General features: G+C 47.1%; 3 protein-coding genes and 1 long non-coding RNA gene across 5 annotated transcripts; 2 read left to right on the top strand and 2 right to left on the bottom strand.

Annotated features, from left to right (window-relative positions):
* Positions 1 to 2185: 2185 nt before the first annotated feature.
* Tdgf1 (teratocarcinoma-derived growth factor 1) lies at positions 2186 to 6100 on the bottom strand. The gene is made up of 6 exons (XM_041676764.1): positions 6081 to 6100; positions 5149 to 5207; positions 4279 to 4374; positions 3821 to 3935; positions 3627 to 3736; positions 2186 to 2301 (listed from the first exon to the last, which is right to left on the bottom strand). Exons 1-6 carry the CDS (start codon positions 6098 to 6100, stop codon positions 2186 to 2188), a joined length of 516 nt encoding a protein of 171 aa, XP_041532698.1.
* Positions 6101 to 13525: 7425 nt separating this feature from the next.
* On the top strand, positions 13526 to 42868 carry Lrrc2 (leucine rich repeat containing 2). Of its 2 annotated transcripts, none has more exons than XM_041677292.1 (9): positions 13526 to 13628; positions 17233 to 17379; positions 21237 to 21444; positions 26372 to 26528; positions 29803 to 29939; positions 33388 to 33533; positions 36954 to 37109; positions 38535 to 38671; positions 40538 to 42868. In XM_041677292.1, the coding sequence occupies exons 2-9, from the start codon at positions 17255 to 17257 to the stop codon at positions 40585 to 40587; spliced, it is 1116 nt and encodes a 371-aa protein (XP_041533226.1). In that variant the 5' UTR covers positions 13526 to 13628; positions 17233 to 17254; the 3' UTR covers positions 40588 to 42868. The 2 variants fall into 2 exon arrangements, with proteins under 2 accessions (XP_041533226.1, XP_041533227.1); XM_041677293.1 differs by lacking the exon at positions 13526 to 13628 and adding an exon at positions 13809 to 13921.
* Positions 42869 to 44079: 1211 nt separating this feature from the next.
* Rtp3 (receptor transporter protein 3) lies at positions 44080 to 49506 on the bottom strand. Its single transcript, XM_041677400.1, has 3 exons — positions 49087 to 49506; positions 48150 to 48813; positions 44080 to 45763 (listed from the first exon to the last, which is right to left on the bottom strand). The coding sequence occupies exons 2-3, from the start codon at positions 48305 to 48307 to the stop codon at positions 44344 to 44346; spliced, it is 1578 nt and encodes a 525-aa protein (XP_041533334.1). The 5' UTR covers positions 48308 to 48813; positions 49087 to 49506; the 3' UTR covers positions 44080 to 44343.
* An 870-nt stretch (positions 49507 to 50376) lies between these two features.
* On the top strand, positions 50377 to 61306 carry LOC121464344. The gene is made up of 3 exons (XR_005976508.1): positions 50377 to 50488; positions 60462 to 60641; positions 61186 to 61306. It is a non-coding gene; the product is annotated as an uncharacterized LOC121464344 (long non-coding RNA).
* Positions 61307 to 70099: the final 8793 nt, after the last annotated feature.

Raw genomic sequence — 70099 nt, 5'->3', positions numbered from 1 at the left:
CTGGAGCTCAGTTGGCAGAAAGCTTGCATAGAACACTGAAGCCCTACGTCTGATCTTCGGCATTGCATAAAACTGGGACTGATGGAACATGCGTATAATCCCTCCGGTTCAGGAAGAAGATCCGAAATTCAAGGTCATTCTTGGCTATTTCATGAGTTCAAGATTCAGAAACTAAGAAAACGCAAAAAGAAAAACCAAACAACACTCCCCCCCGCGAATCTGAGCATCAACCAGATGTTTGGTGCTCATCTGGCCTGTGTCATACCTTGTCATACTAAACATGTTCTCATCATGGAGAATTTGAAAACTTGGAAGTACAGAGAGGAAAGAAAGCAAGCTACCACCACAAAGTGTTGTTCCACCTTGCCACCTAGAAATAACCACTCCTTACATTTTGATCCAGAGTTCCCATTTTTACTGTGTGCATTCTTAAGCAATATCATAAAAACAGACTTTACAATAAGTAGTTTTATAATTTGGCTAATTATATTAGCCAAAATAACAGTATCAACATTTCCTTCCCTCTGCCACAGTGGGCACAACTGTGTAACTTGGAGGAAGCCTTCAGAAATTAGCGTTTGCTGACCTGGTGCTCACTGCATAGCCCAGGCTGGCCATGAACTCTTGGGAGTCCTCCTGCCTCTGCCTCCTGAGTGTGCACCATGCTTGACTGAATGTTTTAACTTTTTAAGTCGCATGTCTGTACCCACCTAAGCATCAAGATGATTGCCCCCAACCTGTCTGTCTTAGTTGTTTCCTTACCTCGTTGGTCCCTCTGCAGAAGCTAGTTACCTCTACAATTTCCCTGTAAGATTTTTCATATTCAAGTACTTCTGAGTGCTGGGATTAAAGCCGTGTGCCACAATGCCCGGCCCATTACTTTTCTTTTTTGATTTTTCAACATAGGGTTTTTCTGCATACTCCTAGCTATCCTGAAACTCTGTAGACCAGGCTGGCCTTGCACTTGGAGATCGCCTGCCTTTGCCTCCCGAGTGCTGGATCTAAAGACATGTGCCACCACACTTACTTATATCTTAAAACGCATTTTCCAATTTCTTAACCCATTTTTTACCGACTGTGAATTCACTTAGTTGCACATCAGGATTTACTAATCTTTTGTTATGTTTTCCTTGTCTTTCGAGACAGGGTTTCTCTGTGTAGCTTTGGAGCCTGTCCTGGCACTAGCTCTGTAGACCAGGCTGGCCTCGAACTCAGAGATCCACCTACCTCTGTCTCCAGAGTGCTGGGATGAAAGGCGTGTGCCACCACTGCCTGGCAGCATTTAATAATCTTAAGAATTGCTTAAAAGTATTAACAAGAAAATTAAGAGTTACTTTTATTAAGAAACACAAGATATGGGGGCTGGAGAGATGGCTTAGCAGTTAAGAGCACTGACTGCTCTTCCAGAAGACCCAGGTTCAAGTCCCAACACTCATATGGCAGTTCACAGATGTCTGTAACTTCAGTTTCAGGGGACCCAACACCCTCACCCAGATATACATGCAGGCAAAACACCAATCCACATAAAATAAAAAAATACATGTTTTTTTTCTTTTCTTTCTTTTTTTTTTTTTTTTTGATTTTTGAGACAGGGTTTCTCCGTAGCTTTTGGTTTCTGTCTTGGAACTAGCTCTTGTAGACCAGGCTGGCCTCGAACTCACAGAGATCCACCTGCCTCTGCCTCCTGAGTGCTGGGATTAAAGGCGTGCGCCACCACCGCCCGGCAAAAATACATATGTTTAAATAAAGGAGGATGTAGTCATGTGGTACACAGAGTTTTTAAGTAGATAGCTTTTAGGGTGGGGATGAAGCTCAGTGTTAGAGTGCTGTGCTTGGCTCCACAGGCTATGACTCTGACCACCAGTTCAGCCAGAAAGAGGTGAAGCTGTGTCAAGGTAAGGCCCAGATAGTGTTTAGCAGGGAGTGTCAGGGATGAGCATTATTTTCAAACGAATGACAAATGATCGTCTTTGTTAGGACACTGGCATTGAAGGCATAGGACATCTACACTTTTCTTTTTAAGATTTATTTATTTATGCAGTATCCTGCCTGTAGGCCAGAAGAGGGCACCAGATCTCATTATAGGTGGTTGTGAGCCACCACATGGCTGCTGGGAATTGAACTCAGGACCTCTGGAAGAACAATCAGTGCTCTTAACCGCTGAGCCATCTCTCCAGCCCGACACCTACACTTTCATTTCCCGAAGAAGACAAATGCCAGCTAGCATGAAAGTGGTTGGCACAGAGGGTGCTCGTCCTGGAGTCCTGGATGCTGGGGGATCCTGGTCCATCACATGACCATCTGAAAGGTAGAAATACTAGGTCATTAAAGGAAATCCCTCCAGCTTCCCTGCTGCCTCCACTGCCTGAAGACAGATCTGCCTACAAGAGCCAGAACTCCACTGGGGCCTAACCGGACGAGGACAGAGTGCCCACAGGATAAGCAGTACTAACTATATGACTCTCGACTCCCCCAGGAGCAAAAGTCTCCACAAACCCACTGTTAGCGCTTCCCCGGATACTTTCTAGTCTAATGTTGGTGCAGAACTTTGTAAGGCTCTGGTAATGGAACAACCATCTTGGGCCCCAAATTCCAGGAAGAAAATAGGGTTCCCATTCATCCAATCACTCTACCCTCATTTGCTAATAATATCTATGCACCACACCCCAAATACAGCGGCACAGACACAGACTCTATGCTGGGAGGCAGACAAAGGGACACTTTTATTTACTTTACGAAGTTGCACACATTCAATTATAAGAAACCGAATGTGAGTTACTCAGAAAACCCCAGCCACGTGATGGGAGTTTGCCGCCAACTTAGACTATACAGTTGAGTTCCATGACAGCCTGGGCTACATTATAGGCCGAAACCAAAAATCAAAACAAAACAAAACAACAATAACAACAAAACTCTAAACAACAAAGCCAAACCCAGCAGTGTACAGGAAGGATTCATTGTTAATGTGGGTTCTCACTGAATGACCGCCCTGGAGTCTCTTAGGTTCTTCTGCCCAAAGGCAGACACCAGCAGGCACTGCTTCATGTTTAAGAGGCAAGTTTTTTTTCTCTTCACTGTGTCTAGCAGAAGCCTGCTGGATATGGGTGTCCAGTAGACTCGAAGGAACCCCACAGGCAGTGTGACACCATGGGTTGAGGGAGTATCCCGCACCAAGGACCCTACACCTAAGAGCTCTCCTAAAGATCCACCGTTATCACCCACAGCTCTGTAACTGAGGGAGCACTCCCCCTCAACGCATCTGAGGGAATGCCCAACAACACCCAGATGACCTGTGCCTGAGGGAGCACTCTCAAGGATCCCACATCGAAGAGAACACTGCCTGAGGACCTCATATGCCTAAGGTAGCATCCACCAATGACCCTGTGTCAGTCACTACGACACCACGTCTAAAGAAACATTTCCCAGGGACATCACACCTAAGGGAGCACTCCCTGAGGACCTAGTATCCAAGGGGCACCCAGCAAGGATTCCTAGGCTCTACGCCCCCTGGAATCCTTATGCTATTTATAAACAGAAGCCTTGCTGGTAGGTCCTGTTAGACCAGGAGGCAGAAAGGGAGTCCCTTGGGCATCTACAGGACTGGGCAGGACTAGAGAGTTGCTTACCACAGCCAGGTAAAAAGGTCTGAGGAAAACAGTGGAGCTGGCCGAGCCAGCACCTGCACAGGGAGCACTTCCTGGGCAGCCAGGTGCCATGGAGGACAGACCCACAGTGCCTGATAAAGAAGAGACAACACTGTCAGTAAATTCCTCTCACCCCCTTCCCCCTACCGCTCAGCCCTGCCCACCCAGCAGCTTACTCTTTTCGGACATCACGCTCACAGTTGCGTCCATAGAAGAAAGGTGGGCAGGCGCAGAAGGACCCCAGGATGCAGGTCCCTCCATTCAGGCAGCAGGTTTTATTAAGCAACTTAGCTGAAAGGTGGAAGAAGTCATGGGGCAGGTGGAGGACTGATAAACCGTAAGCAAAGGTTCATCCGGCACGCTGGCCTTCATCTCCCCAGAGTATTCTGAAGAGCCCATAGCCTAAGACTCCATCTTTTAGGGGAATCATTTTCATGTTCAGACCAGTCAGGAGAAAATTGCACTTCAGGGATGTGACCCAGCACCCTGTCTCACTTCCGTCTATGCCCCCATGCTGGTACAATACACCCAGTCGATAACTCACACACCCGCTCTCTCAGGGTAAGTGTGAAAACATTACTGCAGAGATGTGTCAAGGGCAGGACAGAGATGAATCAAGGCAAGCAAGTCTTACTGCTCTGTATCCCCATGGAAGGCACCATCTGCAAAGAGCGAGCACGGACTGCAGGTCCTTCCTGGCTGCGAAGGCTGTCATCTCTGATGGCCACCTCTCTCGGAGACAGAACAGCCGGCTCACGGTGGCCCAAGCCTGTATTATGCATTTCAGGCCACACAAAATGTTGTTGGTGTTCATAAGAGGCACCCCCATCAAAAGGTACGGCGGCACATGCCTCTGAGCTCAGCCCTCAGGAGGTAGAGGAAGGATCCTGGGTTAGAGGTCAGCCAGAGGCCCTGTCCCAAACACTAAAGACTGAGGTTGTAGCTCAGTGGCTGTGTACTTAGCCTACAGAAGGCTTAGATCTCAGCACAGGGGAGGGGATGGAGTGGAGGGTGATCTGGGAGCATATTCAGTAGGTGCAAAGCCCAGGGCTCTATCCCAGCACCATGTGAGCAACAACAAAAAAGTTGGGGCTCAAAAGGGAAAAGTAATTCAGCCAGATTCAGTAATGAACTTGGGAGGTAGAGGTAGGAGAATGAGGAGTTCAAGGTCAGCCTTGGCTGTATTGTGAGTTCCTAGGCAACCTGGGCTGCGGTGCTTTTACCCAAAAGCAAAACACAAAAACAAATGTGGATAAAAACTCACTGGGTGTGGTGGTAGCACTGACATTGATGGAGGCAGGAATCCCAGGATACAGTGACACCCATAACCTGAACCCCAGCTGTGCAGCGGTGGGAGGCGGAGGCAGGTGGATCTCTCTCCGTTCAAAGTCCATCTGGTCTATAGAGCCAAGTTCCAGGACAGCCAGGGCAACACAGGAGAACACCTGTCTTGAAGCTCCCCAACCCCCATAAAACCCCTGAACCCCAAACCAAAGGAGAAAACTCTCACCAGCAACGTGTCCAAATTCAAATGCATTGGAAATGGCCACAAGTAAAACCAGACTAGGAAAAGGAAATTGGACATCAGTTAGCAAAAAGCATGTAAAATTGGAGTCTTCTCGGCAGAAGACCACGGGTTTCTAAGGAGACCCAAGAGCGCCCCCTTTCTCCGTCCAGTGGTTCCTACAGTAAGGAACTGGAACAGAAATTCCCTCTTAAAAAAAATCTATTCTGCATAAGTTGCATAGTTTTCCACGGTACAGTTTACATATGTGAATTTTAAAATGGTTGTACAGGTTGCGACTGGGGTAGAGAACTTGCCTAGAACGTTCAGATCCTGGTTCGATTCCCAGCATCACTGGGAAAACAACAACAACAAAAAAAACCTGTCCTGTCATTTAAAATGTTTCCAAGTTTGTTTGTTGCTCTTGATAGCTTTTTAAAGTACCGAATTCGTCTATACCATTAACTTTTAGAAGCAATCTTAATTTGGCTGCAGTGCTAATATTGTTTATGCAAGAGAAGGGATGTGCATTATTTCCCTGGCAGCATCACCAACATGATTGGCATGACCAGGAAGCTGAGAAAGGTAGTCGCCACTAAACTTCCCAACCTGAGCTGGATGCCCGGGACCCACACAAGGAACTGACTCCAGCAAGTCATCCTCTCACCTCCACTCACACGCACCACTGCCTGTGCACGCGGGCACACGCGCGTGCACACACACAGATAATGAATATTTAAAAAACTGAGTACTTTAAAAAGTCAACAGCAAAGTAGTATGCAGCCAAGTACAAAGTTCCAGGATCTTCAGGAAAAGCACCAATGCTACTAGCAGTATTTTAAGGTTTACGTTGCATAAAATCAGAGAAGGGTAGAACATGATTTTCTGAAGTTGCAGTCTCCAGCCATCAAAAATTCAAAGTTAGTTCATACCTGGACGAGAAGTGCGCCATCTTCCGCGGCTCGTGAAAACGTTGGAGAAAAACGCTCGGAAAACAGGATTAGCAAATGGCTTTAAATCGTAAAACCATTCCCCAAACACACAAAGGTTAAGTTCTCTAAGTGAAAAACAATAAATTAAATAGAAAGATATTCCAGATGAGAACTGCGCCTGGCCCGGAGGGTCTTGGGGCAGTGGCGGCCAAAGTCTCCAAGCAGACTGGGGGGGGGGGGGGGGGGCGGCTCTCCCTCCAATAGAACCGTTTTAACCTTGAGAAAGGACTTCCAGGGGCCTTTCTTCCTCCACTAGAAACCCAAGGGGTGGCGGGGAGGACCCTCAGGTGGGCGGAGAGCCGGAAGCCCCACGCCCATTGCTAGGCCCTGGCTTTGCAAGGCCAGGCGGTGAACTTGACTAGCTAACTAGCAGTGTCTGGTTAGGTGCAGGTTTCTTTTCTCTCTCTCTCCTTTTCAAAAAGACTTATTTATTATATATACCATGTCCTGCCTGCATGCATCCCTTCAGGCCAGAAGTTGGCACCAGATCTTATTACAGGTGGTTGTGAAGCACCATGTGGTTGCTGGGAATTGAACTCAGGACCTCTTAACCGCTGAGCCATCTCTCCGCTTCCAGGTTACTTTTCTCTTGAAAAGGGGGTCGAAGAGAGAGTCAAGTTATTCTACCAAGGCGGTTCAAACACGAAAGTCATTAACTAGAAGCGTCTAAATAACATGTGTACATATGCAGGCATTTGATACTCCGTTATCAAATTTTAACTCTGAATTTGCTTTCATCTTTTTGCTAAAAAAAAAAAAAAAACCACGTGGAGGTGGGTGCCGGTTGCTGGGGAAGCTAGGGTGGCTAGGGGAGATGCGCTGCCCACCTGGGAGGACTGGTTTGGGTGCGGAGCAGGTCAAGGTCCGGAAGGATTTGAGTCTGGGAGTGAGCTGGAGTCTTTGCCAGCAGCGCCTGAATTGCAAGCGCTCCCCGGGAGTTCGGGGGTTAGCGCGAGGACGAACAGGGACCAGCGGGGACCTAAAGCTTTACAGCCGGGCCTTCACAAGCTGTTTTGCGGGTCGCTTGGTTCTTCCGTGTCCATACACACCCAACACGCTAAGTGGATGAGTTTCTCTCTCTCTCTCTCTCTCTCTCTCTCTCTCTCTCTCTCTCTCTCTCTCTCTCGATGTGGGGATGGATGGGGAGGGCCTCGATTCGTATCTGGGGTTGTGTCTCTATTGCTAGAAGCCGGTCAGATCTGGCAGAGAAACGTACAACCTCGCCCGATACTCCCTTCGCTGAAGCGGCTGCAGCGGAGCTTAGACGATGGTGGGCATCCCCCTACTTCCCTGTTTCAGAGAAAGGGAACTGAGGCTGCTATTCTGTTGAGATGTTTCAGAGCCCAGGGAGGCCAGGCAGCCTTCCTGCCTCTTATCCATCCAGTGGACTGGGGCAGAGGAGGCACGCGTGTGCGCCCAGGGTGGATAGCCACAAGGAAAGGGCTTCAAGGACCTGAAGTCAGACGCTTATCGTTAGTCTTGGGATACAAGGTCCACCATTCTATCCTAATATTTTAGATTTATTTTCATACTCGACATGAGCAGTCTGGTATCAGAAACTGGGACAAGTAGACTATCATCCATCCATCTCTATGTCTGTCTGTCTGTCTGTCTGTCTTGTCTATCACAAAAGCAGGACTTGATGCCTGTTTCTGCTTTCGGAGTGCTGGAGTGCCGCCACCACCACAGCCCGGCATAAAAATAAATCTTAAAAAAAAAAGAAAAACGGAATACAAAGGCAACAGCTCTCCTCCACTTTTGCCAGGGACTCCACGGTGATTTATTTCCCTGCCCTCCCTACATTCACACCCGCCAGACGGCCACGACAGTGGGCGGGCCTGAGGATTCGGCCTGCGCCTAGTCTCTCTATTTCCCCACCTCCACCCCCAGCCACACTTAACCTCAGTTCCTGAAACACGGTCGGCGGGATCTGTTATTTCCCTGCAGGCTCCGGCTCCTTCATTAACAAGCTAATGGCTGTTTTCACTGAGAACTTGACAGAGATTCCTGCATACAGACTGGAAGAGTAAAAGTGTGAAGCCGAATGGCCAAGGGATTAGGAAGGGGACGCCATTTGTTTCTGTGTGGTTTAGGTTCCGTTTCTACACATACCAGGAATTATTTTATTACCGATCCCGGCAGCACATGCTTCTCTAGTGTCTTCCCTTGCAACATACAACTTGGAAACACTTGAAGGTGTATTCTGGTAAATACTGAGCCCTGAAATTGTTTGCTTAATTCATGCATGCTTCCAAAATGTTTTCCCAGAATCCCACCCCTGACGCTCTTACCGTAAAACTATGTAAAGAGCTCCTCCCCCAGGACTTGTGCCAGCTGCGTTAACACCTGAAGATTTTGCTGATTCCTGATATGAAAAGCAGTATTTTGTTGTTTGGATTTGTATATTCCACTGTGTTACTGGGTGTTTGTATTTTCTTTTCTATGGCCTGGCTGATGGTTCTTACAATGCCCTTGAACTAGCTTCTTTGGGCTCGGCGGGAATGTCGTTTGCTCTGGGAAGGGCCTCCTGGCATCTTTTCTCCCTATCCTGACTTCCCACTGGGGCCCTGAGCTGAATGGCGGGAGTGTGGTAGCCATTGCCCTTCCCCAGAGTTTATTTGCTAACTCCGGATTGTAAACTGCTTGTTTTTTCTTGTCTTTCACCCTTTTTCCCTCTGGCTCCCATCTAGGAGGTCTAACTGCCCAGTCTTCAGAACTCCCAGCTTCTCCAACCCTGAGAGCAGCGTCTCCCTGAGCCAATTAGGAAATCTTCATCCATGGGACACCCTGTGGCCTACAGAAGTGTTAAGTCTCGGCCCTATTTTCTAAAATAGGAGTTAGAGCAAGACTTAAAAAGCAAGCCAAGAAGACAATATTTTCCCCCAAACCCGGGCCTGGGAAAACGACTAAGAACATTACTTACAGTCATTACTGATATGCTGGGTGCCTTATTCTAAAATGTTTGCCATGCATAAGACGATTTGGTGCAGTTCCTAAGAGCTGTGTCAGAGGAGGGGTAGTTTGATTTACACTTTAGGTGTGTGTAGGGGGGCACTGTGATTTTTATAATTCTATTTATCTGTTTAGTTGTCTATTCACTCTATGTGCATCTCTGTATGTATGCACATGCCTGGCATGTGTGTGGACGTCAGAGGACACTTTGCAGGACTTGGTTCTCTCCTTTTAAAATGTAGGCCCCCCAGATAGAACTCAGGTCCATAGGCTTGTTACCTTAGCAAGCTCCTTGGCCCACTGAGTCACCTGACTTGCTCCAACGTTCTCCAACTCTTTTGCACAAATCCTTCTTCTGCCAATCAAATCGATTAGCTATTTACTGAGCAGCCATTCTGGGTTGTGCATTGCCCAGTGGAGCAGTCTATGGCTTCCTTTCCCCATTCGAGATAAAACAAGCCATTTTAGCTGCATTCCCAGACTCCTGGGGGAGGGAAGAGGCGGTTCTAACTTGACTGTTCCCAGACATTGTCAAGCTAATTGGCCTCAGCAGACAAGTGGGCAGACAGACCCCTGGGAGACAGACAATCGGGAAGGCAAGCTGGGCTGCAATTGATTTTCACAAGATCTAGAGGACGACATCAATTAACAGTGGGTCTACAGTGGATTTGTGTGTGGCTGCTTCCAGGTATACTTCCTAGCTCTCAGGGATTTTGAAATGTATGAAATGCCAACGAAAGGCAGGAAGCTGGGTACGGACCCACTCTGACATCAGAAACAGACCGAGAAGTCTGTCCTGAGCATTGAGCAACGTTTTCTGTGCAAATGACCCAGGCACACTGACACGTCTTCTCCTGCTAAAAGTCAGTTGAGCCAGGCTTCTGATTTATGAAAATGAAGTGAGGATTGTTTTAAGTCATTGAGTTTGTAAGAGTTTATTACTTAGCAATATAGAACTAATATAACACCATCATTTTTAAAAATTATTATTATTGCAGTACTGGGGATTGAACCCAGGACTCTTCACATGCTAGGTAAGGCTTCTGTCACTGAGGTATACTTCTAGCCTTTGCTAACATTTTAGATTACATTTTTTTAGTTAACATATTTTTATTTTATGCATATGGGTGTTGTGCCTGTATATCTGCACCATATGCATGCATGGTACCCAAGGAGGCCAGAAGAAGGCACTGGGTCCCCTGAAACTGGAGTTACAGATGGTTGCGAGCTACCATGTAGGTGCTGGGAATAGAACCCAAGTCCTCTGCAAATGCAACAAGTGCTCCTAACTGTTGAGCCAACTCTCCAGCCTTTCACCTTGTTTTTTGATATGGGCCCTCCCACTGAACCTGGAGCACACAGATTTGCATAGACTAGAGGACCAAAAAGCTTCAGGGATCTCTGCCTCTGCCCCTCCTTCCGCCCTGGAACCGAGTGTCCAGAAACTCTGCCACTCCTGACTTTAATGTCATTTTTGAGGATCAAACTCAAATCTTCTCGCTTTCATGGCAACCCTTTACTCTGAGCTCTCTTTCTTGCCCCCTAAACTTTAAGAAAAAATAAAAATACTTGAAATACATATTCTATTCATTTACGAATAGGGTGGGTTCAGTGGTGCACGTCTTAATTCCAATACTCACGAAGAAGGAGGCAGGCATATCTCTGTGAGTTTGAGGCCAGCCTGGTCTACAAAGTTAGTTCCAGGACAGACAAAGATGTTACACAGAGCGAAACCCTGTCCTGAAAAAAAACACACACACACATTTCTCTACTCAGTTACACATCTTCATAGACACCCCCCCACCCCCAGAAGAGTGTTTCCTAAATTCAGTCAAGTTGACTGTGAAGATTAATCATTCAGTGCCCAATAGGGCTGTGCAGGTCTGTGGCTGATGACCTATGAGGGCCACCATCAGCCCAGTGTTCTCCCTGCATCTTTAGTCTGCAGACATAAAGCAGCAAGCCAGGGGCCCTTGGCATTCGCGATCACGCCAGTGGGAACCACTTAATAATGGTCACTGAAATGGCTGTCAGTGTTGACAACATTCTTCATTCTTCCGTATATACATCATAAAGGGCGGGGAATAAGGTGAGTGGCAGCAGGGGTTTTCCTGGAAGAAAGCTTTGCGAGGCCTGTGACTCACGGTCCAGTAAGGGCTGCAGTCTCAGATGACCTGGGCTAAGGGTTTAGTTACCTGGGTGTGCCTGTGGTATAACCCCATTGGGAAAGAGGGAAGTGTGCTCACAGAGAGGCATCTGTGGATGATGTCCCAGCAGAGTCTGTGAGCCTGTGAACCCAGCTGGGGCTGGCTGACTAAAAGCAGTGGTTCTCAACTTTTTTTAACACCATGACCCTTTAAAACAGTTCCTCATGCTCTGGTGACCCCCCACATACCATAAAATTTAATTCGTTGCTACTTCGTAGTTGTAATTTTGCTACTGTTATGAATTGTGGTGTAAATATCTGTGTTTTCTAACGTTTTAGGTGACCCTGTGAAAGGGTTGTCTGACCCACAGGTTGAGAACCACTGCCTTAAAAGGTGCTGTTCTCCTGGATTCCAGCTAGGGCTGTTCGTGAGGAAGCTGTGTATCCGTATATATGCTGGACTGTTTGTGGTCTCCAGAGCATTTGGGAAATGAGTATTATTACAAGGCACTCTGGGAGTTCTGAAGCTGCAAGGTGTGTGACAGGGTCTTATAAAGCCCAGACTGGGCTCAAACTTCCAAAATAGCTAGGAGGACCCTGAACCTCTGACTCTTTCACCTCTACCTCCTGAGAGGAGGGATTTCAGGTGTACACTGCCACACTCAACTTGGAAGGTCTTTTTGGGTGTGCCCAGCCCAGAGACGCAGCCTGTACACCTTGTACATTGAGTTTAGTGCATCACCAATTCCTTACGCAAGTGTAGCCACATTCTGGGCTTCTGATTTGTTTGTTTTGGCTTTTCAAGACAGAGTTTCTCAGTGTAGCCTTGGCTGTCCTGGAACTCACTCTATTGACCGGGCTGGCCTTGAACTCACAGCGGGACTTCTGACTCTGCCTCGGAGTGCTGGGATTAAAGGTGAGCACCACCGTCGTGGGCCACATTCTGTGTTTTCAAGTACCTCCTGGTAACCTCAAATCAGGTGAAAACAGGGATCCTAGGACCCCACCCAGGAGTTAAGACCTCCTGGGGCAGAGGTGTGGTCAGTTGTAGCAGTGAGGAGCTGTCCTGCCTTTCAGTGCACCAGACTGTGCTAATTCCTGCTTCTCACCATGTGGTCTCTGGCCAGCGACGTTGGCGTTGGCATCAGGTAGAGCTTATTAAAGATATGGCTCCCTGGCTCAGTAGCTGAGCAAGATGCTGGCAGCTCAGGTGTAAAGGTTGGCAGATAAAACAGGACACTCAGACGTAAATTTCAGATCAATGACAAATAATTATTTTTAGTATAAGTGTATTCTCAAATAGCATTATTATTGTAATGTCAGGGCTTGAATCCAGAGCCTCATGTATGCCAGGCAAGAACTGAGATTAAAGGGCATGAGGCTCCACCCTCAGTTGCAGGGTTTTTTGAATTTTGAGACTGTATCTCAAGTAGACCAGGTTGGCCTTGAACTCCATCTGTAGTGGAGGATGACCCTGCTGATCTTCCTGCACCCACCTCCAGAAAGCTGGGATTTCACCTTGCCTATTATCTGAGGGGTGTTAGTTGGACTGGGTTGACCTTTAACCAAGTGGAGACGAGGGCAACCTTGACCTCCTGACTCTCTGCTTCCCCAGTGCAGGGTTGTGGGTCTGCTCCAGGACTCCAGATTCAAACCAAGGTGTGTGAGTAGTTATTATGGGTTGGATTCCTGGGAGAACACTAGAGTTCCTTTACTTATTGGGTGTCATTCCAGGGTCTGCCATCAGTAAGAGTATTTTCTCAGTAGCAAATGTTTAAGCATACAATGAACAAGCAAGCAAACAGACAAAACAAACAAACAAAAAACCAACAAAACCCCCAAAACAAACAACAACAAAAACAAACAAAAAACCACACGTACACAACAAATAAAAATGAAGACTTTTAGAGTATTGTTTCAAACATTGCAAAAAACGTTTACATAACCCTGATTCCTTCCTATGGGCTTTCTAATCACGTCTCTTGTGTGTCTCGTAGTATATAGAGTACTGAGACCACAGAATTCTTTCCCCTCGGCCCTGTTTAACTGTGTTCACCCAAGGTTTTCCTATTTGGAAAGTGCTGGCCCTCTGTGGAGGCGTCTGGGTTCATTCAGTAAGCCTGCTCTGCCCGGGTGCCAAGCCCTCCCCGACCAGATCTGTTTTGTCTCTTGCTAGGCTGAGTCACATAGAATAGATAGATAGTTTATCAGCACATGTCCTTCAGATCATATTATCCGCTTACAAATATAGCCTGTTAGCGCACAGGCACGGCAGTCCTTCTGCTGGGGGAGTTGCTCTGTCGGTGTAAACAGCATCGAAAGCGGATTACAGAGTGGTAGCCGTAGCCGGGGACTGTCAGCAGCCACCCACCCACCCACACACAGGAAAGGTGAGTGGCGGTGGTCTCGGTCCCAGAGAGGGAGGGGTGCGAGCTAGCAGGTGTGAGCGCCTGTTCTGCGACTGCGCAGAAGCCGAATGGGGCGTCACGGCTGCTTGCGAGGGGGACCCGCCACCACGCCTGCGTTGTGGCTTTGGCTGTTTACGACTTCACCTGGTGCCGGAGAGCTCTAGCCAGTCACCATCCAAGCACACAGAGAGGACCAGGCTTTGACCAGTGCTCAGTTCAAGAACCACAATTGAGCGGGGCGACAGAAAGCACGTGGGGTGCACGGGTGCCCTCAGGTGGGTGGCTGTCTGGACAAGGTCCTCAGGAATCCTGGTACTTTCGATAGGACCATCCAGGTGCCCAACATTGAGTTCCAAAGTACTGTCCGGGAGTGATAAATCATCTTTGTTTGTGCCCTCTTCTGGTCCTCGGAAAATAAGCATCTAAAAAGGAGGGAGGGTTGGGGGAGTGGTCTTTCCTTTCACAATGCTTCGCGCGCCCCCTGGCGTGGGTGGGGCAGGGGTTGGGGCAAGAGCGGCCAAGAGTTTGGAGACTTAAAAGAGAATTGTCCAGCTCTGTAAATAGCCCAAGTGTGGCGCCTCTTGGCTTCTTCACCAGGGCCTGGGGCGTTCTCCAGTCACCGGTCCCATAGAACCGGCTAACCCAGTGGGGAAAAGCCCCTTAATGCCCACGGACCTCTCTTGTGTCAGTTTGGGTGCTGTTTTCAAACAGGATCTCATGCAGCCCAGGGTTCCCTGCATGGCAAGAACTCTAACTGAGCCATACCTCTTGTTTACATCTTACAATTAATTGATGACCAATGATCTGTCCCAATTTCTTTTCTTTAGTTAATTGGCATCCCCTCCCTACGCCTTACTGGGTGACAGGTCCCATCCTAAGCTGCCCTTGATCCAAGGATCACCGAGTGCTCTCTCACCAAGCCTGGGAGCTGAGAGCTGCGGTTGTATTTTATCCACATGAAAACCCAGCAGCTCTGTCCTCAGGGCTATGTGGCCAGCAAGCCAGGAGGCAGGGTTCCAGCCTGGGCCGTCTGACTCAGTCCCTGTCCTCTTAATCCTTCCTGTGCCCTCTGTCTCCCCTGGCTTGATCTTCCAGTTTAACAAATTACCCTAACAATCATCAACTGTCCCAAGGGAAACTGATCGGGCAGCACAAACTGTAATTCAGTTTAGAATTCCACTGAGAAGCAGTGGTGGCTGTTCTGACCTTACTTTAATTTTAACCTCCCACTCCCAAACAAACACTGTTCTAGAAAATCCACTCTGCCTTCCAGCTATGGAGTATAGCCCCACCCCCGCACCTTGGGGTCCTGAGCAGTTCCTATTGGCTGCAGCCATTCTCTTGGAGCGAGCTGGGCTGATGACAGAGCATCTTCCCATACAGCAGCCGCCTAGAAGGAGCCCGTGGAAGGCTGGGAGCTTGGCTCCTCAGGTGTAAGGGCAGGAAGAGCAGGGGCCTCCGGGCAGAACCTGAGCCCTAGCTCCGGAAAAAGCCAGGGTCAGCTGCTGTCCTTGATGGGCTAGTTAGACAGCAGTTCAGAGCAGAAAATGGAATGTATTCAGTGTGGCCATACTGGAAACCAGAAAGAGGCTCCGAGAGACTCCCCTCCCAGCTCCATCTTCACAGTCCTGGCGTGAGGTTGGTGTGTACGCAGACGGTAAGAGGTGCTGCACAGCTAAACCGTCCTGCGCATGTGATCCTGCCCGTCATCTAGGCTCTCATCTCTGCTGCAATGTGATCTGACCAGATGTCAGAACCGTGTGAAATTTTCTGAGATACAAGTTCCTCCTCTTCGAGATACAAAAGAAGGCTGGACCAGATTTCAGCCTTTTCTTTCTCTCAGCACGAGATTATTGGAGGAAGTTCCAATTGTAGGGATAGCGTCAACTGTCTCAGGGGTATGGTAGCCAAAGGGAAGAGCCCCAGTATCTCTTTAGCATATCTTCATTCAGCCAGAAGGTCACCGGGAACCAGGTCCATCTCTCCATAGCATTCACGTGTTCCCTGGCCCCTGCTTTCCCTCTCCTGCTTCGCCCTCGCCTCTCTCTCTCTACCCACAAAGGGGGTATCAAGTTTTGTGTCCTCAGTAGGGAGCCTGTGTTGGGTCTCCTCCAAGCTCCCTCCAGATATTTCGCATGATGCTCTGAGCTGTTAACTTGGTACCCACTCCACACCTCCAGCCCCCTAAGCTCTAGACAGCCCAGTTCATCAGTTGACAAGGAAGAAGCTAGATGACCTGAATGTTCCCCTCCTCTCCCCTGGCGTATGACTGCTGAGTGGCGACCAGAGCTCTGGTGCCAGGGGACACATTTTTCCAGTCATGCCCTCTGGCTCCTGGGAGCCAGTGCTTCTGACAAGAGATTCTGACATAACTTGGGGGTGGGGCATGGAAAGTTTGTCAACTAAATCTGCATTGATGGTTGTGTCCCCTGCCACTTCCAACACCGCTCTCACCCCAGCTTGCCAGTTCGCCTCTCTGTGGGGCTTCCCTCTTCTCGTGGCTCCATGGCAGTTGGTTCAGCCCCTCACATCTGATTCTCTGACTCAAATGCTGAGCCAAAATATATCCCAGCTTGCAGATGTTTTGATATTCTCCCTGATAGGCTGGGGACAGATGTGGGAAGTGTAGAAGGTTTTTTCTGGCTTCCGTGGGCACTACAGGCACATGATGCATAGATGTAGATACAGGCAAAACACTCATACCACATAATAATAAAGTTTAAAAATCTGGCCTGCTGGTATAGCCCTGTGTCGTTCCTCACCCACCCTGCATCTCCACCCTGGTAAGCTCCTCCCAGCTTCTCACTCTGTAGATGCAGTCAGCTTTACTTGGGCATTTTGGTTGACTTTAAAAGAATTTTTATTTTAATTTAAGATGTTGTTTATTATTATTTTTGTATTTCTCTCTCTCTCTCTCTCTCTCTCTGTGTGTGTGTGTGTGTGTGTGTGTGTACAGGTTACACATGTGCCATGCCATGAGTTTGAAGTCAGAGGACAAGTTTTGGGGAGTTGCTGTTGAATCATGGACCCGAACATAATAAGGGTTTTATGTTGATCTTGCTTTTAATGTTTTTTTTTGCCCCCAGAAGTAAGTTTCTGTTTCTTGAAATGTAGATCCTTCCTCCTTTGTCTTTGTAACATCTCCCTGCACCTGTCACACAATAAAAAACAGAGATGACTAAGGTACCCAGTCTTACCACAGCCAATCAATAATTCAATTATTTCTATAGAGGAATTATATTTCTATAGAGGATCTGAGTTTGGTTTCCAGTGTTCATATCAGGTGACTCACAACCAGCTGTAACTTTGGCTCCAGGGCAATCCAAAGCCTCCTTGAGTACCTGCACATACCCACGCCCCCCCCCCTTTTTTTTTGTTTGTTTCAGACAGGGTTACTCTTGTGTAGCCCTGGCTGTCCTGGAATTCACCCTGTAGACCAGGCTGGCCTCGAACACAGAGAGCCGCCTGCCTCTGCCTCCCAAGTGCTGGGATTAAAGGTGTGTGCCACCAGGCCTGGCTTGTGTGCGTGTGTTCCACAAACCCGGTCTATGTGCATATGAAACTGACATATGTATTTTTTTTATAGATAACTTTATGCTGCTCCCCAAATGGGACACAAAGTGGTCGTGTTTGACATTTCTGTCATCAGATCCTTGTGGGAAACTCGTGTCAAGAAACACAAAGCATGGCAGAAGAAGGAAGCCGAAAGGCTGGAGAAGAGCGCCCTGGAGAAGTACATTTTGGTGCCTGTTATTCCAGCTGGGTGGGAGTGGGGATTCATGCAGGCTGCTGGCTGGGGGGAGGGGAGCTCTTCATGGGACTTCTCACTGTCATGGCCACATTCCTCCATAGACTCCATAGCCAGGTGCTGCTGCGTTCACTCCTTTAACAGTGACACGCGAAGTCATGAGGAATTACGTAATGTCCAGACGCTATACTAGACACAAAAACCCCTGTGTGCTCACCGTGTGGAGGCCGCTTGCTGCCCTTCACTGAACTCACTAGACCACCCCACGCTCCCACTAAGCTACTTTCTTCATGCGGTTCAGCTTTCACCTGCTGAGCTGAATTCTAGGTGAGATCCATTTTTTCATCTACTTGAGCTGAAATGATGCCGTCCGCCTCCCAGAAACTTATGAAATGTGAGTTAAAGAGTTCTGGACAGAAAACTAAGTTTTAGGTCTGGAGAGATGGCTCCGCAGTTAACAACACTTGCTGCTCTTGCAGAGAACCAGGGTTCGACTCACAACCACCTATAGTTCCAGCTCGAGGGTGTGTAATGATGTCCTGAGGCTCCTGCGAGCACTGCATACACCTGGTGCACACACACACACACACACACACACACACACACACACACCACTAAGTTGCAAAGCTGGAGAGATGACTCAGCAATTAGAAGTGCTTGCTATTCTCCTAGAGGACCCAAGTTCAGATCCCAGCACCCAAGTGGGCTTCCTCATAACCTTCTGTAACCTAGCTATAGGGAATCCAAAGCCTTCATCCCTGGATATTCATTTACGGACATGGCATACATACACACAAATAAATAAATGCTAACACACACACAAAGCCACAAAACATATTAAGTTGAGGTAGTGCTTCAAAAAACCCTCGATGGTAAATGCGAGCATGCAATCGTATCAACACTGTCCAGTGTAACAGAAGGAGGATAAACTCACACACATCTGTAATTTTATTCTCTGTGAAGAAACTTAAGCTAGAATTCTGATGGAGGAAGGTCATTGGCTAATAAAGGAACTGCCTTGGCCCATTTCATTGGTTAGAGGATAGGTGGGAGGAGTAAACAGAACAGGACCCTGGGAGGAAGAGGAAGTGAGCTCAGAGTCTCGACCGCTCTGCTCTCAGGAGCAGACTCCTGAGAGAGACACCATGCCCCGCTCCCGGGATGAAGCTCTGACCCAGGATGGACTAGGCTAGAATCTCCCCGGTAAGCGCACCTTGGGGTGCTACACACAGATGATTAGAAATGGGCTAAATTAATATGTGAGAATTAGCCTAGAAGAGAATGGGCCAAGCAGTGATTAAATGAATACAGTTTGTGTGTTGTTATTTCGGCCATAAGCTAGCCGAGCAGGCGGCTGGGGTTTCAGGGATGCAGCCCCGCCACCCCTATTTCTTCAGAATTCTTTTTTTTTTAATATTTATTTATTTAATTTATTATGTATACAATATTCTGTCTGTGTGTATGCCTGCAGGCCAGAAGAGGGCACCAGACCTCATTACAGATGGTTGGGAGCCACCATGTGGTTGCTGGGAATTGAACTCGTGACCTTTGGAAGAGCAGGCAATGCTCTTAACCACTGAGCCATCTCTCCAGCCCTTAAGCTAGAATTCTTGAGTGATACATTGCGGTTAAAGGAAACGGGGTTCTGATTGGCTAACTCAACCCTACATCCAACCAGCAAATGATGAAGCATTTGTATTGGCTTTGTTTGTTTTGTTTTTGTTCTTCAAGACAGGGTTTCTCTGTATAGCCTTGGCTGTCCTGAACTCATAGACCAGGCTGGCCTTGAACTCATAGAAAGCCAACTGCTTCTGCCTCTTGAGTGCTGGGGATTAAAGGCTTTCACCACCACTGCCTTGCTATTTGTGAAATTTAAGTTAGCAACCAAAGGTGTAAAGTGTGAATCATTCAATCAATTTATCTGTAATCTATTTTTAAAAAATGATTTATTATTTTATTTTGGTTTTTCGAGACAGGGTTTCTCTATGTAGCTTTGGAGCCTGTCCTGAAACTAGCTCTGTAGACCAAGCTGGCCTCAAACTCACAGAGATCCACCTGCCTCTGCCTCCCCGGTGCTGAGATTAAAAGCATGTGCCACTACGGCCCGGCTTATTTTTGCATATTATGTACTTTGTATTTTGCCTTCATGTGTATCTGTGTGAGGGGGTCAGATCTTGGAGTTACAGAGAAGTGTGAGCTGCCATCCAGGTGCTGGGAATTGAACCCAGGTCCTCTGGAAGAGCAGGCAGTACTGCTGAGCCATCTCTCCAGCACCCTACAATCTATTTTCTTTCTTTTTTTTGTTTTGTTTTGTTTTGTTTTTTGAGACAGGGTTTCCCTGTGGCTTTGGAGCCTGTCCTGGAACTAGCTCTGTAGACCAGGCTGACCTCGAACTCACAGAGATCCGCCTGCCTCTGCCTCCCGAGTGCTGGGATTAAAGGCGTGCGCCACCATCGCCCGGCTACAATCTATTTTCTTAAAAAGCTATTTAGTGCATGCGCTCCTGTGCAGTCCTGCCACTGCTCACGCGTGGAGGTCAGAAGACGACTCACAAGAGTCAATTGTCTCGCACACGGGGGTTCCGGAGGGTCAGACTCGTGCCGTTAGCCTTGGCAGCGAGTGTCTTCACTGCTGAGCCGTCTTAGCAGTTCCACTTGTTTTCAAATCAAAACAGGGTCTGAATAACCCAGGGTGGTCTTGAACTTCTTGTGCAACAAGAATGAGCTTGAATTTCTCTTTTTGTTTTATTTTGTTTTCCTTTCTAGGCAGGATTTCTCTGTGTAACAGCTCTGGCTGTCCTGAAACTTGCTCTGTAGCCCAGGTTGGCCTCAAACTCAGAGAGATCTGCCTGCCTCTGTCTCCTGAGTGCTGGGATTAAAGGCGTGCGCCACCACTGCCTGCATGAGCTGGAACTTCTAATTGTCCTACCGACACCTCCCCTTGCTAGTATTATGTGCTGTATTTGTATCAGTTTGTAAATTGTGATATAGGAAAGATACAGGTCTTAAGTGCTGTCTTCGCACTATGTTGCCTGGATCTGCCTTCTGATTTGATTTCAGAAGCAAGAAAAGCTGAGGCAGGGGGATGTCTCAGTAAGAAGAGGCCTTTATTGCTATCTCTGTGGATCTGAGTTTGATCCCTGGGACCTGCATGATGGAGGAGAGAAATGATGTCCTCTGGTCCTCTGTGTTTCAGAGGCTGGCCTTGAACCCTGGTCCTGCTTCCATCTCTCAAGGGCTGGGACTATTGGCCTGTGCCAGCACATGGAGCCTTTCCCCAGAACACTTCTTCCTGTGACTGAAACCTTTGTTTCAGCTGTGTTAATTATTTAAAGTGTTCCTGATCCCTCAGTTTAATGCCATGCGCAAACACAATATCTAATGTGGCTTCTTGCCAGCAGAAAGTTGTACCGGAAGGCGATGTTTACAGAGCCTGGCAGCACAGCAAAGGTGTCTGAGTTCAAGGCCAGGCAGGGCTACAGGAGACTCTGCCTTAACAAACAAGGAGAAGACACTTGCAGATAGACCTGGGGAGCCAGTTACAGAAGTGTGGGGTGCAGAGTCAAAAGCTGACGACAGTGTAATATAGTCTTAAACCGAATGTTTAGGTAATTTTGGTAGGAGGTTTAGCCAAGGATTCCATCTAACTCGGCTCATCTTTTTAGTTGTGGTCATTAGTGATTCACTGAAGGGTCTCAGTTTTCCCAGCATCCCTGGTGGCAGGAAAGAAAGGTCAGGATAGGCCCTAGGTAGCCAAGAGTGGGAAACCAGGTTCCAGGGAAGTGGAGGAGCGAACCTGGTTATTTACCCTAGGAAATAACTGGTCTTCTGCTCCCATCTTAGGATAAAGGAGGAATGGAACTTCGTGGCCGAGTGCAGAAGGAAGGGCGTGCCCCAGGCCCAGTACTGCAAGAACGGCTTCATAGACACCAACACAAGGCTCCTGGAAAAGATAGAGAGGAACTCAGTTGCTAGGCAGAGTGCGTGGGTCAAGGACAGAGACAAACGGAGCGATCCGTTTGTGTTTGAACTTTCAGGGACACAGTGGACGGTGAGTCAAGTGTCTGTCTGTCTGTCTGTCTACAGAAAGCGGACACTCAGGGTTGTTTTATGGCTAAGGTTGAGCCTTAGCTTTGGCCAGATGACTGCCCTGGTCTATAGAGGGATTTCCGGTGGGCATGAAGGAACTCTGCCTCTATTCTGAGCTGGGTCCAGATGACTGCCCTGGTCTGTAGAGGGATTTCCGGTGGGCATGAAGGAACTCTGCCTCTACTCTGAGCCGGGTCCAGATGACTGCCCTGGTCTGTAGAGGGATTTCCGGTGGGCATGAAGGAACTCTGCCTCTATTCTGAGCTGGGTCCAGATGACTGCCCTGGTCTGTAGAGGGATTTCCGGTGGGCATGAAGGAACTCTGCCTCTATTCTGAGCTGGGTCCAGATGACTGCTGTGTAGAGGGATTTCCGGTGGGCATGAAGGAACTCTGCCTCTATTCTGAGCTGGGTCCAGATGACTGCCCTGTAGAGGGATTTCCGGTGGGCATGAAGGAACTCTGCCTCTATTCTGAGCCGGGTCCTCCTGTCCTTTTGTTGTTGTTTGAGACGGGGTTCAACACAGCCCGCCCAGACTGACCTTGAACTATTACTGAGGCTGGCTTCAGTCTGACCTTCTGGATCTGCCTGGTCTCCCGAGTGCAGGGATTTCAGGGTGCCCTGCACATCCAGTCTCAGAGGTCAGCTTTTAGAAAGCCATTTGACCTGAAGCATTATTAGCTTATTTTGTTTGTATGCATTAAAAAAAAATGTACTTTTTTTTTTAAGTGCTGGGGATTGAGTTCTTGGCTTCATGTGTTAGGGTCTGAGAAAAGCCCCCCAAAAGACCAATGACAACATGTATGCAATAAGAAGAGAGCTTTATTGATTCCAACATTAGGGTGGCAAAAGGGGGACCCCTAAAGAAGCTTACAAGCCCCTTTTAAGTGGAGTTAGGGGAATTCCACAGAGGAGGGATTAATCTGGGCTTGATTGGTGGATGAAAGATTAGTCTGGGAGCTGATTGGTGAGAGCTGACTGGTGGGAGGCCTTAGTGGCTAGGTACTTTCTGGTAGCAGGGTAGGGGAAGCTATCTTTAGCTTGCAGAAGTCTGGGGGTGTCTGCTGAGGTAGCAGAGGGGCTTTGGGGACCTGCTGAGCCAGCAGAAGGACCTGTGGTGGGGTTTGCTGGTGGTCATCCGTAAGTTGTGGTTTTCCTGAGACCAGCTTACTCACTCAGCTCAGCCCAGTCTGGTGAACTGAAACTGAGGTCTCTGTCAGGGCTCTGGTTTGCTGCCCCCCACGCCACCCTTTTCACATGAGTATGAAGAGAGCCCTGGGCTGTGCGGATTTAGCTAAGTGAATATTCTGTGAGCTACAGTTTTCTCAGAATGAGAAGATTCCAGGCAGCCTCCTAGCTAGTTTTCTTTTGCATTTACGTCATTGTTTCGATTGGTAGGTGCAGAGATGGTGTCTGCTTACGGAGCTCAGGTCAGCAGGCTTGATTGCAAGCACTTGTACCCAGTGAGCCATCTTGCTGGATCAGAATGTGTGTATGAGTGTGTGTGTGTGTGTGTGTGTGTGTGTGTGTGCGCGCGCGTGCGTACATGTGGAGGTCAGAGGACAACTTTGGGGGAGTTCTCTCTTCCCCCAGGGCTCTAGGGATTGGACTCTAGTTGTCAGGCTTGGTGGCAAGTACCTTTACTTGATAAGCCATTCTACTGGCCTTCTACATTATTGTTGCTATTATTATTATTATTATTGTTTTGTTTTGTTTTGAGACAGCGTCTCACTATGTAACCTTGTCCAGCCTGGAACTTGTTATGTAGGCCAGGCTGGCCTCACACTCAGAGATCTGCCTGCTTCTGCCCCCTGAGTATTGGGATTATAGGTGTCACCGCCACTCCCAGCGCACTTTAATTTTTGAGACATAGTTTCTTACTGAATTAGAAAGTCGCCTCTTAAACAAAACAAACCTGTTTTGAAAATTTACTTTTTATTTTATGTGTATGAGTGTTCTGCTTGCATGTATGTCTATGTACCATATGTGTGTCTACTGTCCATAGAGACCAGAAAAAGATGTCAGATCCTCTGGAACGAGACCCACTGTGTGGGTGCTGGGAACTGAACCTAGGTCTTCTGCGAAGGCAGTTAGTGCTTATTATAACAGCCAAACCATCTGCCCATCTCTACAAAGTCATCTTTTACTGCAGTGGCAGCCAAGCAAGCCTGCAGGAACTGCCTGATCCCACTGGAATTACAGGCATGTGTGGGGATTTGAACTCACTCTTACTTTCAGATCAAGTGCTATTGCCCACTGAGACATCACCCTGACCCTTATCTAGTCTTCTGGTGAAAGCATTGGTATATCATTCTCATGTGCTGTCAACACGGCCCTGGCCACATATCTACATCATGGCGGTCTCTGGAATGTGTGTGTGGGTACAGTGTGTGTGTGTGTGTGTGTGCACGCGTGTGACAAAGGTCAACCTTGGGGCTGGAGAGATGGCTCAGAGGTTAAGAGCACTGGCTGCTCTTCCAGAGGTCCTGAGTTCAATTCCCAGCAACCACATGGTGGCTCACAACCATCTGTACTGAGATCTGGAGCCCTGTTCTGGCGTGCGGGCATACATCGAGGCAGAATGTTGTATACATAATAAATAAATAAATCTTTAAAAAAAAAAAAAAGGTCAACCTTGGGTGTCTTCCTCAGTTGCTCTCCGCTTTGTTTTTTAATCGCATTTCTAACTTTTATTTAGAACTTGTCCTGGGCCAGGTTGGCAAAGCAGCGAGGCCCCTGGGATCCACCACCATCATCTCTAGATTTCCAAGACAGGGACTGAAGATGTGAGCCATCGCTCCTGACATTAAAGAGGGTTCTGGGGAGCAAACTCAGGTCCCCAAGCTTATGAGGCAAGCCTTTTCCCAACGGAGCCATCTTCCCAGCCTCTGGCTTTCTTTCAAACAGACCTTGGTGATAATGCCCACTCTACCCATCTTACGGTCTCTTATGAAGAATACCTGAGTGCAGGGCATTCTTGGGTTGGAAGCTTGTCCACACACAGCAGCAGTGGCCATGAGGCCAGTTACAAGCATAGAGTGACTGTTATGCCCCAACCCGCGAAGTCCCCCAAAAGCCAACAAGGAGACCAAGTCCCGTATGTAAAAGCAAAGAGCCTTTATTTTATGCAAGTTTGCAAACTCGGTCTTTCCTTATGTCCAATGTATTGGAATAAATGGAGAGCCCCAAGCTCAGTTACAATTGGGTTTTTATAGTAGTAAAGGCAGGAGTGAGGGGTTTCTGAGGTTCAAGACCCCTGATTGTCTGACATTTGTCTAAGGGTGTCCTGGTGAGTGTGTGCTGGCAGGTGATCCTATCTACAAGGGTTGGAACATTAGGCATTTCCTTTGGATGGTCTGTTCCTGGGTGGTGCTCGGGTAATCTCTGTGGTTCTTGCTGCAATCAGGTATTGCTTCAGGGAAAACTACTGAGACTCAAGCCTCTATTAAACTTATGGATGGCTGAGTCCTACTCTGGCAGGTGATAATGGTTGGAAGTAAAGAACTTCCTTTGGGTGGTCTATTTCTATTTAGCTTATCATGGCTGGCTCCTACAGCTGCCACTCTCCCTACAGCGCGACACCACACATTGCGGATGGGAACATTATCTTCACCTTCATGGTGTCAGGGACCCTTGTCTCTCCCTTTAGTGCCAGGTACCTCAGTATAGCACGGGCGTGGTGGTTTGGATTTCTGCAGTGGGACAAATTGTTGCTCAGAAGTCCTAAGCATCTTTCCACACCATCAGTTCTTATCCCAGCGCCGCTGAACTAGGGAGGCTGTGGTTGTCATTGTCATTATTCCTGCAGAAGCCTAAGCCAGGGAGACAGCACAGCTGAAAGAAGGGGGAGGCTGGGTTGGGATGAGCACACAGCTTGTCCCTGAGGCTCCACCCTCTATTATAGACTCATAATCATAAAAACACTGGAGGGTTTGCTATGGAAAACACTAGTTATTTATCAAATATTTCTAAAAGCAACTACAGAGTAAGAGAAATAGAACATAAATGTCTAAAACAATCAGGTGTGCCCAGCTTGCACCCCGCAGGCCAAATGCACCCCGGGATAGCTATAAATGCAGACCAACAATACATAATCATGAGCTTATTTAAGATAGGAGAAATTGTTTTCAGGTTTTTAAACTCCATCTATGCAGTTCTCAAGCATGAACTTTGTAGATGTCAACATCTGTCATGATGTCAATGAATGGAATATATAGGGCAGATCTTATGTTAGAAGACGCGTGCTGTTGATAAGTATTATGAAACTGGTCATCTGTGTTCACTAGGATTTACATATATATAAACGTATATATATGTTAACTATACGTATTATATATGAGATGTGTGTGTGTGCACCTGTGCTTGTATGAGCTCAGAGGCCAGAGAGTATGTTGTGTGTTCTGCTCAATCATTCTTCCCCTTATTCTGATAACCATATACATTACATAGCTAGTTTACTTAGTCATATTTGGAGACAGGCTCTCAATAAGTTGTTCTGGCTGACCTTGAACTTGTGGTACTTCTGCCTCACCCTCCCAAACAGTTGGACTTCCAGCAGACCTGCACCACTAGGCCTGCCTAGAATTTGGTTTTATTATCCCCCCCCCCACCTCTTTTTTTTTTTTATTTTTGAAACAGGGTCTCTCTGTAGCTTTGGAGCCTGTGCCTCCTAAGTGCTGGGATTAAAGGTGTGTGCCACCACCGCCCTTGATTTTATTATCACAAATCGGAAATGAGGTTGATCAACTACTGTGAGTCACCACTGGCTTCTGCAGAAATGGCACCAATGTCTCACATGTCTTTTCTGCTTTGGCTAAATCCTTGGTCTGGTGAGGCTTTGTGAACACGAGGAACTGAGACTGCTGACCAACACCGCTCCTTCTGTTTCAGGAGCTCCCGGATTCGCTGAAGGAGCAGACGCACCTCAAAGAATGGCATATCCACAGCACCCTGATTCAGATCATTCCCACTTACATCGAGCTGTTTCAAGCCATGAGAATTCTGGACTTGCCAAAAAACCAAATCACGTGTCTTCCAGTTGAAATTGGTAGGTTACTTGGCAGAAATTTCTGGTCCTTGTCGGTGGTGAGCAGCCGGCTGTAGGGCAGGTGGCACAGTACCAACATCCCATTTCTTCCTCCTGCTCTCCTGGATGTCCCTCAGCTGTTTCCCTGTTCCCAGAGCCACTGGCTCAGTGTCCCCTTTGGGACATGAAATACCGTGATCTGCCTGCCTGACTTGGCATTGATAGAAATTTCACAGTAGCTTAGAAACCTGAAGTCATGGGAATGGGCAACACTGTAAGAATTTTCTGAGCCAGGCAGTGGTGGCATATAGCTTTAATGCCAGCACTTGGGAGGCAGAGGCAGGCAGATCTCTGCTAGTTCGAGGCTAGCTTGGTCTACAAAGCAGTTTCTAGGACCACCAGGACTACACAGAGAAACTCTGTCTCAGAAAACCAAAAGACAAAACCAAAAACAAGCAGAAAAAACAAACAAACAAACAAACAAACAAACAATTCCCTGTGAGATTTCCATGTGCAGCCAGCATTGATGGGTTCCGACCAAGGGGTGAAGGGAGGAGAGCAGCAATCTTGGGAGGCCACTGTGTGAGCTGGGGCAATCACTCAGACAACCCGCCTTCCTATTTCCTACCTGTAGCACAGCGATCATTGTGCGCTCGATTCACGTGGTTGTCTTGAGGCTGGTAGAATTATTTACTGTCTCGTTCACGAAGTGGCAGGAGAGGTGAAGGTTGAGCAACTATCCTGCAAAAGCAAACGGTCATTTTTGGTTTATTAATTTAAATTATGATAAAGTGTTCGGTTTCTTAGGATGCCTGTGATGTGATTTTTTGAGTATTATTATATATTTGTTATTGTACTAGTTTTTAGTTTGGAGCTGGTTGAATCAGAACTAAGGGACTGGAGAGATGACTCAGCAGCTAAGGGTGCTTACTGCTCTAGTAGGGGACTCAGATTTGATTCTCAGCACCCACATGGCAGTTCACAACTGCCTGCCACTCCAGTACCAGGGAGGATCTGATGTCTTCTGACCACAGAGGTCTCCTGCACACGTGTGGTAAATATACATTCACATAAAATAAATATTAAGATAGAATCAGAACTAAAATACAGTGTTTTCAATCATTCTGATAATTCCTGTTCCTCTGGATGTGTTCACATCCCACTGGAGAAAGTTGCTTATAACTATCTGTTGGGCAGCATGACATGGAGTTGAAAGAATGCAGACATAAGAGAGGATGGTGTCTGAGATGCAGTCTGCATGCAGCCGTCCCCTTTAGTCATTGACCGTGCATCTAGAACTCTGTGCATCTGTCTGTATCTAGCTCATGCCCTGTGAAGCCCACCAGCAAGCAGTGCAGTTTCTGCTCGCCTAGGAGCTGCTCTGATCTTCACAGTCAGGGCCCGTGAGTCAACTCATCATGGGGTTTGCACACTGGATATCTATGTTGTTGTTTCTTTTCACTCTTTGGGGGGCCCGCCTCCCAGCTCCCAAATAAACACACACAGAGACTTGATATTACTTATAAATGCCCGACCTTAGCTTGGCTTGTTTCTAGTCGGCTTTTCTTAACTTAAATTATCCCATCTACCTTATGTCTCTGAGGTTTTTTTTTCTTTTTCTATGTTTCTTTCTTTTTTTTTAAAGATTTATTTATTTTTAAATATTTACTTATTTATTATGTATACAATGTTCTGTCTGTGTGTATGTCTGCAGCCCAGAAGAGGGCACCAGACCCCATTACAGATGGTTGTGAGCCACCATGTGGTTGATGGGACTTGAACTCAGGACCTTTGAAAGAGCAGGCAATGCTCTTAACCGCTGAGCCATCTCTCCAGCCCTTTTTCTGTGTTTCTTTTTTATTTCTTACACCGTGGCTGGCTGTGTAGCTGGGAGGCTTCCCCTGATGTCCTCTTCTCTTATTCTTCCTTGATATTTTCCTCTTTCTATTTATTCTCTGCTTCCCAGCCCTACCTATCCTTTCTCCTACCTTGCTGTTCAGCTCTTTGTTAGACCGGCCAGGTGTTTTAGACAGGCCAAGTAACACAGCTTCACGGAGTGAAGCAGCATAGAAGAGTGTAACACATCTTTGCATCGTTAAACAAGTGTTCCACAGCATAAACAAATGTAACACATCTTACAATAATATTCCAGAGCATGCCTGGATACAGAGGACAGATCCCCTGCACAGACCCTGCAGTGTCTGAGTCAGAAATGTTCCCACAGCCTCTTGTATGTGAACACTTGGCCTCCTGTTGGTGGCACTATTTGGGAGCTGTGGAACCTTTAGGAGGTGGAGCCTGGCTGGGGGAAGTGTTTCAGTGGGGATGGGCTTTGAGGGTTTTACAGCCTTGTTCTACTTTCTCTGCCTCCTGCAGTGGACGGATGTGCGGTCAGTCAGCTTCCTGCTTCTGCTTCCGTGCCATGCCTTTTATGCCTTTGTGGATGCTCTCTTTGGAACCGTAAACCAAGATCATTTTTTTCTCTTTCAATTTTTAAACATTCTATTTATGTATATTGGTGTTTTGCCTGTGTGTGTAACTATGCACCATGCGCATGCAGTGCCCAAAGAAGCCCAAAGAGGGTGTCAGAGCCCACAGTTTGTGATTAGCTGTCCTGTGCATGCTGGGAGTTGAATCTGGGTCCTCTGGAAGAGCTCTTAATCACTGAGCAGTCTCTGCAGCCCCAAACTGTCTTCTTTAAACTGTTTCTGGTCATGATATTTTATTGAAGCAACAGAAAAGGAACTAATGGCGGGTTAACTGCAGTGTCACAGAGATTAAACAGAGAAGCTGAACCAACCAACAAAACCCACAAACAGCCGCAGCGCCAACAGTGAGATGCTCTGACGGAAGACATTTAGCAGGGAATGCTCCATGGGCAAACACGAAGTTAGATCTTATGTCTGCATATCCTTTTTTCCTTTTCCTTTTCTCCCTTTGAATTGCTTTTTGAGACAGTACACCTTGTTTAGAACTGTGCGAACTTTACGCTTCTGTGTTTCAAGTGCTGGATTGTGGATACTCAATGCCATCTCTGGGGTCCCTGTCATTAGGGGAAAGTTTAACCCCCGAAATCCGTTTCTGTTCTGCTTGTTTGTTTGTTTTTGAGAAAGAGTCTCACTATGTACATTTGGCTGGCCTGGAACTCACTGTGTAGCCCTGGCTGGCCTGGAACTCACAGAAATCCGCCTTCTGAGCACTGAGATTAAAGGCCTGTGCGCCTGACCAGCCTGTTTCTGTTCTTAAAAGGCTTTGAAGGACCTGCTCCATGGAGGTTAACTTTTTGTGTTGCTAGGTCGCTTGAAGAACCTGAGAGAACTCAATGTGAGTTTCAATCACCTGAAGAACGTTCCCCCGGAGCTGGGAGACTGTGAGAATCTAGAGAAATTGGACTGCTCTGGGAATCTGGACCTGGAAGAGCTCCCCTTTGAAGTGAGACGCAAACACCTGTGCCCTATGACTCCCTGTCGTTTAACTTATTACATGGCATGTTCTATACTGTGAGGAACCTTTACTAACACCTCTAGTCTGCTTTTTCTTTCTTTCTTTTTTTTTTTAATTACTAGATTGTTCTCAGGCTTTACCTGAAAATATAAGAATTGCCAAAGAACTTTGAAATAGGACAAAACTAGAGAACTTACATTATGCAATTTCAAAGCTTACTATAATGTCACAGCATTACGTTAACATAAAGACAGAGATTTGGGACAGAATTAAGATTTCAGAGAGAAATCTCTATAATATGTACATATATTTAAATATATATGATTTTATTTTGAGATAAATTTGTAGTCTTGACTGTCCTGAAACTTGCTCTGTATATGGGGTTGGCCCTGAACTCACAAAGATCTGCCAGTCTCTGCCTCCTGAGTGCTGGGGTTAAAAGTGTGAAACACAATGCCCTATAACTATATTATATTTACAATCAATTGATTTTTGAACAGAATCACCAAGAAAATTCAATGGAAAAAAGACAATCAATTTAATAGAAGGTTTTGGGGAAATTAAAATCCTTACCTAACTCCACACATATTATGACATAAATAAAGAACTTGAAAAACACCCTAGATGAAGGAAAGCAGATTTAAAAGAATGTTACATGAAATTTCCAGGAAGAAAAATGTGTAGAGAAGGAAAGTAGATCCATGATTTTCTAGTGAAAAGATTGAGAGCACAGAATGACAGCCAGTAGGAAGAAGAAAATCTGAGCAGAGGTGATAGAAATACCCTGCAATTGAGTTATGGTACATTGTATATCCATGATGGGTATGGTTCGTGCCATGCAAACTCTACTTCACTGGAGTTTGGGGAATAAAAGAAAGGAGCACTTCTGGTTTCTTCATTGTCATCCCATGTGCTACCAGGGGATCTCAGACTCACCCCTTTTCTGCTCCAGCCTCTGTTTGTCATGAACCCCCTGGTGTAGAAGGGCCCAGCCAGGGACTACCTCTCCAGCATGCCTGCTCTGTCATGTGTCTCTTCATTTGTTCTCTTACAAAGCCAAGTGATACGACCCTGCTGTAGACTTCCGAGAGAGCAGACGTAAAGGGGTAAGCCCGAGAATAAACAAGACTTCTGAGACAAAGGGGAAGATATCCCCTGGCGCACAGCTGTCCCTCTTCAGATACGTGCTCTGCATATGTTCACTGTGGGTCAGATTTGGAGCAATATGACTGTCTCAGTCAGGGTTCCTACTGCTGTGGTAAACACCATGGCTACAGCAACTCGAGGAGGAAAGGGTTGATTCACCTCACACTTCCACATCCCATTCATCATCAATGGAAGCCAGGATAGGAACTAAAGCAAGGCAGGAACCTTGAGACAGGAGCTGATGCAGTACCGTGGAGGGGTGCTGCTTACTGACTTGCTCCCCATGGCTTGCACTATCTGCTCTCTTATAGAACCCTGGACCACCAGCCAGGGATGTTACCACCCACAATAGGCTGAGCACTCCACTATCAATCACTAAGAACATCGTTTACAGATGGGTCTTACGGAGGCATTTTCTCAGTTAAGGGTCCCTTCTTTCAGATAACTCTAACTTGTGCTGAGCTGACATAAAACCAGCAAGTGCAATGATACTTTGTCAGTGGACTTTTAAGGACTTTTTAGGTAAATAGAAGTATTTTCAGTGTATTTTGTGGATGTCATATTGCTTTGCCACTGATAAATGTAACTAATGGGGGATGCCGGATGTGTTCAAGCTCCATGACTGCACACAGACAGACATGGTGCTGGAGAAGGAGCTGAGAGTTCTGCACCCAGATCTGCAGGCAGCAGGAAGAGAGAATGAGTCGCTAGGCCTGGCTTGAGCTCCTGAAATCTCAAAGCCCACCCCCTAGTGACACACTTCCTCCAACAAGGCCAAACATCCCAGTCCTCTCAAATACTGCCACTCCCTATGAGCCACTGGAGGCCATTTTCATTCTAAGTGCCATATAGTCTAAAAATACATTTGCTATGTTTATTGTGAAGAGAAAGACGAATGGTGATTTAGATTTGTTTTTGTTTTGTTTTTATTTTCTTTTCCTGCCCATCTGATTGTTAGCACCCGGGGCAGAAGCCTTAGTCTGGATTACAGGCACCCAGCACATCTCTTTGATCATTCGCTGACGCGTGCTGCCTTCACAGTTTGGAATTCCAGACAAGGACATAATCAGAGTGTGTCCCTTTGGTAGACTGTATTTGACGACAGGGAGATGGGATTCATATTAAGCTAAACATGGGCATAAGCCCAGAGCTTTTTCCTTCTGCTGCTCACTACCACCCTTTGTTGGCCCAACCAGCCCTGTGTTTCGAGTAATTTGTAAAACTGTGCTTTAAATGTCTTTATTTGTTTTGTTTTAAATGTCTTTATTTATTTCGCCTACACGCACCTGCATGTAGGCGAATGAGGAAGTAAGAACACAACTCTTGGGAGCTGTTTTTTTTTTTTTTTTTTCCCTTAGTGTAGGTCCTGGGGATCGAACTCAGAACACCAGGTTTGGCTACAGATGCTCTTACCCACAGAGTCATCTTGGTGGCCTGATAATGTGCTTGGAGAGAGAGTATAATTTTACTCATGGATGCTCAAAAGAAATCAGTAAAAAACATTAGTTTCTTTTATGTTTCATAGTAGCTGTCAAACTTTCATAACCAATTCCAGATATGAAATGTTTGTTCAACTTTATTCAAAATGTATAGATTTGCACTGAAGCACAATATCTCCCCATGTATTTGACTTGACATGCTGCAAACAAGAACTGTGGATAGAAAACCACAACAAAAGAGCCAACCCTGCTTAGCTACTGGGGCCAGACAAGATGAAGAGGACTTTACCATGTCATCTAACCCATCCAAATGTGGATTTCCTCAAGGCTTGTCAAAACTTGTTAGTGCCATCCTTACCACACCCTAATTCGTAATTTGAATTTTCTAGTTGGGCATAGTGGCACACACCTCTAATCCTAGCAGAGGCAGGCTGATCTCTGTGAGTGCGAGGCCAACCTGGTCTACATAATGAGTTCCAGGACAGCCAGGGTTTTGTAATGAGACCCTGTCTCAAAAAATAAACAAAAAAATAAACAAACAATGCAAAACAAAGCAACAGCAAAGACTTGAGCTCTCTGCGTCTCTGCCTGTGCTCTTCCCTACCTGGGAGACCCAATTCCAATGTTCTCTTCTCCGTAAAATCTTTTCAGACCCCTGACTATTGCTCCCTCATACTGCCGGGTAAAATCACCCACAGTTAAACTGGGTCTTCCAAAATAACTGAATCTATATAATCCCTCCCAGATTTACCCCGAGAAGTGTTCCCATGGTGATTCTCACTCCTGTCAAGTCAACAATCAGGATTAGCTGTCACAGAGGGTCATTCCAGTATTCTCTTATTCCTTTCTAGCTGAGTAATCTGAAGCAAGTGACGTTTTTAGATATCTCAGCAAACAAGTTCTCCAGTGTCCCGATCTGTGTCCTGCGGATGTGCCGCCTGCAGTGGTTGGATATCAGCAACAATAATCTGAGTGACCTGCCGCAAGATATAGACAGGTAGCTACTTGCACCCTAAGGTGAGGTGTATGAACTCATTACTAACACTTTAAGACTGCTAACACTTTAGATATGCTAGCACATGAATAGCATTTGAAATCAACCACTTTTCCAGAGTTGGGCTCTAGGAAATGGGAGAATAAGACAGTCTCCATGCGCACCACACATCCATGCATGTATGCACTCGAACACTTCTTCATTGTCTTGATGAATTTGATTTCCTTCAGTTACTCATTTAGTTATCTGTTTATCTACTTATTTAATGTCAGATGGTCCCCCTGTAGCCCTGGCTGCCCTGGAACGTACTGTACAGACCAGGTTGACCTTGAACTCACAGAGATCTGCCTGTCTTTGTCTTCTAAGTTCTAGGATTAAAAGTATACAACGCTACACTTGGATTTTTATGAATGCTTTTTTCTGAAAGCATTTTAAGAATTGAGTGTGTGGCCAGGCGGTGGTGGCGCACGCCTTTAATCCCAGCACTCGGGAGGCAGAGGCAGGCGGATCTCTGTGAGTTCGAGACCAGCCTGGTCTACAAGAGATAGTTCCAGGACAGGCTCCAAAACCACAGAGAAACCCTGTCTCGAAAAACCAAAAAAAAAAAAAAAAAAAAAAAAAGAATTGAGTGTGTGTCCTCGACCATAGAGGCCTGGGGATAACTGGAGGGAGATGCTTCTCTCCTTCCACCAGGAGAGCGTGGGTCCAGGAGAGCAAACTCAGGATGTCCGGCTTGGTGGCAGGTCCAGGAGAGCGAACTCAGGGTGTCCGGCTTGGTGGCAGGCCAGGCACCCTTACTTGCTGAGCCATCTCACTGTATTTTCCTTCTCTCCCTAACTTTGAGACAGTCTTGCAAAGTAGCCCAGGTTAGCCTCAAACTCAGTATCTTCCTGCTGCTACCTCCCAAGCACTAGGTCAAGGCACACACGCCACCACAAACAGCTTAGAAGACATTTTTGTTTTGTTTATTTTTATTTTATTTTTGATTTTTGAGATAGGGGCTTGCTCTGTAGCCTGGAAGGGCTCGGAACCCTCAATGCTCCTGAGTGCAAAGATCACTGATGCAAGCCTCTTGACTAGGCTTCAGTTTTTTTATAGAATAACATTGCTAATTTTACTCCATAGGAATGGAAAAGAAAATTTATTATGTGTAGAGAAACATCATCCTGCTTAGAACAAGGCGGGGAAGGGAATTTTTTATTACTTTTCATTTATTAATTTAAGGTGCATAATCTTTAAACAAAATTGGCATGTTAGTTATGTTGTTAAATTATATCCAATCAGCTGTTTCCTTTATAAAACGATTATTATGGGCTGGGGAGATGGCTCGGTGGGTGAAGTGTCTGCTGCACAAGCTTGAGGACATGAGTTGGATCCCCGCAGTCCTGTAATAGCTGTGTGTGGCTGCTCCCAGCAGTGACTCTAGTGCTCAGGTGGGCAAAGACAGGGGGTCCTGGAGCTTGTGGCAATCAAGCTAGCCAGCTGGGAATCACCAGGCTCAGTGAGAGACCCTATCTCAAAAGACAAGGCAGAGGAACTGGTGAGATGGCTCAGTGGTTAAGACTGAGTACTGCTCTCAGAAGACCTGAGTTCAGTTCCCAGAACCACATCAGATGGCTCACAACTGCCTTGAACTCCAGTTCCAGGGGATCTGACTGAACGGGCGCTTACGCTCATATGTACATACTCACATACAGACACACTGTGTAATTTAAAATAAAAAACAAACACAAACAAAAAACAACAGAAAAGAGCACCAAACTGCTCTTGCATATGTCCTGAGTTCAGTTCCCGCACTGGGAAGTTCATGACTGCCCGTAACTCCAGCCCCAGAGCATCCAACACTCTGGCCTCTGTGGGCATCTGCACTCATGTACACAGACTTAAAAAAAATAAAGATAATTATTATTTTTTAAGATTTTATTTATTATGTATACAACATTCTGCCTCCATGTATGCCTGCATGCTAGAAGAGGGCGCCAGGTCTCATTATAGATGGCTGTGAGCCACCATGTGGTTGCTGGGAATTGAACTCAGGACCTCTGGAAGAGCAGCCAGTGCTCTTAACCTCTGAGCCATCTCTCCAGTCCCATAAAATTAATTCTTAGAAAGGAAGGTGGAGAGCAACAGTGGAAGACCCTTGGTGTTGACCTCTGACCTCTAGGTGCTTGTGTGCACATGTGTATGTGCACCTTCATGCATGTGTGTCCGCACACACAATGAAAATAAAATACATTTAAGATGTAACCTGCCCTTTAAAAAATAGTTATTGCACTGAAACGTGTAACGCGAGATAGATTGACTCAGTCATTTATGCCACTGATATTACTAGGCTGGAGAGTGGACTGGGCCTAATGGATGAAATACAACCTGTGGCCTCTTGGAGTCTATACTCTCTTTTTTGTTTGTTTGTTTTTTGAGACGGGCTTTCTTTGTGTAGCCTTGGCTGTCCTGGAACTAGCTCTGTAGACCGGGCTGGCCTTGAACTCACAGAGATCCTCCTGCCTCAGTTCCCACATGCTGGCTTCCACCGCCCAGTGGCATCTACACTTTTATTTACATGGAAGCATAATAAACTGACGATTCACAGTCCACGTTGTCTTAGGCCCGAGTGTGACACTTTTCTACCCTTGGTCCCTGTGATGAATGAATGCCTTCCTGGGCGAACGAGGCCAAGTGAGACTTACTTGTGTTTGAATGACAAAGGAGTTTTTGAGATATTTGTGACATTACACAAGAATTTGTAAATGAATGAAAAAACATCTGAAGGAAGGGTCTCCAGATTAGAATAAAAATAAAATAAAACAATCTTAAAATATATATATTTTTGCGTTTCCTTCTTGTTCCGTGGCTTTCCTCCTACTTTATGTTGAAAAAGAATAGTGAGGGGCCTAGAGAGATGACTCAGCGCTTAAGAGCACTGGTTGCTCTTCCAGAGGTCCCGAGTTCAATTCCCAGCAACCACACAGTGGCTCACAACCATCTATAGTGAGCTCTGATGTCCTCTTCCGGGTGGGCAGGCATATGTGCAGTCAGAACACTATACATAAAAAAAAGATAGTGAGAGAAGACTAAGTTGTATGAAAAGAAATGCCTTGCTCAAATCTGTTTGTTCTTACAGCAACCCTGGGAAATGCAGGAGACACTTAGAGGAATCTGTTGATCTCTGAGGCCCATTGTGCCGTGTTCTGTATTGTTACTAAATCCATGTTCAGTATGTGATTAAGTCAGTAAAGTCATCATAGTTCTTGCGTAATTTCAAAAGATGACAACCTTATCTAAATGTGAAGAGTAAGCTCATGGTTGCACATACGTTTTGGTGGTGATGAGCCAAGTAGGCTTTCCCTGCGGGAGCAATTTCAGTTCCCTGCAGTTGTCTGTAGTTCACCGTGGAGTCTGTCCTGAGTCCTGGCTTCTCTGCAGGCTGGAAGAGCTGCAGAGCTTCCTCTTGTATAAAAACAAGCTGACCTACCTTCCTCAGGCCATGCTCAACCTCAGAAAGCTCACCTTGCTGGTTGTCAGTGGGGATCACCTGGTGGAGCTACCGACTGCCCTCTGTGACGCTTCCACACCTTTGAAGTAAGTACGTGGAAAGGGGAGGGCTCCGGGACAGCCCCCCTTGACACAGGCAAAAATGCCAGCCGCCTCTGGCTCCAGACTGCTTTCTTAGGAGCCTGATTCGGATATCCTCATACACTGAGCATCCGCCCCTACTCCACTGTCTACAGGAACTCCAAGGGGTTTATTCGTTTTTCACAGGCCTGAGTAGGACACGTCATTGGATTTCTGGAGTTGCAGAAACTGCTTGCTAATGGGCAGCATGAGGTGTGGACACAGCATAGGCCTCTCAGCTGTCTCTCAGCTATCATGTCCCTGTTGCCTCGGAGAGGCCACTCACTGTTCAAGCAATCCTCTCTGTTTGCCTCATCTTTCTGACCTCCCACAGTGAACTCTGAAACAAAGACAACCATCCATGCAAAGATGATACGGGCTCCAATCTGGGGTGAAGTCTTGTTTACTCCCCAGAAAACTGACAAAGCTAGGGACCGTGTCCTCCAGATCCTTTGGGTGTATCTTTATTTGTCACTATGAAGAGACCGAAACCAAAGCTCTTGGATGGTGTATTGTGCGCAAGATAAAGGGGAAACAGGGTTCTGATTGGCTGACTCGTGTCTTTTAATTTCTGTTAGACAGGGTCTCTCGTGACTTGACTCAGCCACTAGTAGTCAGGACTGACCTTAAGTGTCTTCCTGCTTCTACAGTTTACGTGGTGCTCGGGCTCACGACCAGGGCTTTATGCAAGCTAAGGAGGGAGGCACTGTAAGGACCAAGCTGCATCCCCAGACCTTGATTACTGATTAAAGAAAAACAGTGATGGGCTGCGTGGGGCTCAGTGGTAGGGTGTAAAAAAAGAAAGAGTTAACAAATCGGTCAATTAAAGAAACTGCTGCTTCAGAAAAACAGATCTTCTCACTCTTTAAATGTTGATTAAAAAAACCAGAGTGATTTTATATATATGTATATATGTGTGTGTGTATATGTATATATATGTATATATATATATTCCTTTTCCTCTCTCTCTCTCTCTCTCTCTCTCTCTCTCTCTCTTTTGAGACAGGGCCTCTCTCCATAGCCCTGGTGTCCTGGAACTCACCATGTAGACCAGGCTGGCCTCAGACTCACAGAGATCTACCGGCCTCTGCTTCCTATATTCTTAATTTTCAGAAAAAGTATTTATTTTATGTGTGTAAATGTTTTGCCTACCTGCCTGAGTGCATGTATGGTACATGCATATCTGGCACCGTCATTGATCAGAAGAAGGCATTGGATGCCCTGGAACGGGAGTTACAGACAGTTGTGAGCCAGCATGTATGTGCTGAGAATTGAACCCTGGTCCTCTGGAAGAGCAGCCAGTGCATTTGACTGCTGAGCTATCTCTCCAGCCCACTGAAGATGAGTTTTGCAGTTGAATATTCTCAGTAAACGTGTTACTTTCCCCCACAGATTTGTAAGCCTTATGGACAATCCTATTGATAAGAGCCAATGTCAAGACAGCGATGAAATACTAGAAAGTGAACAGGACCGCCAGCATTTTGATAAAGAGTTTATGAAAGCATATATTGAAGATCTTAAAGAACGAGGTGAGTTGGGAATATTTAAAACCATCTAAAGTGTATTATGCAACCTCTACCTGTTCCTGAAATACGTACATCAACATCAGTCAGAATGACAAAAAAATTATTTGTGACTATTTGTGAACCAATGGTGCATTTTCTTAGAACATGAGGGTTTTTTTCCCTCTCACTTTTATTAGTTCTTTGAGAATTTCATCCAGTGCATTTTGACCATTCCACCCCTCTCTTCACTCCTGGGCCCAGCCACCTTCCCTGCCCAGTTTTGTTTGTCTCTCTCTGTTTTAAAAAGCCCATCAAGCATAGTTGGTGTTGCCTGTATACTCTGGACTGTGTGGCCTTCCACTCGAGCATGGGAGGCCCAGGAAGGGCTTCACCCTTAAAGAAAACTTGTTCACCCTTCCCAGTAGCTACCAGTTACCCCTTAGCTAGAGCTGGGCCTGCACGCCCACCTCCTGTATCCATGCTGGGGTTTTGTCTGGCTTCACCTTACACAGGTCTCCTACATGAACTGTGAGACTTTCCTTGCATACTGTGTGCTTGCTACATATGTCAACTGTATGACAGAACACAGAGGCTGAGAAACACACAATTAACATGTGAAGGTTGTATTAATATGTAACCTTTAAATTATGAAAAGTTATTATTATTGTGTATGTGTGTGTGCGCACCCGTGAGCGTGCATGTGCCCCTGATGTGGAGGGCGGGGCTCGTGTGCTTAGGTGTGCATGTGTGAATGAGGAGGTCAGGAGACAACTTATGAAGCCCATTCTCTTCTTCTGCCTCTGTGTGTTCTAGGAATCAAGCTCAGACCACCTCACTTGCATGGTTGAAGACCTTTATCCACTGAACCACCTTGCCTCCCAGTAAATGAGATTTCATTATTTTGATAAAATAGTATTCAAGTTAATAGAAAAATAAGACTCCATTTCAAAAGTTGATTAAAAAATTTGAAAGCATTAACTCATCCAAACCAAATACTTGTATAAATGTCAGAAACAAGGAGAACACAGTTGGCCAGCCAGGAAATAGGCCCGCTCAGACTTGGTTTTCCATGGCACGTTGTGTCCTGAGGAGCGGAGATAGTCAGATAACTCAAGAAGGCCTGGGAAGGGTTTTGTTCTTGGGTTCAAACCCAGGGTCTTGTGTATGATAGAAGTTTCTCTACCATTGTGCTACCCCCTCAAATGGACCACCTCTCACAGTTGGTATCAGCCATCTGTAGATGCTATTTGGCTGTGAGGAGAAAGACTGAACACTACACACTGGGAGGAACAAGGCTGAGTCTATTTAGTAAGAGCTTGGGTTAGAAATAGCCCTGATCTCCTATAAACCGTATCGTTTTCACCTGCTGTCTTCAGCCCCATGTACTTTACCAGCGATTTCATCCGCTTTTGTTATACGGTCATATAGTTTCCAGAGCCTAGAGGGAGCTGCGCGAGGTGGTTGGGAAGATTATAAAAGAAAGAGACTGAGTGTTAATATTGTAGCTCTAAACGCGTCTAAACCTGGTCGCCCACTGGTTATACCTTGCACGTCCTCGTCAATACTTGACGTATCGATGCAAGTCACGCATTATGGTTATATTTCTTAATAAGAATGGATTAATAAGGGACTGGAGATATGGGTCAGGGGTTAAGAGCACTGACTGCTCTTCCAGAGGACCCTGGTTCATTTCCCAGCACCCACATGGCAGCTCACAGTCCGTACCTCCAGTGCCAGGGACTCAGACACCTTCTGACCTCCAGGAACACAGGGAGTGTACATAGGGCACAGACATACTTACGTGCTAACAAAACACACAAACACATAAAATAAATTGATTAATTAAGAAGAGGGAATGAATAGCTAAGTATATATTTTTCTTTGTTGCAGAAGCCGTTCCCAGTTACACCACCAAAGTGTCATTTAGCCTTCAGCTTTGATCTGATCCACCTGAAGACCACAAAATCTTACCGCTCTGTGCTCTCCGTCTTTGTCTACGCGTTACATCTTACAGGAATTGTGGCTTGTGCTGAAGGACAAAGCTAGAAACTACCACCATCACTGTTAAGAAAAATAATTTTCAAATTTCAAATGAGGAAGACTGGTAAATTTGCATAATGTTAATATTAATAGACGGATTTGCATATCCTTTTCTATATAATGCACATTTAATACTTTAGGAAATATATTTTTTAAATATAGAGCAGCTAGGCAGTGATGGCAATGGCCTTTAAGCTCAGCACTCTGGAGGCTGAGGCAAACAGATCTCTGAGTTTGAGGCCAGCCTGGTCTACAGAGTGAGTTCCAGGACAGCCAAGGCTGTTACACAGAGAAACCCTGTCTCGAACAAAACAAAACAAAAACAAACAAACAAAAATACAGCTTAAAGAACAAGTTTTGAAACTGGATGCATTGTTTTCAGGAATCCAGGGCTGGAGGGTTGTAAACAAAAGGATCACCGCCGTGAAAGTGTTTCGGTGTACTATCCACTTGTATTGAGAGTAACGCTCCTGGAGTTTAAACAAGTGCTACTTCCACATTTTAAACTCACTTCGGCAAGTACATTTTAAATGATATTTTATTTATGTATACATAATACATAGTAATAAATTGTATTGTATTTATGTATTTAATTGTATTTAACTCTCAGGAGAGACTGAAGGTATAATTTGGGTCTCGAGGGTGGAAAGAAGGGCTGGCATATGTACTTCATTGGACCCTAGGTGCTCAGGTGGTGTGGGCCTGGGAAGGTCCAAATGTTGTGCTTGGGGAGCCCTCCTACCCTGACAGTTCCCCTGGTGGACCTGGGACATGAGAGCAGAGCAGAGCAGTGCCCTCAGTGCTCATTCCTGGAGGGGTCCACACTGATGACCCCCTAGAAAGGCTTGCATGTGGGAACCGCGGGAGGGCTCTGCCTGCCGGAGTGCAGCTGTGGGCCAGGCAGGGGATGTTAGTTTGTGTTGGCCAAGGGCTGGGCTCTCTGTTTTTGCACTACTTGTACCACGGGAAGAGCCGTATAAAGCTCCTGTTTTTCTACCAATGTCGAGTAGGACGGACAGGAAGTGGCTGGTCATCTTGAAGACAGGAGGGAAAACGCACACGCATCTCTGTGTGTATGAGTGGACTCACCCATGTAGTTCCCGCCCCCGCCATGTGGGGGCAGGGCAGCCGCTACAGCCTTTGCAGCGGGGAAGCATTCTGAAGCTGTGTTGTTAGATGCCGTACCGTCCAGGCATGGAACATGTGGAGTCTGATGACCCTCAAAAACTAAATTTTAAATGTAATTTACTTAAATAGTCACTTGTGGCTGTCATACCATACAACGAGGCCCAGCCTGCTTGATTGGGACGGAGGACGTTATCTGTGATTTTAAAAATGGGAGGGGTGGTTTTTACTTTTTCTTACCTGAAGAACTGATTTGCTCTTAGATTTATATAATTTTAAAAGGTTACCAAAAACACACAATTAATTAAAACAAAACAAAAACCCCTAAAACATAGGGGTTGCTAGGGCTGGGAGCTGACTCAGCAGGTAAAGCTATAGCTACTCAAATCTAAGGACCAGAGAAACCCATGGAAATCTTAAGTGGGCGTGGTGACCCAGCTGTAATTCCAATCTTGGGAAGGAGAAACAGGATGTGTTCAGAGCAATTGGCTAGCTAGCCAAACCCACTGGAAGCTCTTGTTTTGAATAGGAGACCCTGGCTCAGTAAACAAAATGGAAAGATGATAGAAGATGATTCAGACTCAGACCTCTCTGTGTGTGTGCGTGTGCGCGCGGGTCCGTGTGCCCTACACACTTGCGAAGCTATGTAATGCATGCATACATACACTCACAGAAAAGGGAAAGGAGATTAAAATTGGCACCTTGGTATTTTGCCTGTGCCAGTATTTGATTTAAGTCCAAACATTTTAACCCTTAATAGATGTGAGACAGGTGGCCTCCTCCAGGCCAGGGAGATGTCTCAGGAGAGCGTGACCGCAACAAAACGCAGCAGTGAGAAGTAGGTTAAAAGACAAAGAGGCAGAAGATGAGGGCTCTCTTTAGACTTCAGGGCTTTCAAATTGATGAGTAGCCCTACTTGGATGGCTTCAGAATTTATTTCTTACTCAAGTACATATATCAATATGTGAAAATTATATGTGAAAAGGCAGAAGTGTAGAATTTTACACAAATAGACTGTTCATAATTTATGTAAGATTTATTTCAATAAAAACCAGATTTTTGTGAAAAAACTTCGTCTCTCTCTCTCTCTTTGTGTGTGTGTGTGTGTGTGTGTGCGGGTTTGTGTGGAGCCTAGAGGTTGACGAGGGGTGTCTCTTTGCCCCTGTGTTGATATTATTGTTACTATTGAGGCAGTATCTCTCACTGAGCCTGTAAATTGCTGTTTTCGCTACAGTGGCTGGTCAGTAACTCCCTGGAAGCTGTCTGTCTCAGGTCCCCAGCACTGGAGGGACTATGTGACTCCACACCTTGCTTTTCACAGGTGCTGAAGATCTGAACTCAGGTCTTTGTACTTGAGTGGCATTGTCTGCTGAGATGTCTCTGTAGGTGGAGACTGCTTGTTTGTTCCTGACCACCCAGACTCGAAATAATCACACAGAAACTGTATTAATTAAAACACTGATTGGCCAATTAGCTCATGCATATTTCTAGCTAACTCTTACATTTTGAATTAACCCATTTCTATTAATCTATGTATCACCACAAGGCTCATAGTTTACTGGTAAGGTTCTCAGGTATCTGTGTCCTTCGGCAACTACATGGTGTCTCTCTGACTCTGCCTACTTTCTCCCAGCATTCAGTTTAGTTTTCCTGTCTAACTCTATTCTGCCCTGTCATAGGCCCAAGAAGCTTCTTTATTCATTAACCAATAAAAGCAACACATGTACAGAAGGGCTTCCCAGATCACATCTCTCTAAGTCCCTAATTGGACTTGTAAAGGCATCTCTCTCCCCAATGTCTTTTCCCTATCACAGAGTAGCTGCATATACCTCCATGGAGACCACTGTTTGAGAAGGCAGGCATTCAGTTTACTACTTCCATCTCACACCCTCCCAGACTGGCAGCAGAGGGTCTGAGCAAAACTTGCTGAGGAGCTCACAGGTTCAAGACTTCCAAATAATTCTGAGTCCTCCAACTCCGTTCCTTCGCAATAGGTCAAAACCATGCGTGTGTGTGTGTGTGTGTGTGTGTGTGTGTGTGTAGTATCCAAGCGGGAGTCATAAGAGTATTAATTCTCTGCTGACCCTCCTGGCTCCTATCTGAGACTCAAGCACTTGAGAGGCTGAAGCGAGAGGATTGGTGTGAATACCTAGTGAGTTCCAGACCAACTTCAACTACACAGGAAGTTCTCAAACCTACCCTAACACACCCACATGGGAAAAAAATTAAAGAAACTTAACCATCTTAAGATGAGAACTTTAGTGGCTTTTAGTGCACTTCCAGTATTGAGAGAGCGTTACCTTCTCCATCCAGTTCCCAAGCATTTTACCACCCCTTCTTCCCTCATGAAATCCACATTGGTTGAACAAGGGCTTTGCATTTTTTCCCCCTTTCTCCAGCCCTGGTAGCCATCTCTGGGTTCTCCTGATTTTATTGATGTTTTGTATAAAGGGTTACACAATATCTGACTTTTTTGGGATGTTGCAACATTTTTTTTTTTTTTTTGCCACCCAGCATTCTTTCTTCAAGGCTCAGAAGCCGTATTTTATGGAAAGTGTCACAACGACAGCTGCAAAGATTAGAAAGACCAGCAGTCGAAACGGTTTATGTTCCATGCAATTACAAAAGCCCTGGCAGAAGCCCTTGCAGCACTCACAGAAGCATCCGCAGCAGCACTCGTGGCAGGCCCCGCAGCAAGCTTTGCAGCAGCAGGATTCACCTGCTGGGTGGATATGGCTGCTTCTCTCTACCTGGCCAGTGATGTTTGCTCGTGGTCTCCCAGAATTGGGCACAACATACGCGGGAGTGGGTGGGACATAGGAGGAGGAAGTGGGTAGGATGAATGAGGAGGAAATGGTTGGGACAAATGCAGAGGACGGGGGCAATGCCTCTGGGATCTTGGACCTGGAGTTCTTGTTTCCTGTACCTGCTGTTCCACTGCTCTTGACGGGAGAAGGCATTTGAATGATACATCTAGGGGCAGGTGAGCTTGCAGGTGCCAACTGTTGGGTTGTCAAGATTGGGACAGTTGATGGGTTTGAGGCGTGGCTCACCTTAGGGTCAGCTTTGGTAAGGTTACTGGCTTTGGTGTCCACTTTTGATGCTTGGGGCTTTCCCACTTTAGAGGAAGTGGGTGCAACATATGAGGAAGAAGTGGATGGGACAAATAAGGAAGTGGGCGGGACATAGGAGGAGGAAGTGGGTAGGATGAATGAGGAGGAAATATTTGGGACAAATGCAGAGGACGGGGGCAATGCCTCTGGGATCTTGGACCTGGAGTTCTTGTTTCCCGTACCTGCTGTTCCACTGCTCTTGACGGGAGAAGACATTTGAATGATACATCTAGGGGCAGGTGAGCTTGCAGGTGCCAACTGTTGGGTTGTCAAGATTGGGACAGTTGATGGGTTCGAGGTGTGGCTAACCTTGGGGTCAGCTTTGGTAGGGTTACTGGCTTTGGTGTCCACTTTTGATCCTTGGGGCTTTCCCACTTTAGAGGAAGGCTGTGAGCAGGAGACGTTGCTGCGTGTGACAGTGACCATAGGCTCCCTAGTTGACTTAGAGGAGGCGGGAGACAATGGGCATGCTGGTGGTTTTGAGGCTAGGCCTGAGCTACTCTGAACACAAAAGCCCTGCAGACAGGCCTCACAGTTGTTTCTGTCATGTGGGCCTTCGAGACCCGTGTCTCCAAGCAAAGGAATCTCAGCCATTTCCTTAAACTCTTCTCCATAGCACTTCCTCAGAATTCTGAAGACCAGATTGCTCAAGATCCTTGAGATGTTGTCCCAGCTGAACTCTGGAGCTGCAAATGGAGGCTCGGGGCACTTGTTACATCTCTGAGCAAAGACCCTCATCTTCACACGTCCCTTGCTGTTCTTCTTATACCAGCGCATGTGGAAGACCACCAGGACACAGCCAGAGGCCCAACTGCGAGAGCAGCTGGGGCAGAGGAACCTGTGGAGAACCAGGCGAGAGCTTCAGCCAAGCTGTGGGCAGGTACCGGAGGGAGAAGGAGCCTCTCACTAGCAGTGAGAGAAATGAACGAGCCCCTCTTCCTCATCTCCACCTGGTCACCAATATTCTCTGTGGCCATTGTTAGATGCTTGCTGTGCAAACAGCAAGACACCAGCCTTCTGACTCCAAAGGGACCCCGGGCATTTTCTAGGTCCAGTGTGTGCATTGTACATTTCAGAGGCAAGGCACACAACGGGACCTCACCACACCCCAGGACCTGGGGTTCGTGAGCCGGGACTGGAGCTCTGGTATCTGAACCCTAAGCCATTGTTTCTTCAAACATCGATGTAAATGTGTTCAAGACTATACATGCCACAGCCTTCCAAGTATCCCATGCTGAAATGAACAAGTGGATATAAGTGGGTGCTAGGTAAGTCACCAGCAGGTCAGGAGAGAGCTGCAGCCTCCTGCCTCAGAGACATCCTGCCTGCTTTTGTTCCTCAGGTCCCATGATTTGTAAATCCCCACAGATCACCTTCCAGCTCTCTCTCTCTCTCTTTTTTTTTTTTTTTGTGGTACCCCACCCCAACTCCTAATTTTTCTTATATACACCAGAGAATGTTGCGTTGTTTCTCAGGGCTTGCCTCCAACAGGGCGCAGAATGACACATCTTCTCAGCAGAGAGAGCATTTTCTCTAAGACATTTGCACAAACGCCTACTGGGAACAGTGAAGGAAGAACAGGGGAAGCCTATGCTTCCTAGAACAGGGGTTGTGCAAAGCCAGAAGACTGCAGTGTGGTGGAGACGTTTATTGTTCATCAAATAACCCATAAATGCCCTCTTGATTCAGTCAGCTTGGGACCATGGAACCTGTTGATGGGACTTGAACAGCAGTCAGATCTCCTTTCTCAAGGCCCCAGCCCTCTCTGCCTCGGTAGCCTTGGGAGCTGTGCATTCAGTTAAATGCTGGGATTTGGTTTTTTATTTTTATGTTTTTTCTATAGCTGTTGATCCTAACTTTGCTTGAGGCAGGAGAATCTGCAGTCTGAGGTGGGACGTTGGAGGAGGCTGGACTGAACAAGGAAGCTCCTCCTAGGAATTTGTGCATGCTAAGTCAATGTACCACTGAGCTACAACCCCAGGCCCCTCTTTTCCATGCTTTGATCTTAGCCTGCTTTCTTAGGACAAATGTGGAAATGAACCGAGAGGAGGAGATGCTGAGAAGCTAGCTAGCTCCGAGTCCCACGAAGTGTACTGGCCAGGAACCTTCCCTCAGTTCTGCACAAGGACCTGCCTGAGCTGTCCTGAGCTGTCCTGAGCTGTCCTGAGCTGTCCTGAGCTGTCCTGAGCTGTCCTGAGCTGTCCTGAGCTGTCCTGAGCGGTCCTGAGCGGTCCTGAGCTGTCCTGAGCTGTCCTGAGCTGTCCTGAGCTGTCCTGAGCGGTCCTGAGCTGTCCTGAGCTGTCCTGAGCTGTCCTGAGCTGTCCTGAGCTGTCCTGAGCTGTCCTGAGCTGTCCTGAGCTGTCCGCCTCCCACACTGGCCTGGTCTCAGCACTCTAGCTCCGCTGTGTGCCAGGCCAGAGTCCCAGGTTCTCAAATAAACAGACTATGGCTTTGCTCTGGAGCTTCCCAAGTCAGCTTCTGCTTGGGAAAGGGCCAGTCTCCTCACAGTGGCCAGCAGGCATGACAGATCTCAGGGCTCTACCCTCTCAGCCCTCTTACCTCCACCCCTAGGCTTTGGGGCACCTACTTTCTATGGAAAAGAAAGGGTAAAATGTTGGGTGGTGCTGGGCGGTGGTGGCACACGCCTTTAATCCCAACACTCGGGGGGCAGAGACAGGCGGATCTCTGTGAGTTCGATGCCAGAGCTACAACTACAAGAGCTAGTTCCATGACAGGCTCCAAAGCTACACAGAAACTCTGTCTTGACAAACAAACAAACAAACAAACAAACGAACAGACTGTTGGGTGGCCCCGGAAAGTCCTATTTGAGAAAGAATATCTTGGCTCGTAGTAGAGAGTGACATGGTTGCTGTGAGCGCTTTGGGCCATGTGCCTGTGATCTGTCCTGAAGAGTCTCCCCAGGATAAACCTGTCTCTTCTCAGGAACTCCAGGAAGAGGGACTCTTTCAAGGCAGGTAGGAAGTGCAGAGCCCCTGGAGTAAATGAGCCTCTACCCTCCCCTTCCCAACTGTCCCACTTCCCAGCCAGAATTCTTAGTATCTAGGCTGCCACTGTCTTAAGTTCCTAGTAATGGGGCGGGATCCCCAGTCTCTAATAAAGCTGGAATTCCTTCCTGTGTTCTTCAGCGTGCAAGCCTGGACGGAGGAGAATAGTGATGAGTAAGAAACAAAGAAGAATTGTGCAGACCATCGTGCCTCGCTCACCTGGCAAAGGTCTTTTGCTGGTACTGTGTCCACCCAGGATTCAGAACATCAGGAAGAAGCTCCTTGTCTGGTGTGAGGGTCCATTTGTGCCATGGTTTCACCTCTTGAATCAGCTCCTGGAATACTTGTTGCCATACCTCTGTGTCTTCTTCCATCATGGCTATAGTGTGGTGGCTACGCTGGGGCAGGGGCTCCTGACTGGGGGCAGGGTCTCCTGGGTTGGGGTAGAGGCTCCTGCGTGGGGACAGGGTCTCCTGGGTATTCCAGGGTCTTCTGGGTGGGGCAGAGTCTCCTGGGTAGGATTTCCTGAACTGGGGCAGGGTGTCCTGGGTTGGGGTAGGGTCTCCCGGATGGGACAGGGTCTCCTGGTCCTGGGTAGGGTCTTCTGAACTGGGGTAGGGTCTCCTGGGTTGAGGTAGGGGCTCCTGTGTGGGGGCAGGGTCTCCTGGGCCTGGGTAGTGTCTCCTGGGTATCCCAGGGTCCTCTGGGTGGGGCAGAGTCTCCTGGGCCCAGACAGACCCGTGGCGGGATGTAAGGTTTTCCACTTCAGAGAGTGAGGGTTCAGACTGGCAATCCCTTTGAAGATTTGGATTGGGACAGTGGTTCAGATCCTCTGTCCCAGGGGCAAAGGTCAGTTGAATCTGTTCCCAAGTTCAGAGGACAGCTGTGGACACCACAAGAAATCACACAATGAGCTGCCTCTGACACAGAGGCCCTGGAATGGTGGAGGTCACTCTTGCCTTTTCCGGTTCTAACATTTAAACTCCTCATCCACTGGGCTGCTGGATTCCTGCTTGAGGCAAAAGGGGCCTCCTTGGGATTCCCATACCCTGGGAAGTCCTCGTTCATACCTAGCTCCTCAGGAGGATGGTGGCCTGCTGGCCCTGCCTACCAACCACGGCCTGAACAGAGGTCTCAGCCCCTATCCTCCACTTACCGGAAATCAAAGTTGGTTGTTCAGTCAGTGTGTGCCCAGGAGATTAGTCTCTGGGTGGGTGGGAGGCTGCTGGCCCGAGACCAACAGGGATCCTTTGCCTTCCTCCATGAGAAGCTTCCCTGTCACCACACACTGAAGAAGAGGAAGGAGAGGCAGGCGGAGGTAGCCAGTGCTGGAGCAGGCAACACTGTAGGAATGGCAGACAAGATTCTGAGTGTCCACTCCAGAGGACTTCATCCAAAGATAGGGTGGGTCTTCCTACCACCCAGTTGGACATATATGTATTGCCCTGCTGGCTTCCAAGCTGGAGGCTCCTCAGCCTAGAGGAAAGGAAGGAAACAAGGGGAGGGGCTTCCTGTGAGGTTTGGAAACCAAGCTTTCCCCTGTTTTTCTCTGCTGTCTCTGACCCAAATCACAACAGCGTCATGGCCAGACTCAGATCACAATGGACCCTTTCCTTCCTGCCCTCATTTAGTTTCTCAACGCTATTTGCTCAGTTATAAATTAACTCCATTTGGGGAAGTGGTCCAGTGTCTTTCTTTCTTGTTTTGTCCCTCCCCCTTTCAACCTCTTACACTGGGCTGTGTCCACCTGTTGTCTGCTTGCTTAGTCCAGCTCCCAGTAAATAGAGGTTCTCTGTTCGTGGTCAGCAGTGCCACGTTCTTCACGCTTTGGGGGATTTTTCATAGGGATTTCACCACGTAAAACAGACCCCAGGGCAGGTGCTGACATGTTCCCGAGAGAAAGAAGGCCACGGTGTTTCTAACACAGAAAGTGCAAGTATCAGGGAACTTTGTTCGGGGCCCAGTTACGCAGTGTGGTTGGCCATGGGCTCAATGTTAAGAAGTCAATAACTGCATACATAATAGAACAGTTTTAGACAGAGACAACACGAGGGCTCCTGTTGATTATGTGACTGAAACATGAGCAAGGGATACAAGAACCTAATGGTAGTCCCCTTAGGAACCGTGGCTTTGTATTCAAGACGACACTTAGGACCGCCTTGAGCAGTGAGAACCCACTGTTCTCTCCTTTGCCCGCCTTGCTAGCCTCCTCTCTTGCATTCTATAGGGGAGTTGAGTTGGGGGAGCAAGTCTCTGCCTTGCTCTGGTTTTTGTTCAGAAAGTTACTAATGCCTCGTTCGGTTAGCCAGCAGAGTTTCCAGACCCTCTGCTGTCTTCTAGTTCTGTTCCCCCACCCCCCACAGACCAAAGTCCAAAGAGCCTCTCTCTCTCTCTCTCTCTCTCTCTCTCTCTCTCTCTCTCTCTCTCATCAGCCTGTGGTTAGGAACTGGTGTGTACCTTCTCCAAGTGGGTTGGATTTGTGACAGCCTGAACCAGGCATCTACTTGTGAATTGGTGTGGAAATCACGGGCGTGTACAGATGTACTAGAGGACCTGAGGTAAGTCCTGCTTTGGAAGATTTAAGGTTTCTGTGGCCACGAGGACACAACACAGCAACAGAAGACAGGCAACAGGCCTAGCTGCTTGTCATTTACAACCCGATCAAGAGAAGGATGCCAGGTGAGCCCACACAGGGTGTCCAGGAACAAGGAAGAGCTAAGTGTAGCTATAGGGCACAGTGTATGTGTGGCAGTGGCCTGAGGGCACCTAGGCTCACATCAGCCTCTCCTGGGGTAATGAGTTCACCCCTAGGGGCAACAACCATAGACCAAAGCAACTCTTGTCGCCCGAGTCTAGCTTGGTGAACCAGTGAGTTTATTGGGATTTCTTAGGGACATGGGTGAGGGTTTGCTTCTATCTCCTCTTACCTTATATTCCTCTGTCCTCCCCACCATATCACTCCTGTCTCCTCCTTCCTAGAGCTGGAATTAAAGGTATGGGATCCCAAATGCTGGGATCACCTTTGTGTGAACTGTTTCTCTTTTAGACAGATTCAATCTCATGTAGCCCAGGGTGGCCTTAAACTAACAGAGATCCCTCTGCTTCTGTCTCCCAAGTCCTGGGATTAAAGGTGTGTGCCACCACTCCCTGGCCTCCAGTGGCTTAGATCTGCACTCTGATCTTCAGGCAAGCTTTGTTTGTTAAAACACAAACAAAATATCACTACTGCCACTGAAAAGTCTGACCCCAGCACGGGTGACAAGTTCCCCATAGCTGTATAGCTGGCGCCCCCCCCCTTTGGTTAACTTTCTATCTCCTACATACTATGACCCCCTCCTGAGATAATGTGTAGTTGGGGTGGAATTATGTATGACTGAGAGAGGATGTAGGAGGGAGAGTCCGGAATCTCAGTCAAGGATCTAAGGACCCTCTCCTAGAATCCCTAGTATGAGAGAGTGGCAGTCACCGTCACTCTGATGAATGACAATGGATGTTACACTTGAAAATTGGAGTTTCTACGACACTAGTCAGCCTAGGCTTCCATGGGTAGGCTCGAGGGTTCTGGAGCAGCAAGGTGTACCTCATTTGTCCTTATCTGTCGTGTACTGGGGCTTGAGGCTGTGGGGGCAGATGCACAGTGGCTCACACTATGATGAACGAGGAATGGTTGGAGTATAGAGGTGACCAGCTGCTGAAGAAGGAAAACTGACCAGACCCTCCACTAGTCGAAGCTGGGTTGAAACACCTTAACCAAAATTGTATTATGAGATGATTCTGACTTACATTAGGTCAAAAGTGCAACAGCAGGTATCTTCACAATGGGGAGGCAGAGGGGGGCAAGACACAGAATCATAGGAAAAGGCCATTTAGAGACAGAAGCAGACTAGAGTTAGGTCGTCAGGAGCAAAGGGATGCCTGGACCCTGAGGAGGCAAGAAAATTTCTCCCTAGGGCCTCTGGAGGGGTGGAAGGACTGAAGACAGCTTGATTTTGGACTTCTGACTTCCAGAACCATGAGAATAAATTTTTATTGTCATAAACCATCCAGTCTGTGGTCTAGCTGTGACAGATGACAGGAGCAACAGATACGGGCTCTTACATTCTATTTCATAAGGGCACATTTGTATTTTACATTGTAAAGGAGGCTGCACACACATCACAGATGGCTCAGCATGGACACCTGCCAAAGATGTGTTTGTTCTAAGTTAACCTTTGGCTTGGGCAGCACTTCAAGAGGAACGCAGCGAGTCTGGGGATGATGTGTGGGGACCACTGGGAGCTAAGGAGACCAGAGCCTCAGAGCTCAGAGCCAGCTGACCCCGGCCAGAGGATGAAGACTGTACTGTAGAATTGATTATGCTGCCATTCCCTATCACGTCTGTCAGCTGGAGATGAGCCTCCAGCAGAACCAACCGCTCGTTCCCACCGCAGTGTTTCTTTAGCGCCCCCTACTGAGAAGGTTTAACAAGCTGTTTGCTGTAGGCTCGCAACCACTTCAGTTACAGATCTGACCTCTAAGGACACCAGCAAAGCATGCGTGCACAGGTATACATTGAGGCAAACACTCACACACACAAAATAGAAAGAAATCCTTAAAAATGACTCTATTAGCATATGTTAATTATACACAATAGTATATTTCATTATGACACTTTCACAGGTGGGCGCCATTCCTCACTGTCTTTAGTTGTATATCCTCTGCTGGGCCCCCGAGACTTCAGCAGAAAGCTCCAAATTCACCGTCACACAGATGGCCCTGGGCAGTGTTGGTGAGACACAACACAAAACAAACGGTCTATGGAGCGAGTTCTAGGACAGTCAAGGCTACACAGAGAAACCCTGCCTTGGAAAATCAAATATATATGACAATTGGTAATGACAGCTGCAGTATCACCAGACAAAACTCATGAGAACACTGTACTACATGTGGCTTACCATTGGTCAAAACAGTGGTACACAATACATAGGCTGAATACACATATTTACAATTTTTTAAAAGATTTACTTATTTATTTATTATGTATACAGTGCTCTGCCTGCATGCCCGCCTGCACACCAGAAGAGGGCGCCAGATCTCATTATAGATGGCTGTGAGCCACCATGTGGGTGTTGGGAATTGAACTCAGGACCCCTGGAAGAGCAATTGGTGCTCTTAACTGCTGAGCCATCTCTCCAGCCCCTACTTATCTATGATTAAAATGATTATTTTATTTATTTATTATTATTGTGTGTGTGATGACTCAGGGGACAATCCTCAGGAGTTGGTTCTTTCCTTCAACCCGAGACCTAGGAATGTAACTCAGGTCATCAGATTTGGCGGCAAGTGCCTTTATTGAGCAGACTTGCTGCTATTTTATAGCTATAATTTAGTACATATATACATATGTATATGTGTGTATATGTATATATACATACATACATGCACACACATAGTTTGTTGATAGGTCCTAGAAATAACAGCGTCCCAGGAGCAACAAGCGCACAGTGTTGCCTCTTTGTTTCTAAAAACCATTTCCTTAAAAAAGGAGTCAAGACGCCTTGGAAAAAATTGTTGATTCTAGGGCTGGGTCAGGGGGAAAGAGCCTGGGGTACTGGGAAGTTTCTGGAAGAAAAGAAGATCTGGGTGTAGCGTGTACATATTTAATCCCAGCTCCCAGGAAGCAGAGACAAGAAGTTGGCTGCAAGTTTGAGGCCAGCCTGGGCTACATAATGAAACCCTGCCTTCAACAACAACAACAAGCTAGAAAGAAAAGGGCTCAAGAAACAAAAGTGTAGCAGCACAGAGGGGCCAGAGGCCGACTTGACAGAGCTGTGCTGAGTGACACCGGGATGATCCGGGCCATGAAATAGCCACACGGTGTTTGTGCTGCCTGGTCTAAGTCAGCTTGACACAAGCTAGAGTTATTCGAAAGGAGGAAACCTCAATGAGAAAATGCCTCCTAAGATCTAGCTGGAGCGCATTTTCTTCATTAGTGACCAATGGGGGAGCCCAGCCCATTGTGGGTGGTGCCATCCCTGGGTAGGTGTCCTGAGTTCTAGAAGAAAGCAGGTTGAGCAAGCCAGTAAGCAGCACTCCTCTGTGGCCTCTGCATCAGCTCCGGCCTGCAAGTTCCTGCCCTGCTTGAGTTTCTGTCCTGACTTCCTTTAATGATGAACAGTGATGTGAAAATGTAAGCCAAATAAATCCTTTCCTCCCTGTGGCTTGAAAGAAAAAGGCCCTCAAAGGGAGTGGCACTCTTAGGAGGTGTGGCCTTGTTGGAGGAAGTGTGTCACTGTGGGATCAGGCTTTGAGGTCTCAAAAATGCTCAAGGCACACTCAGTGTCTCAGTTTACCTTTGGATTAAGATGTCAAATTCTCCAGCACCGTGTCTGCCTGCATGCTGCCATGCTCCCTGCCATGATGATAACGGACTGAACCTCTGAAACCGTAAACTGCCACCTCAGTCAAATGTTTTCCTTTATAAGAGTTGCTTTGGTCATGGTGTCTTCTCATAGCAGTAGACACCCTAAGATACTCCCGACTTGCTTTTTGGTCATAGTGTTTTGCTGTAATTATTGGATTATAATCTAGAGTATAATAAATACATCAACCCATACAGATACAAAAGAATGAATAAGGAATAGAGGACGGGAGCTGGGAAGTGACTGCTCAAACATAAAGACTTAGGCTCAGCTCCCTAGAATTGGGGGACTGGAGAGATCACTCAGAGGCTAGAGGCTGTACTCCCAGAGAAACCAGAGTTCAGTTCCCAGCACCTATGTGGCGGCTTACCGCTGTCTGTAACTCCAGTCCCAGAGGATCTGACACTCTCTTCTGGCTTCTCTGGGCACCAGGCACTAGACACTGGGTGCACAGACTTGCATTCAGGCAGAACACATGAAGATAAATGAGTAAATAAGATAAAACAAAATAAAAAAGCCAAGTGTAGCAGGGCCCATCTGTAACCCCAGGTCTGGGGAAACCCAGATGGGCAGATCCCTGAAACTCATTGGCCAGTCAGTTTAGCCAAATGGATGAGCTCCGGGTTCTGCAAGTGACCCTGTTTCAAAAAATAAGGTGGAGAGAGATCAAGGAAGACAGAGATAAAGGGAGTCAACTTTTAGCTTCCACATCCATGTGCACATATCTGAATACACGCATGCACACCCATTAGCAAGAATATATTTCACACACACAAGACAAAGAAACAAATAGCATATCTGATAGCCCTTTTAGGAGGTAAAGCTTGGTTTAGCTCCTACCTCTCTTTCTGTGTGAGCTAGACTCACTTCATAGTGACTTCCAGGACAGCCAGGGCTGTGCAGAGAGACCCTGTCTCAAAACAAACAAACAAACAAACAAACAAACAAAAAATAGCATACAGAGCAGAGAAAAGGGAACAGTAGTTTTACAATGGCGAAGGGCACATCTCCTATCCAGGAAGCACATACTCTCTGATAGGATGTGAAGTGGGAGGGGCTTCACTCTGTGGTAATTTTACCCCAAATCTACCATCCCTGTCTAGTCAGCAGATAAACAGAGGACACGCCTGGCATGGGTCTGGAGCATGCCCAAAGACTGTCAAGGTCACGAATCATAATAAACAACACAGGAGAACACTGGAATGCAGTGTGACTTGCTGGATGCCATCCTAGAACAGAAAAGGGATTTCAATGGAAAAATTGGTGGGCTCTAAAGAAAGCCTGGAGTTCAGTTAGTAGTTATAGAACAATGTCAGCTTGCTATTTTTCTTAGATTTATTTATTTTATGTGGATGAGTGTTTTACTTGCATGTATGTCTGTGTGCCACCCGTGTGCCTGGTGCCTCCTGGGCATCCAATCTCCTAGAACTGGAGTTACAGATGACTATGAGAGCCGTGTGGGTCCTCTGCGGAAACAAGGGTTCTTAATCACTGTGCCACCTCTCCAGACACCAGCCTGTTTTAATCAATAGACCTTGGGGCAATGGTAACACTGGGACATCCTGGATGAGGGAATGTTTGGGGGACTCCCTGAGAACAATGGGAAGACCTGGAGATCCTGAATGAGGGATGTATGGGGGGTCTCCTGACTCACTTTGCGAAGTTTCTGTGAAGCTTGCCGAAACAAAACGTTTTAACCATGAGTGTTTGTGGCTGGGCGTGGTGGTGCACACTATTAATTCCACACCTCAGGAGGCACAAGAGAAAGATCTATGTGAGTTTGAGGCCAACCAGAGCTACATGATGAGACTTTGTCTCAAACAAACAAACAGACAAAAACAGAACCGGGTGTCTGGGGGCTGAGATTGGGCTTCCTGAACATTAGTTTCTGTAAATTGGAAGATACAGTCTCTGCCGGACCTGACCAGGCCGTAATGAAGAAGTCAACAGGTACAGATGCACACCTGTTGCCTGTCAGTGGGAAGAACAGGGACCCAGAAGTATCAAGCACCAACCTCTAGAGGGCGCCTCAGTTCTGCCCACAGGACTGAGCTGGACTCCCTCGTTCCCCCTGGTAGACTTTGCAGGACTTGTTGGCCGTTGGCTTAGGAGTTACCCACTTCACTATGTCCTCTCAGGATCTTTCAGCTCAGATACTTGATTCTAGGTCTGGCAGGGCGAGTCTTCAGTGGGTCCGGGTGCAAAAGCTCGCTGTGAGAAGCCAACCCCGGAAACGCCTTTCCTTCCAAAGTTGGTCCCAAATTCCTCTTCTCATTTTTCTGGTTTCTCTTCTTAAGATGGCCACCGGCCTTAGAATAGTCTAAGGCAAGTTCTCTGGGACGCTGGCTCTTGTAGGTTCCTCCTGTGTTCTTCCCAGGGGAGTGCATAGGGTTAGGCGACTCTGAACTCCTCTCTGAGGTTTATTCTGTGCTCTTGGTTCTCCTTCTGGGAGAAGTGAGTATGTGGTGTAGGCCTAGGAAGCTCCTCACACAGCGGGCCACAGCACAGGCCCTGATCACCCCAGCAGCCAGGCCAGGCCGCAGTGGTGGACCCGGCTAGGCCTTCATGTCTATAACCCTCAGTCAGTGTGCCAGCTGTCAGCATTACCTGAGTGAAGCCCGAACCCCAGGCGCTACAACATGACATTATGCGAAGCATGATTAATAAAAACTCAGGGATAGAAACTGGGGTTCAACCTGAAGGTCAGAAAAGCAAAGCAGTCATTACCTCCACCTCAGTCCAAAATGGCACCCCTGCCTCCAGGAATCTCAGAATAAGACTGTGTCTGAGAGCTGTTTCCTCCCGTTTTATAATCCTCTCTAGTTCTGGGATTAAAAGCACACACTACAGGGATTAAAAGTATGCACTGCCTGGTTTCTATGGCAACAAGTATGGCTACTGGGATTAAAGGTCTGCATTACCACCACCTGGCTATAAGGCTGACCAGTGTGGCTGTTTTACTCCCCCGATCTCCAGGCAAGCCTTATTTATTAAAATACAATTGAAATGCCACTAGAATTATGGGTGTGACTAAGGACACCTTTGGCCAGAGCCAGCCAATTTGAATGGGCTCTGTGAAGAGTGAGGGCCTTGACAAGGAAAGAGTTTGGTTTGAGGCTTCTAGGGCTGAGGCACATACTCTCTCTAGCTGTGTGGAGACCTGTCATTTCCCTACGGGCTGTGGTATGCCCTCTGCCTGCCCCTCTCTCCCTAGCGCTAACCTTACCACCCATGTGACTGGAATGATACTACCAGCTGTGACAATGGTGGCTTTACACTCCTGTCACGGAGCTTGCTCGTTTTCACTGGTCCTCCTGAGCCCTCAGGAGAGCCTCCCACCCAGTCCCTTTCCTTGGGAACTTCTGCTCATTCTTGGTCCCCAGCAAGGTACCATGATGAGGTCCCCAGTAAGCCGTGTCTCACAGCTATCACAGGCTCATAGTCAGCTGGAGCCACAGCGTAGTAGACTGGAGGAGGACAAGGCTTTAGGTCCAGCCAATAGGTATGTGCGCGCAGGCCTATGAGTGCAGGTACATGGAGGTAGTTAGACGTCAACCTTGGGGGTCGCTCCTTAGGAACTTCCACCTTGGTTCTTGCTTGCTGCATGCCTGGCTTTTAAATGTAAGTTCTAAGAGATTCAACATAGGTCCTCATGCTTTCATGGCATGTTTGCTTCCTGACTGAGACGGCTCACCAGCTCCCAACCAGCCGCTCTTATTTCTGGTCGACTGCCCCAGGGCCTTTGAGCCAGGCTGTACTCCTGAGATCTTGGCTACTAATGTTCCTGATTCCCCAGAACTCCAGCTTGAACTCTAGGCTGGGTCCTGATTGTTCCAGAATCCAATCAACCTTCTTTCTGGGAAGAAAAAAAAGACTCATTTTCCCTGTCAAAATGCAGGGACTGGCTATGCTACTGAACTGCTGGTTCCAGAGAGAAGAAATTGCCAGGCAGGGGATTCATTCAGAGGACAGGCTTCTACATCTGTGACCCTTTGGCAGCCCCAGAGGGTGTTGGGAGAGTGGAACTCTGAACCCCAAGGCAATGGCGGGGAGGATGGTATGCGGGGAGACCAACTGGGTGGCCTCGGTTCTCAGCAGGCACCAGGAATGTTCAACGTACTTTCCTTCTTTTCTGTAATCCTTCCTGGGAGGTCTTGGATGTTCCTGTTTCATCAGGCGAAGCCAATTGTGACCAACAGCTGCTTTGGCGTATGCTGGGGCCCCCAGATCCTAGGGTGGGAGGAGGGTGGGACATTCTGGGATCTTCCTGGCACTGCCTACCGGGCAGAGACATACCGGTTTCCAGGGTGGGGTTTGGAGAGAGGAGAGTATAGTCTGAGTATTCAGAAGGGCACTCAGGTGCAGAGGGTGCTCCCCAAACATCCTTCTTCCTTCTTTGCTTCCTTCTCTCTCTTTCCAGCTCCAGTTCAGCTGTCTAGCCCATGGTGACTTGTCTGGCCACAAACATGGATTACCCAGCCCTTGGGCCCCTCCTGCCATTCCTTCCCTCTTTAGCCATTGGCAAGCTTGGCATTTCAAAGAAAGTCTTGTAGGTTCCAGAGGTCAAGAGGCTCAGGGAGAGGACAGTTCACAAGGCTGTGGCTTTTACAAGTGCATTTCCAATCCACATGTAATATACATTTAAAATCACACACAGTGAATATTCCTATAGAAATTAATTGCACAAAGTGAACAATAGCCGTGTAATAATACCCCAAGACAAGGAAAACAGACCTGAACAAAACAAAACATTACCAGCCCACAGCTTGACTCCTCTCCAGCCCTGTCAATCATTTTCCCGCCCCTCCTTCCCAGGGAGGTGGTGTTAAATGAGCCAGAGGCTGCAGAGCTTTGTGTGCCTCTGACCTTCCCTTGCTTGCGTTCCTGTGGTTTTGAGGCTGCCCGAGTCAACTGTGGTTGTCTGGTGGGGAATGATGGTGTGCAGTTGTTTATCTCTTCCTAGTTCAGGGGCCACCTGTGTCGGTAGCTGGCAATCAGCCAAAGTGGGGCGTTTTCACACCACAGTAGCTGCCAAAATCAATAGAAATTGATTATTTATTTATTTATGTTGAGACAGGGTTTCTCTGTGTAGTGTTGGCTGTCCTGGAACTACTAGCCTGGGCTGGCCTCCAACTCATAGAGACTCACCTGCCTTGCCTCCTAGGTGCTGGGATTAAAGGTGTGTGCCACCACCCCGGCTAGTTTACTTATTCATTATGGAGATAAGGTCTTGCTGTGTAGAGCAGGCTAGCCTGGAACTCACATTTCTGTGTGCTTCTGCCTCCCAAGTGCTGGGATTAAAATTGTATGCCATTGTGCCTAGCTGTTTTTTTTTTTTTTTTGAGACAGTATCTCACAAAGTAGCCCAGGCTATCCTAGAATTTGTGGTTCCTGCCTCACCCTCTGCTACCCCAAGCAAACACTTCCACACTCAGATAAAGCAATACTAGTAAAATAGTCACATCAAATTAAATTATAGATGGCTTATTAAAAATCTACCAGTCCACACCTTGAATCATGGCACTTGGGAGGCAGAGGCAGGGGGATCTCTGTGATTCAAGGCTAGCCAGGTCTTCAGAGCAAATTTCAGGACAGGCAAAACCCTGTCTCGAAGCTCCCGCCCCCAAAAAAGAAGAAAAGAAAAAAAAGAAAAAGAAAGAATGTGTTGAAGAGATTGTTCAGTGGTTAAGAGCACTGGCTGCTCTTCCAGAGGATCCAGGTTCAATTCCCAGCACCTAAACAGCACCTCATGACTGTTGTAACTCCAGTTCCAGGAGATCTAACACCTTCATACAGATATGTATGCAGGTAAATCAATGCACAGCAGCAGCAGCAGCAGCAGCAGCAGAAGAAGAAGAAGAAGAAGAAGAAGAAGAAGAAGAAGAAGAAGAAGAAGAAGCACCTGCCAGCCCATCACTGCTCACAGCAGCCCCTTCCCCTTCCCTGCATCTCCTGTGAGGTCTTCATGCCCATAGGCTGTCTTTGGTTTATTTATGGACCAGAACAGATGGTCTTTCTGCTGCAACATCATTCCTTTCTTCATTGGGTTTCTTGGTATCTGTAGCCTTCCCCCCGAAGCCTTCTCCCTCCTCATGACATCACAGCGGCCTTTCTTTCTAACTCTCCACAGGCTTCTTGCTTCCAACTTCCTCATGTGTAGCCCTCATCTGATCTGGTTGCCACCTTCACATTCTTCAGCTAGGGTTTCCTGCCTGGCATATGGTGTCCTGTGTATTGACTTTGTGTGTGGACTCAACTTCAGCAGGATTCCCAGGTAGATCAACAGATTCTTATCCTGGACTCCAATGAGGTAAGGAGCTTGGGGAGCTTTTTGCATCTCTGGGCTTTTCAAAGTTCTGCTAAGGCCTGAATCCATTATCTTATGCCTGGGAAGGGTATCGTTACTCTTGAGGGAAGCAGCCTTGGGACATGCCCTGCTGGGGCAAATTTCTTTCTTTCTTTTCTTTCTTTTTTTTTTCTTTTCTTTTTTTTTTTTTTTGCTGGGGCAAATTTCAAATGCTCAGCTCTTTTACACAAATCCAGGAATTACCACTGATGTTTTGGGAGGCCTTGGTGATGCCATTGTCTTTATTACAAATGGCATGGGGCCTCCGTGCTGGACATGATGGTGGCAGGGTCTCATTTTGTCCTTGATAGCAATGAGAGGTAGAACCCTTTTTGTAAAAAAAAGATTTATCTACATATTATGTATACAGTGTTCTGCCTGCCTGCATGCCTGCATGGTAGCAGATTTTATTATAAATGGTTATGAGCCACCATGTAGTTGCTGGGAATTGAACTCAGGACCTCTGAAAGAACAGCCAATGCACTTAACCTCTGAGCCATTTCTCCAGCCCTGGCAGAGCTCTTCTTGATGTCATCTTAAGCAGCAGCACAACCTCCTGGTCTTCTTGCAACCTTCATCTTTAAACACCAAAGGCAGACCAGAAACTTCCTCAGGACAATGACCTGTAGACATGACCAAAGTTGGTGAGTCCCTGGCACTAATGTTGCTTTAGGTTTATATTCACTCTGTGGTGCCAAAGACTGCAAGTTTTATTTAGTGAAAATTTACAGCCTCCCAGACATCTATTTCCAAAGGTACCCTAGCCAGAAGGGTGGGTCCCATCACCTCAGACTTTGGGGATTTGAGTCACAGCTCTGCCAGCCCCCCAAGACTCAGCCCTGGTCTGATGACCTGCTAGTTCACTGATGACATATGGCCGTCAGCTTTATTGTCATTTGTTTTTGAGATGGGTTTTCATATATCTTAGGCTGGCCTCAAAATCACTGTGTATCCAAGGATAATCCTGAATTTATGATCCTCCTACCTCTACCTCTTGAGTGCTGAGATCACAGACATGCACACAGACACAGTTTATCTAGTACTGGAGATCAAATCCTGGGCTTCGCTCATAATAGGCAAAAACTACCAATGGGCCACATCTCCAGCCCAGTGGTGGACAAGCACTTTACCCAGTGGGCTATCTATCCAGGCTACCAGTGGTGAAGTTTTCAAACAGCTCAGCTGTAATTTGTATCCTGTCTCACAATCAGCAGTTGGGAAAGAGGCTGACGAGCGTCAGCAAAACATCCCATGAGCATGCTCCATGCAGAGATGCAGCCCTGGCAGGTTAGTAGGGTGCAGGAAGAGAGACGAGGTCGTAAGGTGCCCTTAGCCTTCTCCAGGAGGGTGCTGAACTAAGATGGCCCTGAAGGCTGGTGTGGGGAGAGGAACATCAGATACTATGGCAGGGACAGCTGTGAACACTGTCAGGACAGGTATGAGTGGACGGTGAAGCCTACCAACAAAAGCTGGACACTGCCCCTGGCAGATGTGTCCCACTGCGCAGGCCCCTCAGCGCCCTGCCTCAGCCTGACATGGGGTCTGAAGAATTAGTAAGCTTGGCAAGACTGCAAATGACTGACTGGCCTCCAGAGTGTTGGGCCATGTGCCAAAAGACTCATTTCCAGTTATGAAAATGTGGGCTCACAGATAAGTCTACACGTGTGTACATCCTTTTACTAGAGTTGTTAGGGCCAGAGGCTGGACCCTGGCAGCCCTAAGGAGCGAGTCTCTATCACTCTTCTGAAATAGGCCAAGGAAACTCACAATAGTGAGAAGCAGAAAAGGAAGATTTATTTACTGCGGCCCCATCAGAACAAGGAGCAGAGGCCCAGTGACTCCCTGCTGTGGTTTCGTTTCTGTTCTTGGGATAAAATACCACAGTGAAGAGCAGTTTAAGGGTTGGCTTCATCTTACAATTCCAGGTCTCAGCCCGTTGTGGCAAGTCAAGATACCAGTCCAAGGCCAAGAGCAGAAAGAAATGGAAACATGCATGCTTATTTGTTTACTGATTTCTGTACTCTTACTCTGTTTGGGACTCCCTGTCTAGGGAATAATGTCACCCATAGTGGGTTGGGTATCCTTTTATCAGCTATCTTAATTAAGACAAGTCCCTATTCACAGACATGCACACAAGCCTATCCAACATAGGGATTGTTATAGACAGTTCTTCACTGAGACTCTTCCTAGGGATTCTAGATTGTGTCAAATCGATAGTTAAAGCTAAAACCACATGCCTCAAATCCATCTTCAGGGTCCTGTTATGAAGTTCGGGTTCAAATAGAAGGCAGCATACATGGCTAAGTGGTCCTGGCCAAGGTGTCTCTCTTCCGATCTCTCATGCAAGATGATCTGAAAAGCTTCCAGAATTATCTGAAATCTCTTGCTGAGAGGCAAGTCTCTCTCTGGGTGGCACCAGGTTTCAGCCTGTCTTCTTCCAGTATGGGATCATTGGGGAAATTCCACATCTGGGACTTCATTGTTCCAGTGGTTTGATAGCCAAAGGTTTTTATTCTTGCCACAGCAGGAACAGCCTGGCTTCTGTTCCATGTCTTCTATAAATCATAACAGTGCCCTAGGCAAGGCAGATGCATATTTGAGCTCTAACCCTCTCTTCATTTCTGGCATGGACAAATCCGTTTTCTCACCTGTATCTGCGTCTGGGCTTTTTGGTAGAGCGGCAACTAGAGCTCCGCTTCATGCTTCATTGTTTATGCCTAGCTTTTTGTTCCACGACACCTGTAGACAATGCAGACTGACCTGCAGAGCAAAGATGCTCTGCACACATCCTTCTAAGGTTTATAAATGTGTCCATTGTCCTTGGAGCCAGCACATCAGTTTCTTCCATATCCTCTCATACAAACACCCGTTCACCAGCTTGAGCTGTGAAATCCCCAGGGGCAAGCTCATCACCAGATGTAGCCCACAAAGAGAAAAACCTCAGCCCAGCTCTAAGTCCACATGCAAGGACCATGCACGAAAGAGGAGGTGAGCCACAGGGTGGTTGAGCTTACGGCTTAATTGGGAAGTTGGCCACACGTGCTGTTCCCACAGGCATGGTGTGTGGTATCAGAAAGGTCAGAGTTGATGTGAGAATCATCCATGGACATGATACAGACCGTGACCTCCCATCTTACATAAACAGGCATCTGGATTGGTCTAGGGAGAAAGAGGACCCCGTGGTTGAAAAGAATTCAGCTAAAGTTCTGGAGTTCTCCACCAGGCTTCTTTCTCGGTGTATGTGTATGTCAGATACATGTATGGTCACAAAACAACTTCAAATGTCATGGCTCAGGCACTGTCCACCTTGTTCTTTGAGGCAGGATCTCTCACTGGAACCTAGGGTTAATTCTGCTAGGTCCCTAAGGATCCTCTTGTCTCTGCCTCCCCAGGACTGGAATTACAGTGTGCCACCATGCCTGGTGCTGGGGATCAAACTAGGGTCCCTATGCCCACAGGGCAGCGCTTTACTGACAGACTTCTGGGGTGTCAAGATCTGTTGTAGGAGGGCTGTTTGTTTGTTCCCAGCTGCTCAGACCCAAAATAGCCACACAGAAACTATATTAGTGCAATATTGTTTGGCCAATAGCTTAAGCATATTTCTGGCTAACTCTTATATCCTAAACTAACCCACTTCCATTAATCTGTGTATTGCCATGAGGCTGTGGCTTATTGGGTAAAGGTGTAAAGTTCTAGCACCTGTCTCTGGTGGGGCTACATGGCTTCTCCTGACTCTGCCTCCTTTCTCCCAGCATTCAGTTTAGTTTTCCCCACCTACCTCTGTTCTGCCCTGCTCTGCTATAGGCTCAAAGCAGTTTCTTTATTAACCAATGGTATTCACAGCATACAGAGGGGAATCCCACATCAGAGGTCTGGAACGGAACATCTGGTAGGCTTCTTCTCCAAGCCGCCTTATTGTGTCTAGTTGTCTTCATTTTAGTCAGTGCAACTCCATCCTTCCAGTTTCTCAGGCCAAACCCTGGGTGTTGTCTTTGTCTCCTCTCCTTCATATCCCGCATTTCCTGCTAGGCCTCTGGTAAGCAAAGCCTATGGTCTTCTCTCTTTAAAATATACTAGCATTGATCTTGTCCCATTACCTCTCCACTGCCATGCCCTAAAACACTTCATCTTTTTCCTAGGTTGTCACCTAAGTTTCCACAGTTGTCTCTCTGTCCCCTCCAACCCTGCAACAGCTCTCGTCTTCCTCAGAGTAAAAACAGAAGTTATCCCACTTACACACAGGGTCCCATGGGTTCTGACACCTATAACCTTCCTTTTAGTCCATTGATTCCAGCCCAATTCCCTGTTGTGAAGCTGCTGGAAGATGCTTGGTGGGGCAAGGTGGGAGGTTTCCTCCTTGGTGCAGGTCAAACTACTGCAGGTGGGAGGCGGGAGCCCCTTCCTTGCCTGACTTAGAGGTGTCATCCCTTATGCCTCTTCTGCTGCTGTGGTGAGCATATGTTCTCATGACCTGAGGCAGAAAGTGTATTCTCATCTGTTGCCCTTGAGAAGAGACTGAGTCTGACTCATGATGGTGGCTCCAATGCCTGTCAGAAAACTGCCTTCTCTATTCACATAGTATATGTGCATGTTCATGTGTGTGCAGGTGCATGTATGTACATATGCATGGTCAGACTCAGGTGCTATTCCCCAGGCACTGTCCACTTTATTTTTGGAGATAGTGTCTTTATCTTTCAATGGTCTGGAGCTTGCCAAGTAGTCTAGGCTGGCCCACTGGTGAGTCCACCTGTCCCCATCTCTCAGGACTTGATTACACACATGCCACCATGGCCAGACCTTTTTCTTTCCACATGGATGTGGAGACTGACCATGCTTACAGCTTTATTGACTGAGCCATTTCCTTAGCCTAGGATCTTTTAAATTAAAGACTCTCTACCCCCACCCGTACCCCCTCAGTGCAAGTAAGTAAGGAAGCCAAGAGGCAGCAGTACTGGCCAGATTGCCTCTTTGGTCTTAGAGATGCCACTTGCAAAATGGTGTTAGAGGAAATATTCATCTCTGAAGACTCTTGGATTTTCTTGGTTAAAATATTTCACAGGAATAACCTCAAGCCAGAATATTTCCAAACATCCTGGAAATTGCTCACTTTCCTGACTCTTTCCTCTGTGTCCAAATAGACACCAGGTTCTGCTTCACCTACCATGACCCCAGACTTTACTTCCTCATTCTACAGGCCCCCTTCTTCCCTTGGTTTCCATGTGGCTTCCGGTGCTTCTTCAACAAGGTGCACCTTCCATGATGAACCAGGCCAACATGGCATTTCCCACAATTCCCACCTGAGTCCTCTTACAGGGCTAAGTGCTTCACCTGACTCTAGCTACCATATTAGTGACCTTCAGCTGCAGGAGAAGTGGCTGGGTAGCAGCATGGTTCTGGAAGAGTAGTCTGGAGGATGCTGGTAGGGAGAGACACTATGGAGCAGAGGCTTGACTGAGGCTTGGGAGGCAGTTGGGTGGGTTACAAGAGGTAGACAGTGCCAGGGGGAGCACTGAGGGTGTGGGAGTGGCCAAGGGAAGAGGGTGGGGTGAAGAAAGAAGAGCAAAAAGAGTGGAATGGTTGAGGAGAGAGATGAGGAGGGAGTAGCGAGAGCAAGAGTGAGAGATTATAAAAGTGAGAGGAAGAGAGAGCCACAGTTACAGACACCAAGACAGAGTCAGAGATAGGGTGGGGACAGGCACCCAGGATCACAGATACCTGGAGCACACAATGCTTGTGTCAGCTTCAAGAGGGTTTCTGTGGAAAAGTGGTCCCCCTTCTAAGCCCTGTAGCGTGGACTTGACTTGGTCCATAGCAACTGCTCTTAGGAACATGACCCATCTGGAGCCCATGAGAAGTGGACCTCTCAGATCCTTGGGCCTCTACATGGTCTGGTTCACAACAGAGCTCAGAAATGTCTGGAAACAATTGCAATGGTAATGAGTATTTGCTGAGGTTTCCAAATATTGTTTGACCTTACTCTGAACACCCTACCGTCACTCATTCTCCACTCATTAATAAACACTCACCAAGAGTCCAGGCTGTTATCTTGGACATAGTCAAGGAAGCCTGCCCTTTTGGGGTACTTGGAATTTTCCTTCAGATACAACAGTCTGAATCTTGTAGCTCTCAGATAACACACCAGTGACTGGTGGATTTAGAAGTCATGCTGAAGGGTACCAAGACATTGGGGAGAAGAAAGACTTGAGAATCATGTAACTAGATGTTTCTAGTAACCTGCATGTCTGTTCTTGGACCTGCAGGGATTCCCATGGAGGACAGCAGAGAGGACTGAGGGCTTCAAATCCCCTGGAACAGCTTTTACATGCCATGGTCAGCTGATGGATGCGGACACTGGAGATGGAGCTCTGACTCTGAGGAACAGTCCAGGGAATGTGCGTTGCATTGTGGAAGCCTCCTAAGGATGGCTGCTGTCACCAAAGCAAAGTCTAAATGGAGCCCTGAGGCACCAGACAGTTTAATGAAAGCTGGAGATCAGATGATCTCTCATAAATATAATATAATATAATATAATATAATATATAAATATATCTGAGACAGGATTTCTCTGTGAAGCCCTGGCTGTCCTGGAACTCACTCTGTAGACCAGGCTGGCCTCAAACTTACAGAGATCCACATGCCTCTGCCTCCGTAGTCCTGGGATTAAAGGTGTGCACCTCTACCACCAGGCAAGGAAAGTAGTTTTAATATTCCTATTTTCATGTAAGAAAGCTAACAATAAAAGTGCAGAATGATTTGCCTAGGTCTAGAAAATGGGTAAGAGGTAGAGATAGTCTGAGTTTTAACTATTCCTGTGTTTGTACATTCTTAAACATATGTATATGTGCATGTGTATAAAATTGCATATATATATATATGCGTATACAGACAAGAAAATAGAGGTAATAAATTTGAGGGACAGAGCAAGGGAGGTAGATGGGAAGGGTTGGAGAGAGGAAATGAAGGGAGGAAATATTATAATTTATATATTTGAATGTTATATTTTAATTTAAAAAAATACACATAATTGACCCAGAACTGGAAGTGAGCTGAGAATCAGTATTTATCTCTGTGACTAGTTGTCTCATGACTCATGACCCGCCTCATCCTCATGATGGATGGAGACAAAGTACATCAGTTCTTTCTTTCTCCTCCTCCTCCTCCTCCTCCTCCTCCTCCTCCTCCTCCTCCTCCTCCTCTTCTTCTTCTTCTTCTTCTTCTTCTTCTCCTTTGTTTTTTGTTTTTAGAAACAAGGTTTCTCTGTAGCTTTGGTGCCTGTACTGGAACTAGCTCTTGTAGACCAGGCTGACTTCAAACTCACAGAAATCCGCCTGCCTCTGCCTCCTGAGTGCTGGGATTAACATCAGTTCTTTCTTAAATCACCTTAGTCAGGTACTTCGTCATAGCCACGAGGAAAGCCACCAAGTCGTCGGGGAGTCCACCTGCACAGAAAGTGCAGTGACAAGGAGCCAAGACTTCCATTCCTGTGGGGGTATACTTCTGTTGCGTGCAGTGAGGCACAATCATTTTCAGCCCAGAGAGGGACAGGAGGCTATTCCTCAAGGGTACACCAGGAGAAGGGAGTAAGGAAGGTTCCTTGTTTTCAGGGATAGACCGCACTGGAGGAGACAAGGAACAGGGAGTCTAGCGAGAAGCTGGGGTAGGAGCCCTGGTCTCATGACCCTGGAGTGGGAAGGAACAAACTGGTGAGTGAGCACCAGGTGGGAGAAAGGGAGGACTGAGTGCTCTTGAGCCCCATGCACAGCCATGATAGACAGAGAGAAGGGGTTAGTGAAAACACACAGGATTAGCCTAGAGTCTGAGGTCATGGCACCAGCCCTGTATAACTAGAGTGAAGAAGAGGCTGGGGGAAAGGAAGGGGCTGGAGAGAGGGAGAAGGAAGACATGGAGAAGAGCAGGAAGGACTGGACAAGTAGAGAGCCTGAGGCCATGGCACCAGCATGGCCTAACTAGAGTGAAGAAAAGACCTTGGGGAGAGGAAGAGGCTGGAGAGGGGAAGAAGGGACAAGAAGGACTGGACAAGCAGAGAGCTCCTTGATTGCTGGGTTTCCTTTACAAACAGGAAAACATTTGACAACACTTATTGGGTCAGAACCACTGTTTTTCTGATTGCTCCCATCCCCAGCACCTTCAGCTTCTCAAATATCTCCAAGATATACGCTAGCTGGAGAAGCCAGCTCTCTTTAGAAGAGGGTTAGCCAGGTGGCTAACCTCCGAGTCTTTTCCAAGATCGTTTAGAAGTTAGTATTCTGTGGACAAAGACTTTGGTGAAGAATCAGGTTTACTCAGTGGACCAAGAAAAGGAGATAATCCTGCTGGGCATGGCGGTCCATGAATCTTAGCACTCTAGAGGCAAAGGCAGGAAGTTTAGAATTTTAGGATCATCTTTATAGAGGGTTTGAGGCCAGCCTGGGCTATATAAGACTCTGTCTAATTTAAAAAAAAAAGAGTAAAGTCAGAAAAGAGGGTGTCTTTTGTGCCAATAGATGAGGTTAAAGCTAAAGTTAAGACTGGAGGGAAGCCTGATGTGTCAGGCTCCTCCACAGATCAGCTTTTCTTCAACCCTGTGAAGATGTGGACCTGGGTATATAAAGATGGGTCTGTCACAGACTTTCTTTCCTGGAACTAGGAGCTAGGGGATGTGGGCTGGCAGCTGTAAGTAGAGTGATCACACTTGCCGATGCATGAGGACACTGAAAAGGTGGGAGCTAAGTCTAGAGAAAGAGGAGAAGGAGCCGACATTAGAGGCAGAGACACACAGAAGGAGATGGAGGCATGACCAGGTATGACAGGAGGAAGTAGGTGCTGCCACCACATATACACGTCAGCCTCAGGTTTCAACTCCACTTACTTCGTGGCATGGGTACTGTTGGTGTTAATTTTTGACTTTTGGGTATGTTCTTGTTCCATTCTTGTTGGGATAAAATATCCTGACAATGTGGAGGAGAAGGGGTTTAGCTGGCTCACAATCCTGGGTTATAGCCCATCCCTGCAGGAAATTCAAGGCAGAAACTTAAAGTATGACATTTGCAGTCAAGAGCTGAGAGAATAAATGCGTGGATTTTTGCTCATTCTATTCTTATATGTCCAGGGTTCCTACTTAGTGCATCGTGCCTCCCATGATGAGCTGGGTTCTCCCACATAAAGAAAAATCTTTTGTAGGCCTTTCCATGGGTCAGCCTGATCTAAGTTAAACCCATCACAGGTCTGTCCACAGGCTAACCTGATCTAAGTAAGCCATTGTAGACAGAAGTTTCTGTTCCACCTTGTCCCACAGTCCTGCAGTCATTCAGTCCCAAATTAGCACACAGAGGCTTATAATTATAAACTGTTTGGCCTTTTAGCTCAGACTTATTATTAACTAGCTCTTACAACTTAAATTAAGCCATAAATCTTATCTATGT

Source organism: Microtus oregoni, unplaced genomic scaffold (assembly GCF_018167655.1).
Source record: "Microtus oregoni isolate MIOR12 unplaced genomic scaffold, Mior012 000028F_ref0000031, whole genome shotgun sequence".
Taxonomy (NCBI): Eukaryota; Metazoa; Chordata; class Mammalia; order Rodentia; family Cricetidae; genus Microtus; species Microtus oregoni.
This window is presented reverse-complemented; position numbering and strand designations above follow the sequence as displayed.

Bases quoted from the DNA above. Each gene is read 5' to 3' on its own strand.
- Tdgf1 (XM_041676764.1), bottom strand. From the start codon at position 6,100: ATGGCGCACTTCTCGTCCAG. The intron at 3,936-4,278 runs GTAAGACTTGCT...TCCACCTTTCAG, and splicing joins TTCCATGGGGATACAGAGCA to CTAAGTTGCTTAATAAAACC. The intron at 3,737-3,820 runs GTAAGCTGCTGG...CTTCTTTATCAG, and splicing joins GAGCGTGATGTCCGAAAAGA to GCACTGTGGGTCTGTCCTCC.
- Lrrc2 (XM_041677292.1), top strand. From the start codon at position 17,255: ATGGGACACAAAGTGGTCGTGTTTGACATTTCTGTCATCAGATCCTTG. The intron at 17,380-21,236 runs GTACATTTTGGT...CTCCCATCTTAG, and splicing joins GAGAAGAGCGCCCTGGAGAA to GATAAAGGAGGAATGGAACT. The intron at 26,529-29,802 runs GTAGGTTACTTG...TTGTGTTGCTAG, and splicing joins GTGTCTTCCAGTTGAAATTG to GTCGCTTGAAGAACCTGAGA.
- Rtp3 (XM_041677400.1), bottom strand. From the start codon at position 48,307: ATGATGGAAGAAGACACAGAGGTATGGCAACAAGTATTCCAGGAGCTG. The intron at 45,764-48,149 runs GTGAGCGAGGCA...GGTTCTCCACAG, and splicing joins CAGCAAAAGACCTTTGCCAG to GTTCCTCTGCCCCAGCTGCT.